The 70,789-nt window shown below is 52.7% G+C and overlaps 1 protein-coding gene and 1 long non-coding RNA gene across 2 annotated transcripts in view; both read left to right on the top strand.

Moving 5' to 3' along the window:
• Positions 1-44,168: 44,168 nt before the first annotated feature.
• LOC111146105 lies at positions 44,169-49,700 on the top strand. Its single transcript, XR_002640520.1, has 3 exons — positions 44,169-45,243; positions 45,492-45,809; positions 48,981-49,700. It is a non-coding gene; the product is annotated as an uncharacterized LOC111146105 (long non-coding RNA).
• A 13,181-nt stretch (positions 49,701-62,881) lies between these two features.
• LOC111145719 (forkhead box K1) overlaps positions 62,882-70,789 on the top strand; it is a 57,833-nt gene continuing 49,925 nt past the window's right edge. Inside the window, 3 exon segments of the mRNA XM_022500870.1 lie at positions 62,882-63,022; positions 63,024-63,154; positions 63,198-63,497. Coding sequence (XP_022356578.1) covers positions 62,882-63,022; positions 63,024-63,154; positions 63,198-63,497 — 572 coding nt within the window.

Raw genomic sequence — 70,789 nt, 5'->3', positions numbered from 1 at the left:
TTACTCCCTCTTCCAGGCAGTTAGAGGGGAGCTCCTATTCCCAGGAGACTTACAGGAAAGGAGAGAAAACAGAGGATATGTTGAAACAGAATTCCAAGTGCCTCTTGAATTCTCGCCGAGTATCGTAGGTACTGATCATCTTACCCTGTCCGTGGGGGCAGCGTAACCTCGGTCTGTCTGACGAGTGTGGCTTATGCCTGTGTTGTTGCTGAATCTCAGAACCCCTGAGTTCTTATCTCCAGGGACACGTGGGAAACCCGAGCTGAGGGACAGTCTGAACGCCCAGTCAGCATCTCTGTCATAGATCTCCTGAGCCCTACTGGAACACCAGTGGGTTTAGGAAATTCAGACATCAGTGACCTCTTGTAGTCCAGCAGATTTACAGAAGTCTAAGACTTGTTTGTTGAGTGAATAAATGAGAGATGAATAAGTAAATGACGAGGCAGACTCCCCTTCCAGTCGTCCAGCTCAACACAGAAAGTGGGAACAGTGCCACCAGTCCACAAAGGACAGAGAAAATAAAACACTTGCCCTGTGCGGCCCCTGGGTGGCTCAGTCAGTTGGGTGTCTGACTCTTGATCTCAGCTCAGGGTCATGAGATCGAGCCCCACATTTATTGCATTAATGCACTAGGCATGGAGACTGCTAAAGGAAGAAAAAAAAAAAAAACTTGTTCTAAGTTTTCACTTCTGTCACTTTAAAAAAAAAAAAACAACACAACAAAACTTCCCATCACTGAGTTTCAGCTGTGATTTGGGTATTTTAACTGCAAAAAAGGGTCCCAGAACTCTACTAAGGAGTTGATACGGGAAAAGTCGAAAGAATATTATTGTGTTTTCAGAGGGAAAATGTCCAGGAAATTCTTAGACAGTACTTGGGCACCCAGGGTCTCAGCAGGGAGGAGTGAGATCGGGCAAACAAGCCTCAGGTCTGGGGGAAGGGAACCCCACAGCGGAGAGCACCCTACAGGTGGGACTGCCCACTGGCCTTCTAGACATGCGCTCCTAACCTTCTGTCCAGAAGCGGGTCCTAGGACGAGGCATCAGAGCTGGATTACCCAGCGACACCACCACCATCGGTCTGTGCGTCTGCTCGCACATCCCATTCAGTACAGTAATTTCTCAATGATAACGTCAAGCATCTCTCTCCTAGTGCATAAGTGATTCTACTTTTGTATAAACACACACACACATAACTCGTTCAAAGCTTAAAATCTGAAGTCCGTAGACAAGCACCCTCTCCCCTCCAAGCTCAACTCATCTAGAATGGGCATCCCCTGAAGGTAGAGAAGTGAAGCAGACAGCTCTGGGTCAGGCACTCGGATCCCCAGAGATGTCGCCGTTAGCCAGCGGTGAGTTCGAGCTTGGAAGTAACCGCAGGGGGCTGGGAGTTCAATTCTTGAGAGGATTCAAGTATGTGCACGTTTCCCGAAGCTGAACCTTGGGCTGCCCGACAATCTGAAGTTCCAGAGCCATCCTGGAAAATGAAAAGGCTGCCCAGAGCTCGTACTAAGAACAGACAAGTCTGACTCTAGCATACGCAGCCTCGTGGACCCCTAGCGTGGACCCTCTTGATGGCTGGAACAGCAAGTCCTGGGCTGAATCAGCCCAGGAGGGGGCTACCCCCCCCCACCCGTGCCGCTGGCCACAGGGGCTCCTAACAGCAGACACCAGAGCCCGCGTGTAGACCTGGCCATGAGCCAGGTGCGGCCTGCGACCACACTTCTGGAAAGTCTGAAACCTAAGCCCTTCCTCCTGAGGAGGAGCATTTTTACGATGAAACTAAGCCGGGATTTGCAACCATAAGGAGCAAAAAGGACGCCCAAACAACACTTCTCTGACGGTAGCCCAGCGCAGTTCCAAAAAGAAGGCAGAGTGTTGACTCTCCCAGCATTTAGGGGGTTCTCTTCTGGGTGAAAAGGCCAGCGGAAATGTCTCTTTGTGCCGGGATGGTTAATTTTATGGGTCAACGTGGCTAAGCCTCAGTGCCTAGTTTTTGGTCACCCGGCAGGATGACACAACCCCCCCCCCCGCCCCACCATCGTGGAGAGGAAGATGCTTCGTTCAAGGTACTGATGTAAAAGTGAATCACATCCTAAAAAGACCATCACACCAAGAGTCTGTGTCTTCAAATTCAGAGAGAAGACTCCAGCTTGGGGCGCCTGGGTGGCTCAGTGGGTTAAAGCCTCTGCCTTCAGCTCAAGTCATGATCTCAGGGTCCTGGGATCGAGCCCCGCATCAGGCTCTCTGCTCAGCGGGGAGCCTGCTTCCTCCTCTCTCTCTGCCTGCCTCTCTGCCTCTTTGTGATCTCTGTCTGTCAAATAAATAAATAAAATCTTAAAAAAAAAAAAAAAAGACTTGGCCTGCCTAGAATTCTATGCTTAAACTATCCATCAAGCAGAATTATATTCAGGCATGCAAGTTCTTAAAAGAAGAAAAAAAAACAATAAACAAAACAAACAAACAAAAAAAATCTACTCCTATGCATCACTTCTTGGAAAGTTCCAGATGGGAGCTGAAGAACGTGTTAGCCAGCCTTCTTGCAGGAAGCGTTTCGCAGCATAGACACACATCGAATTGTCAACGTTGTACACCTTTCGCTTTCACAATGTTACTTGTAAATTATAGCTCAAGGAAGCTGGGGAGGGGGGGTGATAAGAAGGTGCTCTCTACCAAAGCAAAAGAAGAAACGGAGAGAGGGAAAGCCCTGGGATCCACGAACAGGTAGCAGAGGCCAGCCGAGCAGCTGGCTGATGCGCCGTGGCCAGCATCCTCGTTTCTGAAGACCTTCCAGGGTCCAGGTGGTGACTGGGGGCCGAGCGCCGAAGCTAGAGGGGCAAGGCTGCACGGTCCGGGAAGCAGGACAAGGTGCGTGGAGAAGCCCCCCTGCTGCCGCGTTCCCAGGTGAAATTAACGAGCTCGTCTTATCATCGGAAACCCAGAGCGGCTCTGGGGAGCGCAAGGAGAGCAGCGTCTACGCAGGTGTGCGGCCGGTGCTGCTGCCCCATGAGGAAACGCGCTCTTCCGTTCTCTTGGCTTGGGCAGGCACCCTCTCCAGTCCCATGGGGGTGTTCTCGGTGAGTCACCCAGCAGCGTCCCCAAGGAGGGAATGTCCCAGGTCCTGCGTGGGGGAGGGGCAGGTAACCTTTCAGGTCGAGCTTGTTCTTGTCTTGCACATTACTTTGCTCAGTGTCCCTGGTGTCACAACCACTGAGAAAGTCCTGTTATCGTTTGAAACCGGAAAATGACAAATGGGCCAGCTTTATTCCCCGTTAAATAATGGGACTCAGGCAATGCGACTTTCCTTACTGCCCAGACCAATAGGATTTCCGGTTCCAGATTTGAAATTTAATCACAGTGACTGAGTCCTTGAGGGAGCTTGTTTGTTCCTTTTCGTGGCTTTGATTTATTTTTTCTTTTCCCATAACCTTATTGAATATGTCTTTTATTCTAAGCGGCCTTAATATCTCTCCGGGAATCCCCCAAAGCCGGCTCCACGATCGCCTCCCCATGAATGGCTCTGGGATCCAATTAGTCAAGTTTACAAGAAAGAGAATCATGAAGGCCTGTCTAGAAAAACACTTTTAAGAGGCTTATTTAAGGGGGAACAGGAGAAGGAAGAAAGAAGGATGTTCAGACCATTGTGGCCATGAGCGGCAATGATGTGCCCACTCACGAGAGAGTCAAGAGGACTACCACCATGAATGGAGGCCATAATACGAGAAACAGGCAGAAAGAAAGGGAAATGTGGGAAACACAATGTGACCCTAGGAAATAAGTGAACGTTTGTTGGGCATCTCAGGGAAGTGGGAGCGATTGTGGTTGCAAACGGGAAGCTAATTATCAATATGGATAACGTTTTGGTGCAAGGAATGTAGTGTTTTCATACTACGCACGTTTCTAGGTTTGCAACCCGAGAAATATTCCACAGAGCCAGAGGTTTCAATAAAGCCTTGCAAAAAAAGAGATGGCAAAGCCTGCTGGAGGTCACTACACTTGGAAATGGAGAAGGGATATCTGAATCTGATTTTTGGTAAAGAATTTCAGACGTCTTCTTCAGGGCCCGAGGGGTGAGAGCCGGGATTTGCAGCCCACACTCTGTTGCTGCATCGAACAGTAAGTCCAAGCTGAACAAGGCAGAAAAGGTAGCATATGACCTGCCCAGGCTTCCCAACCCTGAATGAAATGCAAAGGGGGATAAATTTCAACGGCTGATAGCAGCCATTCCTAGCACGCTACATTAGGCCTTCCTTAATGAATGATGTTATCGCAAGGAATCAAATCGCAAGGAATCACTGACATTTAAACAGGAAAATCAGTCTGGGGGCACCTGGGTGGCACAGTTAAGCGTCCAGCTCTTTGATTTCAGCTCAGGTCATAATCTCAGGGTCGTGAGCTCGAGCCCCATTTGGGTTCTGTGCTGGGTGTGGAGCCTGCTTGGGATTCTCTCCCTTCTGCCCCCTGCCAAAAAAAAGTATTAAAAGAAAAATTGGTCTGATTAAGAAGCAGGTGAGGGATGGAAGGAACCTCTTGCTTCCTAACGAATTTTTAGCTAAAGGAGGGATGGATAAATACATCTTCTTGCAACATCTGTCCCCTTTGCTCCCTCTCATTCCTGGACACATGTCCTCTACCGTCCCTTCATTCCCACCAGACGGAGTTCCACGTGTGGATGATAGAAATCCTGGATCTCCCGGTGGGGCTGTGTCTTGCATATCACACTCAGAGTCATCACGACGAACTTCGTGCCTGCCCACTGCCCTCGGGGCCTCAATGGGACACTTCCAGGCACCGGGTGCAACCCAGCCTCCCCCTTCGTCCACCCAACGTCACCTGCCAGCTGAGGAGATCTCCAGCCACCCAGTCTCCAGCCAGGAACCTAGAGCTAGCACGTGAGACGTTTCTCTGTAAAGGTGTGTGTAGGTTCGTAAATAGGGCCTCGAAGGTTCGGAGGAAGACCGCTTTAGGGGACCACAGTCAAGGGCGTGATCCTAAGTGGAAAGAGCTGACCTGTTCTTCCCAGCTACGGGACCCAACTGCCTGCCAGACCGTGAAAGAGGAATGAGTTCAAGTGCTTTTCTCATCCTTGGCAACCAGAGTGTCCTAGAAGATCAGATAGCGTCCCCCATGAAGATGCGCCCAGGTCCTGATCCAAGGACCTGCGCATCCGCCCTTCCTCAGAAACAAGAGTCCATGAGGTTGTAATTAAGGATCCTGGGATGAGCTCGTCCTGGGTTGTGGGTGGCTCCCGTACCCCATGACGGGGGTTCTTGTAAGAGGAGGGGGGATGTGAGACATGGGGCGTCCCCACAGAAGACAGTCCTGTGAAGAGGGGGAGAGAGGGGAGCAGAGAGTGGAGTGATGTGACACGAGCTACAGAACGCCGGAGTGCCCCAAAGCTGGAAGAGGCAGGAAAGGCTCCTCGGCTCGAGCCCTCCGAGGGTGTGTGGCCCCCGACACCTTGATGTTGAACCTGTGTGAGGATACCTTTCTGTTCTAAGCCATCCCGCTTCTGCTTCCAGCTCCCGGGGACTTATAAGAGCATCGCTGTGACCTACAAAGGCAACATGCAATTAAACTGTTCCAATAACTGGGCAAACAAGACCTGCTGATCAGAAAATGAGGCCCGTACTGACCAGGCAGGGCCCCAGGAGCCAGCAGGTCAGCTCATCCTCCTCGCGGGTGACAGGTGGGTCACCGTAAGAAGGGAGGCCTGTCAGGGCGGCCGCCGAGTCGTGCACAAAAGTAGGATTCTGCTAAAGTGAGAGTTACAGACGGAAAGGGCGGGAGGACCTGGAGACAGAGCGTTGTCAACCAGTGGAAGGTGACAGTGTGTGTCCCCCCCCACCCCCGGCTGCTTCCCGAGTCTGGTCCTGCCGGGCCACCAGCCTCATCTTCGTGGGAGGTCCTCAGGCCTCAGATGCTCACGGCCACGGGTTTGCCGCAGCCTCAGGCCCGCACACTGGTCCACGCCAGCCCCTGGGAGCTCTGCAGCACCAGGATGCCACAGGTCGGCAATCACTGCTCACACCCCTGAGGCCAGCCGAGATCCCGGCAGGATCCTGGAGTGAGGAGTGACTCCCGCGGCAAGGGTTACAATGAGCCATCCAGCTCCTCGGTTCTGCTGGCCCCGAGGACCCGTCCACAACGCAGGAGCCCGTCAGAGCTGCTGACTCCCTCGAGCTGCTTCAGACAAAGTTGGCCGGTCCCACTGACCCTACACTGTCCAGAGTCACCCAGAGCATCAGTGACTCTGCACCCACCAGGCTCAACCCCCAGGAAACACTTCTCCCCAACCACAAAGTCCGGCTCCTCGGAATCTTCTGTATTCAGGGAGTCCAATGACTGTCCATGATGTGGCCGTTCATTCAGCAAACGTGTTCTTGGAGCCTCCCGGGGGCTCTGCTGGACACCACAAGGGGGGCACCGAGAATGCGAGACCTAGAGCAGCGGAAGGATGTGGCTCAACCTCAGACCAGAGATAAAGGCACAGGCTGGTTTGCATCTGGAATATTAATATAATTCATTCAGTTACTCACTGAGCTGTTTATCGAGAGCCAGGCATGCTATTCAAGGCTGAGTCTATAGCACAGAGAAAAACAAGCAATTTTCTGCCCTCACCGAACTCCCTGAGAACAGGCAGGTGAATTAATAGTAATAAGAATTACAAGAAGAGGGTACCTGGGTGGCTCAGTGGGTTAAAGCCTCTGCCTTCGGCTCAGGTCATGATCTCAGGGTCCTGGGATCGAGGCCCGCATCAGGCTCTCTGCTCAGCAGGGAGCCTGCTTCCCTTCCTCTCTCTCTGCCTGCCTCTCTGCCTGCTTGTGATCTCTGTCTGTCAAAGAAATAAATAAAACCTTTAAAAAAAAAAAAGAATTACAAGAAAACCAGCAAAGCTCTCAGCTGCTGGGTTGGGCGTCGAACACCCCGTCCCATCCCGCCCACACCAAGACAGTTCGCGTGATCACTCCCGATTCACCAATAAAGAGACAGAAGCACAAAGACTTTCAGGATCTGTGACTCCCAGAGCGTTTTCAGTCAGCCTGTGGTTCGTTTTTTTATTTTTAACATTCGGCACCATTTGGGCAGTGTTAGGACTTTTGATTACCCTCTTTCTTCTTGGACGTCTCGTGGCCGGATCTGCCATTTCCCAGGGGGAAAGTTCATGAGACCTTAAAAGTTAAACACAGGCTATGCGAGAAGAGTCAGGCCTTCCCTCTCGGGCGGCTGATAATAAATGAACAATTTTTCTTGAATCAGAAATCTCGCCAAGGTCAGAGAACTCGTAAGTGGCAGAGCCGAGCCTCGACCCCATTCAGTATGCTCCGCAGCTTGTCCTCTTGACCATGACATTTGCTAAATTAATCACATAAAGTCGGTTTGCCACGGCCAGAAGTCTGAGCTCACCGCAATTAGCAAGGATAGATTTAAAGGTGCTGGGTTCACTCCCTGCACCTGGCTCGGAAATTGTGCCATAATGCAGGTCGGTCCTGTTTTTGAATTATTAACGAATGCCCTTTGTTTCTTTTTTCTTCTTGGGGTGAGAGCCACACCACGTAAAAATGAACTTTTGTAGACGGTTCGGTGGCATTTGGTACATTCACAATGGGGTCTGGGATACATTCACATCGCCTCCCCATGATTCCGAAACGTAAGTGATGCTTTTATCATGCCCGAGACCTCCTTCAACCCTGCTGGTAGTGCTTCAGTCGATGAATGGCAGAGCAGAAACGCAGAGAGAAAGGGAGCCATAACTGCGCTCTGAACGTGACCCCCAAAATTCGTATGTCGAAATCCTAACCCCCAAAAGGTGTTGGTGTCAGAAGGCGGGGCCTATGGGAGGTGCTTGGGTCGGGATGGTGGAGGGTTCCTATAAAATGGGATATCACAAACGGGGTTTGTGTTCTCATAAAGGAGGCCCCACGGCGCTGCCCAACCCCTCTACCTCGTGAGGACGCCACGAGTCCGCTGCCATCTGCAGACCGGGAAGGCCTTCGCTGGAACCCGGCCATGCTGGCAGCTTGACCTTGGACGTCCAGCCTGCAGGATGGTGAGGGATGAATGTCTGCTATTTATAAGCTCCCCACCCGCAGTCTGTAGCAGGACCGCCTGAAGAGACCGAGTGTCAAAAGTCTGTGCCCAGAGATCTAGAACGTTCTCTCCTATGTCATGAGATTGGAGAAGCAAGTTGAATAGGGTAAGAAGGCGTCTCCCCTGTGAGACCGGAAAGGCTTCCTGGGCCGGCTGGAGTGGGAGACAGGAAGAGGGCGTGAAGGGTGAGGGGAGAGAGCCTGGAGGAACAGCGCGGGCCAGAAAATGTCCACGCCAGCCAGCGGCTGGGAGCTGCGTGGAGGCCGAGGCCCTGCCCAAGGCTGCCAGTCTGTCCTGGGCAGAAGGCTTCTGAGGGACAGGTCCTTTGGAAGGAAGTGACGCCCTGCCATCTTGTCCCCACCCCCGTTTTTAATAACCTTTTGCCGAGGCATCACCTACGTCTGGATGTGCACAGCCCATAAGCATAAAGCTCTGTGTCTTCACAAACCAGATGTGGCCACGGACTCAGATTAAGGAGGAGAACATGACCAGAACCCCAAAAGCCCCCGGGCCCCCTTCCAGTCCACTGTTTCCCCCAGACGGTACCCTCTCTCTCAACTCCAGCGGCACAGGTGACTTGGGGCTGGTTTTGTCTTTTATATACGAGCAATGACACGGGATGGAGCCTCCCGTCTGCCTTGCTTCACTGAACGTCACCTTTGTGAGATGAGTCTGCATGTGGCGATGATCTCTCCATTTTCACGGCCGCGGAGCATTGGGAGCTGTACCCATGCACAACACACACACCCGTCCCCTTACTGGCGGGCGGGCAGGCGGCTTCCGGCGGGGGACTTCCCTGCGTTTCACTGGAGCGTGTGCTCCACGTGATCCTCCAGTGAAGCTCTCGGGTGGGAGATCCTCGGGGCCGGAGGGCGGAAACAGGTCGACTTCAGCAGCTACGGCTGAGCAGTTTTCTAAAGGAATTCTACTCAAACTCACGGGGAAACACAGAGGGCCAGGAAGGGACAGGGCACTGCCGGAGAAGGGGCGAGAAGAAGCAGAAGGAGCAAGTTGGAGGGTAGGACTCTGCGATGGGACTTGTTACAAAGCCACAGTAACTAAGACAGTTTGGAAATGACTCCAGAGGATAAGATGAGGTTAAGAAGCCTCTCAGAAGAAAAACAAAAGCCTTAAGCTGGTCGTGTCCGTCTCACCAGGAAATGAAAATGTCTGCAACGTTAGAAAATATCTGAAAGGGAATCCAAGGGCTTTCATGAAGGTGGGCTGGACGGAGGGGCACCTGCTTGCCCAGCTGTGCTTTGCCGAACAGCCCACCGCCCCCAAGGGGAGGAGTGGGACAGGAACCCAGCCAGCGGTAGGCTTGATGAACTGGGCCCCCCGGAACTGGGTCACCCCAGAGTGCGCTTTTCCCCCAACAGCTTATCACGAAATGTTCCAAACAAGCGGCAAGGCTGATGGAATTTTGCAGTGAATGCCCAACACCTGGCTTCCACTGTGAACACTCAGCTGTGCTGACCTTATCGCTTATCTATCCTTCACATCACCCACCCCTCCCTTATTTTTTTTTGATACATTCCAAAGAAATTGCAAATATCAATATGCTTTTTCCTAAATACATCGGCATGCATATCATTATCTAGTCTGTTTACTGTGCTTTATGTAAATTTGCATAGAATGATATGCATAGATTTTTTTTTTAAGATTTTATTTATTTATTTGACAGAGATTACAAGTAGGCCGAGAGGCAGGCCTGGGGAGCAGGGAGCAAGCTCCCCGCTGAGCAGAGAGCCCGATGTGGGGCTTTAACCCACTAAGCCACCCAGGCACCCCTGCACAGATTTTTTTTTAAGATTTTTTTTTTTTTAATTTATTTGTCAGAGAGAGAAAGAGAATGAGCACATGCAAGGGGAGGGGCAGAGGGTGAGGGAGAAGCAGTCTCCCCGCTGAGCAAGGAGACGGACCTGGGACTCAATCCCAGACCCTGGGATCATGACCTGAGCTGAAGGCAGACATTTAACCGACTGAGCCCACCAGGCGCCCCAACATGCAGAGATTTTAAAAGCATGTTCATTTGGTTTGGACAAAAGCACACCCTATGTAGCCCAATCCCCATCAATACATAGAACATTTTTTTTTGAATTAACAAAGAGTTACCTGTGGTTCTGGATAGAAGATTCTAAAAGCCTGAGCAGCCATGAGGTCCTGAGCAAGGCTTCGTCTCCGGAAACTCTGACCTCAGGATCATTATTATGTTGGAAATATATACACTCTTCTAATATTTCATTTATGTAGAGAGAACATGCACACATGTACAAGAGCAGGGGGAGGGACCCAGGGAGAGTCTTGAGAGAACCCCAGGCAGACGCCCGACACAGGGCTCTGACCTGAGCCGAAAGCAAGAGTCTGACATCCCCACCGCAGGAGGCACCCTGTGCTGCTTGGACTTAAACCCTAATTTGCCAAGCGGAGCCCAACTCTGATTCTGTGTTTCCCACAGGACCGGCGTTGTGGAGCCCGCTCAGCATCCGGTGAGCACTGAGACCAGCTGAGGAGGCCACGGCAAAGGGACAAACAGTGAGGATGGGCCCCTCTCCTCACAGCAGGAATGTACTTTCCAGAAAACATCTTTTTTAAAAAGCCGAGGATGTGGCCCTGTGTGAAGAAGGATCCCTCTCCCTGGAAAATGTTCCTGCAAACTGCTCCGTGGTGAAAAGCTCAGGCTTCAAGGGCAGGCCTCCTGGATTCAGATCCTGGCTCCCCCAGAAGCTGCTGGGAGCCAGGCCGGCCCCTCTGGGCCCGCAGTCCTTCTCATCCGATGGCTTCTAAGAGTGTCGGCCCCTCGGAGGTGTTTGCATGTTCTTGTTGCTGCTGCAATCATTTATGGAGGTGAGATTCACATCACCTAAAGTGAACCATTCTCAGGTGAACCATTCAGGAGCATCCACTGCCCTCCATGGGTTGGCCCCCCAACCTCCGGTGGAACAAGCTCACACTGTGATGGGCAGATGCACTCCTTATCAGGGCCTTTACTCAGTGCATCACAGCGAGGGTAACATCCACAGCCTCCACGGGGCCAGATTTCCCTCCACCTGACAGAGGGGCGGGTCGTCAGGCTCCAAGAAGCAGGAGCAGGGACCTCACGCACACGTGGTGTGGTGGAGCCTTCCAGAACCTTGACGTTGAGGAAGCAGCAGGGGCCCTGCCTAGAAACAGCTGCATCCCCAACAGGAGGGCGTCCGCTGGTCGAGCAGCCTCTGGCCTTCTGTCTCGGGCTTGACTTCCACTTCCTTTCTCCTCTCCATGTACATTGCTTCTCTGATCAATTTCCTTATATTTGTAATTAATTTGGAGCTTAATTAGTTTAAGTTTTAGAGGGTGTGCAACAGCTCCAAAGGCTCTCTCGGGACCAAACCACATAAAGCTCAACCTAACAAACCGAGCCGGTCACACGGCCGCCCGCGCAGGCTCCCCGCTGCCCAAGGAAGGCAGCAGGCAGCTGAGGCTCTTCAGGGCAGGCCAGGAAGCCGGGGGCATCCAGAAGGTTCTGTCCTCAAAACCTGAGTGCTGCAAGGGTGTCGTTCCGTGCCTGGATTCTGTGAGTCTGGAATTGGGCAGGGCATGGCTGGGTCAGTGGACCTGGGGCTCCCAGGCTGTGGGGGCCTCGCTGGAGGTCGGGGTGGTCTCCCAAGGGGGTCTTGGCTCACACATCTGGTGGCTGGTCCATTGGCTCAGACCTCACCGGGCCGCCAGTGCACCCATACTCAGCATCCCCGTGTGGTCTCTGCGTGACCGCTTGGGCCCGCTCACCGCATGGTGGCACATCCGAGAGCAAGTGTCACACAAGAAGAAGGCAGAAGTGTGCCCTACGTCGATGACCTCGCTTCAGGAGCCACATAGCGTCCTTTCTGCCAGACTGTGTTCCCTGAGGCTATCTTGAAGGGCTGCTCGGTTTCAGAAGGTGAAGAGGACCCTGATGAAGGAGGCAAGGTTCTAGAAGAACCCAGAGATCACTGTGGCCGTCTCTGGAATCTGCGTCCCCAGCGTCCACGGGAGGGACACCTTATTCCCCCCTCAGCAGGGTGCAGAGCAGGTGCCCTGTCTCTCAGCAGAGCTGCCCCCCCACAAGGAACCTGGCAGTGGCTCCAGAAAGCCCGGCCCGCATCAGCCTGTGACCTGAAGGAGGCGCCAGCTCTGGGGAAGGAGCCCTGGGACGTGGAGGTGTGTCTGTAGCAGCGGCTAGACTTGCCTACGCCAGTGAACAAAACCACCAGCCGGAAGAAGACGAGGACACTGACCCGAAAAGACACACGCACCCCTGTCCTTATCGCAGCGTTATTTGCAACAGCCAAGTGTCCGCTGACAGGCGGATGGATGCAGAAGATGTGGTGTATGCACCCAACGGAATATTCTTCAGCCATAAAAAAAGGAGATCTTGCCATCCGCAACAACGTGGATGAAGCTAGAGGGATCGTGCGAAGGGAAATAAGTCAGAGGCAGACAAATACCGTATGATTTCACTCATATGTGGGATTTAAGAAACAAGACAAACGGGCAAAGAAAGAGACAAAAAGCTTTCTTTTTTTTTTTAATGTAAATTTTTTTATTTTATTTTTTATTTTTTTTTTAACCTCAGTTTTTTTGAGACAAAAAGCTTCTTAAATGCAGAGAGCAAACTGGCCGTGGGCAGCGGTGAGGGGGGCGGGGGATGGGTGAAGTAGGTAAAGGAGATGAGAAGTGCTTTTACCACGATGAGTACCACGTACGGCGTGGACTGTGGAATCACTATATTGAACACCTGAAATTAAGATAACACCGTATGTCAACTATACTTCAATGAGAAAATAAAATAAATAAAACCATCTAAAAATGGAAGCCAGGGCTGCCTTTCTCACCAGGTGCCAGAGAAAGGACACAGTCCTCCCAGATTCATCACCCAAGAGAACCCTTCAGTGCTCACCAGAACCCACGTGTTCTTGGCTCAGTTTCTCCATTTACAAAACACTTTCACTGTCTTCTCCCTTAATCAGGGTAACCAAAGCCAACCAGAGATGTGCCAGTTTCACCTCCTAAAGCCCTCCAGACTCCACCGACGTCCCTCCGCCTCTGCACCGTGTCTGAGCCCCAGCTGTCCTCCTCCTCCCCCTCCCCTGCCCTGGGCTCTGCACGCACTCCTGTTCCCACTCCATCCTTCGGGACACCCTCTTACAACCGTCCATGGCTTCTGCTTTTCTTAAGACCAAGCCCAAAATCCTAATCATGGCTCCCAGGCCTATAAGTACGTAGAATGTGTATTTTGGGTGGGTGTATACAGACATTTAAAAAATCCTAACCATGGCTCCCAGGCCCCACCTGCTCTGAGAAGTGGGACGCTCTCCAGCTTTTACCCCTGCCTCCCCTTCCCTACACTCCGGTCCCACAGAGGCTCCTTGGTGACATGGGCTCACGAGCCACGTGTGGCCAGCAGCCTCCTGGGGTGGACACCCTCGTCCCCACGCTGCTCTGTCTCTCCTTCGCTCCCTGGGCAGCTCTTCCTCAATGTTGTGCTTTGTCCTGCTTGTCCCCCGAGGCAGATTCTATCTCTGTATGTGTTCCTATTTTTAGTACACATTATTCTGCTAAGCCACCTAAAACCATGTGTGGACCGAATGTCTGCTTTGTTCCTCTGAGTGTGGCTGTGCGGCTGGACAGCAGGATCATGCCTTTTTAATCATCTCATTATAGAATCTGAGATGTGCAGTTCTGTCTCTCATAAACTCACAGAGAACATCTTATTCTGTTATATTTTATTTATTAGTAATTAAATGCTTTTGTCGAAAGAAAAGTCCCTGTGGATACAGAGACCCCCCAGCCCCCATATGAAGAGTCACGGGCAGTCAGAGCTGCTGTGATTGAAATGGACAAGGACCTGCCCACCCCCTCACTCTCCGCCCTGTGCTGGGAGGGCCCCACGGCCCTCCTGCTCCAAGGAACAAAGTTTGAGAACCAGTGATTCAAGTCATGACAACACATAAGCTTCTTTATGAATTCCAGCATCGTTTGCATATAAAATGTATATTAAAGTCTGGAGAGATCGCGTAGGCTCTTCAAAGTTATTAAAAGATCATTTTAGAAGTGAAAATCGCCTTAGAGATAACTTCTGGAGAATTTTAATTTGTCTGTGAGTTCAAGGCAGCTGAGATAGAGTGAGAGAGAATGTCGGTTAAAGTCAGAGGACCTGGCGAGGAGTTCTGACTCTAGGTACAAAAAACACGTAGCTTCACGAAGCTCCTGTTAGCCGTGTTTCCTGCAAGACGGCAGGAAGACTTCCTGGCCAGTTGCCTTGAGAGCTAAACAAGACAGAAACTGGGAACACACCCAAGGTTAGAAAGAATGCACAAGAAACTTCCCCTTAAAAAAATAATTGGACAGGGGCGCCTGGGTGGCTCAGTCTGTTAAGCGTTGGCCTTTGGCTCAGGTCATGATCCCGGGGTCCTGGGATCGAGTCCCGCATCAGGTTCTCTGCTCAGTGGGAAGCCTGCTTCTCTCTCTCCCTCTGCCACTCCCCTGCTAGTTCCCTCTCTCCCCCTCCCACCCTCTGTCAAATAAATAAATAAAATCTTTGAAAGATAATAATAATTGGGCAATTAGCACACTACAGCTATAGAAACCGAGGTTGAGGAAAAGATTATGATGGAAGGAAATTCGTAATCTGTTGCAGAGAGCTGATGCATAGGCCACGAGCTTTGTAAACGTGTTTTTAATTTTGTACAAATATATAATTTTATCATCATCCAGAAATCATCCTATAAGTACGTAGAATGTGTATTTTGGGTGGGTGTATACAGACATTTAAAAACCATAGGGTCACTAATAAAATATTGGTGGTGGTTATCTCCGGGCATCAGGCTTCGTGAGAGATATTTAATCTTTGTGTTTTCTGTGGGTTGGTTTACAGGTTTTATTTGTTTTTCTTTCTTTTTTTTTTTTTTCAAGTTTTTTTTGCACTGGGTATGAACTGTTTGTGATCAGACGGCAAGGTCGCCCGTTCCCCCATGTGAGCAGAGCTCTGAGCGACCGACCGCTCCTTCCAGATGCACACAGGCAAGGAGAGTTGCCCGTCCAGTCTGATTTACGGGAAAGTTGTTTGTTTGGTTTGGCGGTTTGGTTCGGGTTGGCCTGACCTGGTTTGAATGAGGCCCGAAGAGACAGCTCTGTCTTGACCTTGGCTCTTTGACCCAACTAGCCACTGGACACCTGGCAGACTCTCTGTGCCAAGGAGGGCGCCCGAACTGGAGGCAGGTGCCAATATCGGCAAAGATCTGCCTGGAAGGGGATGTCCCGGTGCCCCTGGAGAGGGGCCTGGGCACAGATGGGTGGTGGACAGCAACACGAGAGAAAACCAGGGCCCAGGTGGGGGTGCACAGGTGTGAGTGTCATGGAGGAGAGTCAGGGCGCCGGGGGAGCCACGTACCAAGTGTTCCAAGCAGGCTCCACCGGGTGGTCTCGGGAGTTGCGCCGGACAGAGCTGCAGCTGGATGTCTGCTCTCAGTCAGCCGAGATCACCGAGGAAGTGAGTGGAAGCAAGGGCAGGGCCCCGAGAAGCACTCTCCTTGATTCATCAGGAAGGATGTAAGGCTGGGAGGGAGGCTGGCATCGGCCACTCGGTCTTGTCATGTGAGTTGCGCAGGCTTCCAGTCGGATCTGGAGACAGAGAACACCAGAAGTCTTCTTGTCAGAGCTGAGTGCACACGTCCACCTGCCCGGGGGTAGGACAGGTGCAGAGGGGGTCTAATAGGACCGTCTGCTCAAGGTGAATTTGATCAGGAAACAAAGGAGGCTGTAGACAGGTGCTTTGGAAAATGGAAGCCCTGTGCCTGTTCCTCCTACTGCACTGAGAAAGGGCCTGGTGACAGGAAGCTTGTGGGAAGCCAATGCAGCACTGCCTCTGTGCCCCCTGTCCCCTGCAGCTGTCCTAGACCCTCAGCCCTGCTGCACACTGACCTCCTGCTCCTTCCCTTCACCGTCCCCTTTCCTTGACCACACGGAGCCCAGAGGCCAGCTCTGGTCCCCCACAGTGTGATCCCCTCCCCTTCCTCCTGATCCTTCCTGGCTGTCCCCACCTTTCCCACACCTTATCTAAAGCCCCAAACTCATCCCTCAGATGGGCAGCCTGGCCTCTCCCTTCAAGGGGATCAGGACCCTCAGATCTAAATTATTCCATGTCTCCTCTACTCTCTACTCCCCTCGGGGCCGGTGCCTCCGTTCTGTGCACACCTGCTTCCTGGCCCCACTCAGTTGCGTTAACAGCTAACCCATCCCAAGGGCATCGACTGGATTTGGTCATCAAGAAGTCATTCCCAGCTTTGAGCGGGACATCTCCAGATGGGATGGGGGCATAAGGCAGATTGTGGTAGGAGGTCAAAAGGAGGAGGTGGAGATGGAGCGTTGGGGGATGATGGAATGTTCTAGAACTCCATTGCGGGGGAGGGTCCATGATGATATTTGTCAAAACTCATAGAACTACACACCAATAAGGGTAAATTTCACTAGATGTAAATTATACCTCCATGAAACTGACTTCAGTATAAACATTTAAAATAAATCATTCTCACCCAACAGTGATCCCTTCCTTCTCCAAACGACTCTGTTCCCTTCCACACATCACAGCTCAGATGGCGCTAACAGAAAAGACAATGCACATAAATATCTCTCCCGCTCCGTTTTCCACTTTCTCTGCTCACCAATTTTCTTCCCATTTTTCCCTCAGCACAGACTTTCCTCCATTCCCTTAATAGTCCCCGTTCTATAATTAGTAGCTGTGATAATTCTTTTATCATGTATGTTTTATTTCTAAAATATTCACTGCCGTGGCTCTCCCATAATGCCTTAATTCTCAATTCCCTGATCACCGTTTTTACAATCGTGCGGTATTAATAATATCTTCTATTTCGGTAGGGCCTTTTTTTTTTTTCTTTTTGTCTAACGAACAAAAAAGTACTTTGCAGGCATTTTATATCCCTGTGAGGTAGTTAGAGAATGAAGAGAGATCCTGCAGATGGAAATACACAGGCACAAAACGTGCACCGTGAACTGCTCGGAAGATGGCAATGAACATTGGCCAAAGCTCAATTCAGAGCTCCGGATCCCAAGAAAGGTGCAGGGGCCCCCGACCCGACGGTGCCCTCCTCTGCTCCCTCCACACCTGGGGCAATCTAGGGTCAGCCCAAGACCAGCCTCTGGGTGGGGGCCCAGACTGCGCATCTCCCTTTACAAGGCAGAATACAGAATCGGCCCCATCCTGATCCTGACCCTGAGCCAGAGACTCACTGGAGGCTGGCGTGGGAGACCCAGCGCTCACCTGAGCCCACCCAGGACTGCCAAGCCGAGACCCAACCCACCAGGGCTGCCTCCAGCATTGTTTCTCCGGGTTCCCTGGGTCCAAGTCATTCTCTCAACAAATGCAGGACCTCTGGGTCGTTGGACTCTCCCCAGTGTTCCTCCTGTGGCAATACTCTGCCACTGATCAGGGTGCCTGGGTAGCTCAGTCGGTGAAGCACCTGCCTTCAGCTCAGGTCATGATCTCAGGGTCCTGGGATCGAGCCCCACGTCGGGCTCCAGCCCCACGTCGGGCTCCTTGCTCAGTGGGGAGTCTGCTTCTCCCTCTGCCTCTGCCTCTCTCTCTCTCTGTCTCTCAAGAATAAATAAAATCTTTAAAAAAAATCTCAAAAAAAAAAGCCTTAAAAAAAAAGAAAAGAAAAAAAGGGGGGCGCCTGGGTGGCTCAGTGGGTTAAAGCCTCTGCCTTCGGCTCAGGTCATGATCCCAGGGGCCTGGAATCGAGCCCCGCATCGGGGTCTCTGCTCAGCAGGGAGCCTGCTTCTCTTCCTCTGTCTCTCTCTTCCTCTCTCTCTGCCTGCCTCTCTGCCTACTTGTGATCTCTGTCTGTCAAATTAAAAAAAAAAAAAATTCTCTGCCGCAAAATCTGCCTTGTCACAACAAAGTCAGTGGTAGACATTAGTCTTCCTGACAGCGCAGGCCATGTCACATACAGACCATACGCGTGGCAGTTAAGACGTGCAAAGGGCCTGGCAGCTGACCTGGGGCGGTGACCCTAACAGGCACCTCCGGCCACCGCTCACTGCACACTCCAGCTCTCACGTGTGCGGGAGGTGCAGGTCGAAGGTCACTCTGGGAATGAATGGAGGAGCCCAGCTTGGACCACAGACCATGCCCCTTCTGCTGCCTTTCTCTTATGTAAATCATAAATAGGGGCCGTGGGTGGGATTGGCAGAGGGTTCTTCCAAATCTTTGGTTCCTTGGCGTCACTGTCTCCCTCCAGTCTTAGGCAGGTCACGTTTTCTGAAAGTGACCACAGCCCTATCTCCCATCCCACCTGCTCTTCTAAAAATAGTAACTTGATGCTCCTTCCGCAAAGTGACAGGACCTGTGTCCCCTCCCCTGGAGTCCGGGCGGCTCAGGAAGAGTAAACCTCATTCACTCATTCATTTATTTGATACTATTTATTGTGCACCCCCTATGTGCCTGGCATCCTCGCTCTGCTTTCAAAGACTTAAGACTCTCGGGACGCCTGGGTGGCTCAGTTGGTTAAGCAGCTGCCTTCGGCTCAGGTCGTGATCCCAGCGTCCTGGGATCAAGTCCCGCATCGGGCTCCTTGCTCGGCGGGGAGCCTGCTTCTCCCTCTGCCTCTGCCTGCCATCCCTCTCTGACAAATAAATAAAATCTAAAAAAAAAACAAAAAAAAACAAAAAAAAAAAAAAACAAAAAAAAAAACAAAGACTTAAGACTCCACATTTGCCTTTCAGGAGAGAAACTGCTCCCTCACAGGCTGCTGCCTGGTTTGCCCTTGGAGCAAGACGACCATTGAGGACCCAGGGCGGTGTCTCTGCAAGGTACCAGGCAGACCCAGTACCGAATCCACACCCAGTCCCCACCCTGTGCCCTGGGAAGCTGGGTTGTGTGTGGAGCAGGGAGGAAGCGTCCCACGTTAGACTCCCCGTCTGATTGTAGGAGATCCAGCATCTGTCCAGGAACCTTACGTGTCGCCCGGAGCAATCAGTGTGACCACCCATCGCCTCCCTTGTTTGTCTGGGTGTTCGTATTTAAGGCACACCAGTCCCCTCGCTTTGTAACATCGGCTTCCTCTTAAATCATATCCCAATACCGTAAAGCGTCAGGCTGACAGGGAGCTTGGGAAACGCACTGCTTTGATTAATTGTGTTTCTGGTTGACAGAGTCGAGCTGTAGCCATTCTGCTCTGATTCTTGGTGTTGTAAAGCTCTCTACTCTCCAGACTCGGTAAGTGTTGGCTAATAAACATAATTGGATCCCACTTTGATGACAAGCCTTTTTGGACACCAGGGAGCCTCTGTTTCCATGCGAGGTAGGACTTCCTTGGCTCTGGGTTACAACCAACCGCAGATGGGATTGGCATACTAAGGAGGCAGGAGTCGTGAGCATGACTCAAGGCTCCAGAACAGACCGCAGCCAGGGACCTAAGCAGTTGAAGGAACCCAGGCATCGGTCCGCCTTCTTGGCATGCCCGGTCACCTGGGAGAAGATGTCCTCTGCCCGAGGCACACAGGGCTTCCCTCCCCGGGGTCCAGTGAGTCAGACTCAACTCTAACCGACCTGGAGTCTCTGGTTGGACCAGCTGTGGTCAGAAATCCCCTCCAGAGCGTCCGTGGCCAGTGCTGAACAAGCTTGGTGGCTCCCGCTGGGACTGTCAGTTGGATGTTGGGTGCACTGGGCAGGCGGGTGGGGGGAATTTCCCAAACTGAAGCCTGAGTAGACAAGATCGCAGGTCTCCAACTGCACTTTCAAGATCTGTGGTTGACGTCCAGCCCTGGACCTGGAAACGCAATTCCAGCTGAGCCCCCCATGTCGTGTGTCCTCTGTGTCGGGTGCAATTGGTGATCACAGCGGGCTTTCTCAGCCTGGGTCCTCCCAGAGGCGGCGCTAGATGCCGACGGGAGTACAAGCCGTGTATCCGGGACGCGCGTGGTGCGTTGTCTAAGATCACTTCTGACACGTTCAGAGTTTTCTCTGGAGACGGAAGGCAACTTCTGACAAAGAAATCACATATTTTATGCAAATAGGAGGGAGAACTTCGTGTCCCCAAATAATGTATTTTCAAGTTTTAGGGCAGCACATCACTGACTATTACCTTCTTTGGAAAATACAAAACTTGTAGATTAGAGGCGATACTGGAATTCGTTTTCCATGGCTCTGTGTGTGTGTGTGTGTGTGTGTGTGTGTGTGTGTGTGCGCGCGCGCGCGCGAGCGTGCATGTTGTCTGTTTTTACCTATTAGAGTTTTCGGAGACTTTTGATGCAGCGTGTGCAACAGCGCCCCCTAGCGGTCGGTATGTTGTATTCCGTGTGTTGGCGTGTTCTGGGCTACAAGGCAAGTCCCTCGAGGAAGGAGCCCCTCTCATAGGTCAATTCTGCTCCTCTCCTCCTGCCTGCTCTTTCTTCTCCCAACACCTCATTCATCAAGCTCGGGCTAGCTGCTGTAACAAACCAACCCCCGAACGTGCTGGGGCTTAACGCAGTGAGAATGCGCTTCCCTCGTTCTCAAGGACCAGACCCAGGCTGGGTGTTGCTGATGGGCTGAGGGCTCCGCTTCACCCCGGCGTTCCAGGGCCCAGCCTGCCCGGGAGCTGCGCTGCCCTGGGTGGGTCTGGGTCTCCCAGGCCGACCTTCCCAGCTGTCCACATGGAAGATCGTGGGGGAGGGGACACAGGACCAGCAGGCGTGCTGTGCCCCTGAGCACAGTGGGGACACTCTGGTGCTGGGCAAACAGGCCTGACAAGGAAAGAGAAAAGCACACATTGGCAATGGCTTTCAGCCCAACCTACCCATCCATGGAGCCACCCTCCTTCTGCAGAGAGACAAATTCCCCTCCCCCTCCCGCTATGCCCTCTAAGAGAAAGCCTCCTTTCCATGGAAATATGAGTCAAGGAGCCCCCACCCAGCCTCGGAGGTTCTCTGCACCCCTTCTCCCCAAGTGCTTTATGCTCCAGCCACCCCAGGTGACCCCTTTTGCCCCAGAACTCCGTGCACTTTTCTGCCTCAGGGCCTTGGCTCATGCTGTTCCTCCACCATACTTGCCCATCCTTTCTTTGTCTAATGGGGAAAACTGTATGCATCCTTTCAGACCTAGTGCTTTCAGACTTACCTCATTTCCAGAAGATTCCTTGACACCCACCTCCCCAGCAGCACTGACGCACCCACAGCAGTGCCCCTCCAGGACCTCGTCACTTGTGTGGGTATCCTCGAGGCGCTCCGGGCCTCGAGGGCTGGGTCCGTACAGGAAATAAGGCACGTATTCAACACCTTATTTTTTAATGAGGACATAAATGGATGAACACGTCCGGCACCCATTTTGACTCCCGTCCATGGAAGGACTCCGCACACGTCACTGCCCCCTGCCCGTCCCCAACACCCTTCCCTACGAAGATGAAGAAGGCTCCGTGAGTTGTAGAATCGCCAGGATTCAGGCAACGGCTCTTTGTCTCCTTCTCAGAGGGAAATTTCTCATTCTCCTGGGTGGCTACTCCTACATAATGTAAAATAATCACCTCTTCATGGCCTAAAAAAAACCTCTTCTTGCATCTAGCTGGCAGATGTCTCAGATGGAAGGCTCCAGCACAGCGGAACGTGCAGAGCCCGAGTGCTGGGGAGCTCCGGCACCCCCTCCGCTGGCTGGCACGGAACGTGGTGAGCCCTGCAATGTCAGAGCGAAGGGAGGGAAGCGCAGGGCTCCAGGCCCAACTCCGGAGGAGAAACCGTCACACCCTCCCATCTGCCTCCTCCTCCTGCCCGCTGTCGTGCCCCCCCCCCACCACCACCACCGCAGTCACACTGCTCTGGGTTTGCCCAGCATGCCACGAGCTTTGCAAACACTCCCATGCCGAGCTCTCGTGGGATCCTGCAAGGGCATCCCGAGGGCCTAGTTACTCCCCATGCTCTCCTGCAGAGGCCCAGCCTCAAGGGCAAGACAGAGTTTACTGGATGGAGCAGGAGTGCCGGGTCAGGGCTGCCTCTGCGCTGCACCTGGAATTAGAAATGACCCACGGGCCCCAGAGGAGGACGCCTGCTCAGAAGAGCCACGCGCAGGATCAAGGCTGCCAAGAGCTATCAATTTGAGAAAGGCCCCTCCAGGAGAGGGGGCAGCCGTGCCTTCCCGCCTTGCCGGGGAGAATGTAAATTGGCTGGTCCTTCTAAAAGGCAGCGTGCTCTGATGCCTGCCAGATTTGGAAACTCAGAGGCTCGACATCGGGTGGAAAAAATCAATGAGTCAGGACCCAGGCTTCTAATTCCAGTTCTGCCACCATCGCGCCTGTGTGACCTTGTACAAAGTGCCCGGTCACCCTGGGAGGCCCTGTAAGAAGAAGATAAGGGGAGGCTTCCGGGGGTTTTCAGCCTGTGGGCTCTCAGAGTTCATGACTTCCAAACTCAAAAAGACCCACATTTCCCAGAGAGCAGCAATGTTGTACCAGCACACTGGTAATTATTACAAAGCACTCGCTTCCCACCCACATTCTATCTGGTGCCACAGGTAAGAGGTTCTGCTTCTAAATCAGACAGTGTCTGAGCAGGAGACCCACCACCAGGAAGGTCTGGGTTCACACCCACCCTCCCGCCCCCGCAGAATGTGACCCTGGGCCTTACCTGTAAATCCAGTCTACAAAACGGGGCTTCTGTTAGCGCGCGCAGTAGGTCAGACAGCGTCGCGGTGAAGGCTCTTGGAGACGACGGAGCACCTGCACACGGAAGGGTCCAGAAAGCACACCTAATACTCTGATCATTCACATTGAACAAAAATGCTAAAGACAGTTACTTCAAAGTTAGTTGACTTAGCCACCAGATGCCAATATATAGATAAGGAGGGAGGGAGGGAGATAGGTGTAGATAGATACTGAAAAATTCTTGAGTTAATGAAGAGACTAGCTTAAAGCAACATAACAGAAAGACCTGACATTTCGAATTCTGTCTCAGCCCCACAGTAGGTTAAGTGGCTGCCCCTCCAGCCCTGATCCCTGGGACCCCAGGTTCCCTCCCAGCAAGTCCTAGATGCGGCCCCTCCCCCTCCTGCTCGCCCTGCCCTCCCGCCGTATTCACCCACTTTTCGCCATTGCTTGGCCACTGGTGTGGGAGGCACCAACCCCTTGGGGCAGGTCCTTCTGGTCAGCTGGAGCCTTTCGACCCTTTGGTTCCACAGAAACCTTGTCCGATGGGATTTGCACTCCAGCACCAAGGAGATGGGAGTTATTTTATCTCACAATTTGATGAGCAGCTTGGGTGGCTTTTTGGTTTTGTTTTTTTTTTTTTTTCCTTTGTCAGTGTCAAGACTAGTGATCACAGATTTATATGCCTGTAGCAGCAGTTACCATAAATAAGTGAAGACTTGGGGAAGGAATCCGGTGCCAGCATTAGCATATGTCCATTTTGCTACAACCGTTGACAGAGACTTTGGGCTTGGGGGACAGTATGGTGTGGTGGAAACTGAGGCTAACTGGAGACAGATGCAAAATAGCCTCTGTGTTATAATTTGGGAGTGAGAGCCTTAATTCTCTACTTTCTCTGATTTCCCAGATTTTTCCAGATTTTTAGACAAGATCTGCTAGATTTTAAAATATCAGCTCAATTTTGTTTCCTTTGTGGGCCAAATAGCCCAGCAGGCCAGATGCAGCCCGCGGGCCATCATTTTGTGAACTTTCATTGGGCCATCTCTACCCTGTCCTCACCATCACCTCTGTTGTGTGTGGACAGTGGTGAAGAGCGACAGGGTCACCATGTGTGGTTGTCCAGGGTGTGCACTGCCCAAGGGTACCACACCTAAGAGGCTGCACGTTACATCTCAGACATCCAAGGTCAGTACTATGAATTCCAGAAGTCTTCCAGCAGAGGGCAGTCACATGTCATGCTCTAACAAAATCAGCTTTTATCAAGAACATTTTCATCAGATGCCAAGTGTCTTAAGGCAGGGGTGTCCTTTTTCTAATTCCCGAAAAATGTTGTAAGAACCAGTGGTGGAGAATATTTTTTTAAAGATTTTATTTATTTATTTATTTATTTGAGAGGGAGAGAAGGCAAGAGACATACATGAGTTGAGGGGGAGAGGGAGAAGCAGACGCCCCGCTGAGCAAGGACCCCGATGCGGGACTCTATTCCAGGGCCCCGAGATCGTGACCTGAGCGAAGGGCAGTCAATTCACCGACTGAGCCACCCAGGTGCCCCCTGAGGGTGGAAAGTATTGAAGAGTATGATCCCATCCATTCTGACTGGGTTGCAAAATGGAGATTCCAAACCAAGTGTCAGAGCAGTTCTAGGAGGACGCAGAGCTGCTGCACAGCTCCGGGGGGTAAATCAGCATACCCCCACTTGTCAAACCGGCAGTGAACGTGCAAATACTCATGAGTCGGCAGTTCACCAGGTGTACGCCCACCAGCGCACATACCTACATGCACCCAGGAACGCGTTCTAGACCGTCCCCGAGCACACCGTTTCAGAGACCCCAGACGGGAAGGAGCTCTGATGTCCATCGGTGACTGGAAGGATCAGTAGACAGCCATGCAAAAGAGGAACCACTACCAAAAACCATAACATAGAGGAGCTCATAAAGCTCACGTCGAGTAAGTGAACCCAGCCCCCCAAGAGCACTTCCTGGGAGACAGCACGTGTATAAAACGTAAACAGGAGGGGCACCCAGGTGGCTCAGTCGGTTAAAGCTTCTGCCTTCAGCTCAGGTCATGATCTCAGAGTCCTGCTCTCTGCTCAGCCGGGAGCCTGCTTCCCCCTCTTTCCCTCTGCCTGCCTCTCTACCTACTTGTGATCTCTGTCTGTCAAATAAATAAATAAATCTTAAAAAAAAAAAAAAAAGTAAACAGGAAGCAAAGCTCACTTCTCGCACCCAACATCGGAACAGCACTTTCGGGGGTTGGGGAGTGGGGGAGAAGAGGTGGAGGGGCTGGGGAGGGCACACAGGGAATCTCGTAAGGTGCTGGAAGGTTCTGCTTCTTGAGCCGGGTGGTGGTCCCACGAACGGATTCACTCTGGGTACATCTACCCATGCATTCACACTCTTGCTTTGTGCACTTTCCCATAAGCATGCATTAGCCCAGTGAACAACGTCACAGTAGACAGTCCCATGTGTGCATCGGGCAGGGAAGGGCTTTGGAGGAGAGGGGAAGAGAAAACCACCACACCGCTGGAAAGCGTTGTTGGCCTCTTGCTTCCTGGAGGAAACGAAACTGTTAACAAGTTATCAGCACACATTTAACAATTTATCACACCCAGGAGCCTGATGAAGTTGATTTGTGATTTGTGAGCAAGGTGGGCCACCCATCCCCCCCAGTTCCAAAACGGAGATGTTCAGGCAGGAAATGCCACGAGGTCAAAGTCTAGACCCAGCATTCCCCCATGTCTCAGGAGACGACCACATGCACTGAGCTCCCCCAAAGTCTCACAGTTCTTTTTGACCTCCCATGGCTTCGGGGAGCTTTGCTTCTGATGGAAGCACCTGCAGAAATGGAGAGGTGCCTGGAGGGTGCACCCCTAGCTGAGCCCTTGGTCAGGGACACACAGGTATTTGAATATGAAAGCCCAGCTCCTTGGTGTAAGCCTGGACACACCCTCTGGGGTAGGTTGCCAAAACCACTGACCCCATTCGGCTTCTTGGTCTCTTCCCCCTTTTGCCCCTCCCACCCTGGGACCACGACCCGACCCTAACGGGTGACTTGCACGCCAATCTCCATCTCAGGGTTTGCTCCCCGGGGAACCTGACCTAGAAGAGAGGGGGAAATGGATTCTAGCATCTCGGAAATTTCGAAATCTGAGACAGCCATGGCCGTGGCAGGGACTCCTGCCTCCCACACGCATGCCTGAGTGTCAGGTTTCTGCAAAGACCAGCCAGAGGCTCGTAACAAGCTTGCAAGTGCTGTCATCATTTCCAGAACTTGCTATTACTCAAGTTGTAATGTTTGCTTTGGGTACACAGACAGGCTCCCACAGGCGGTGCACCAGGGCTCTTTCCGACATCCCTGGCCTGGAACTCGGAACAACACGCTTTCCCGTAAAAGTCACAGCGACAGCAAGCATCGGGTAGGGCCCCGTAACTGACAAAGCCTGCTCCCCGCAGAGCCTTCTTGACCCACGTGTGGCCGCGCTTTACCGATTAAAGTGCTCATCTGAAAAAAAACAAAGTACAAACCGAGTTCTAATGGTCTTCCTCCAGTTTGAGGGGAGGAAAGAGATTGTTCCTCTCCTAGCACTTCTGCAGGGCCAGCGTGAGCATGCATGCTCTGCCACGGGAAGAGGGCTGGCTTGAGCATTTACAAGCTGCTCATCTTCAGACAAGCCACGGGCCCTGCTTGCCCTCCCAATGTCCCCATCCGTCCAGTGGTCACAAGAGTGCCAGTCTCTCAGGATTATAGTGAGTCTTATTCACATAGAACATTAAGTGGGAGACCGGCCTCCGAAAAGGTGTTCTACATGATTAACCACCAAAGAAATGCAAAGAAAACGCACAACTGGGGCGCCTGGGTGGCTCCGTGGGTTAAAGCCTCTGCCTTCAGCTCAGGTCATGATCCCAGATTCCTGGGATCGAGCCCCGCATCGGGCTCTCTGCTTGGTGGGGAGCCTGCTTCCTCCTCTCCCTCTGCCTGCCTCTATGCCTACCTGTGATCTCTGTCAAATAAGTAAAATCTTAAAAAAAAAAAAAAAAAAGAAAAGAAAAGAAAGCACACAACTCTATCACAGGTTGTGCAAAAGACAAGCCTCTCCCATTCCGTGGGAGCACAACCCACATCCTGGCAAGCTCACCCCTTCCCAAGAGAAATAAGGGCCCGGATGCACCCAAAGGCAAGTTCAAGAATATCCACCACAGCCGCATTTATGACCAGCAAAAGCTGGACGCTACCCAAACGTCCCTTGGTGAGTTGTAGCATGTGGAATATTCTGGTGATGGAATCACAAGAGGGAGCAAACCCCCTCCGCAACAACATGCATGGGTCTCACAGACACTGCCCGGCAAGGAAGCCCAATCAGGTTCAAGAACAGGCAAAACTGTCTCAGTTCTGGTTGCTACAACAAAGTTCCTACGGACTAGGTAGCTCATAAACAACAGAAACTTATTTCCCGCAGTGCCAAAAGCTACAAGTCCAGGATCAGGGTGCCAAGGGGGTCGGGTTCTGGCAAAGACCCCCTTCTGGGGTGTAGACGCCTTTGCATAGAATATTCTAGCAATTCCACTCTCAGGTAAATAACCAGAAGAGAGGAAAACGGGCGTTCAAACCAAGACCTGTGCGTGAACTTTCGTTAGCACGATTCACAAGAGCCAGAAGGTGGAAACAGCCCGGTGTCCATCAGTGGAGGAACGGATCAACCAAATGCGGTCCGTCCAGAGAGTAAAATATTATTCCTCCATAGAAGGAACGAAGTGCCTACTGCCACATGCCAGAATGTGGTTGGACTGCAAAACCTAAGTGAGAAGAGCCAGATGCAAAAGGACATCTATGGTAGAATTCCATTTAAATGAAATACTTGAGATCGCAAATCCATAGGGACAGAAAGCAGATGAATGATTTGCAGTGTCTAGGGGGAAAGGGAATGGGGAGTGGGTACAGGGTTTCAGTTTAGGGACAACATTCTGCAACCCGATCATGGGTATGGTCGCACAATTTGCCATTTACTTAGCGACACTGAATTGTGCACTTTAAAATGGCTCGAATGATAGATTTCATGTTCTGTGTATTTTGCCAAACACACACACACACACACACACGTACAGCTAAACACAGAACTGCCATATGACTCAGCAATTCCCCTAAGTTTAGAGCCAAGCAAAGTGAAAGCACATGTCCACATGGAAACCTGTTCATGACTGTTCACAGCAGCGGGACTCCTAACAGCCACGGGTAGACACAATCCCGATGTCCCTCAAACCATGAACGCGTGTGTGAGCTTCCTAGGGTTGCCGAACCAAATTTCCGCAAACCAGGTGACTTGCAACCAGGGGAATGTCCCGTCTCACAGCTCTGGAGACCAGATGTTTGAAATCGGGGCATGGGCAGGGCTGTGCTCCTCTGGGAGCTGGAGGGGAACCTTCCCTTGCCCCTCGCAGCCTCGTGGTGGCCCACCATGCTCGGAGTTTCTCCGCTCGTGGGTGTGTCACTTCCCTTTCTGCCTCTGCTCTCACCCCACCCTCTTCTCTCTGCCTATCTTATCAAGACCCCAGTCATTACCCGCTCACTCCTCAGCATAGCCGTACTCAACCAGCTCCCTCTGCAGCCACCTCATTTCCAAATAAGGTCACATTCTGAGGTTCGGAGGGTTAAGATTTCAACATCTCCTTCGGGGAGGACCCAACTCAGCTCCTAACAATGGATACACGCACCGTGGTCTGTCCATACAAGGGAATACTATTCAGTCAGAAAGGCGAATAAAACACCAGCTGCCGCTAGGATGCGCAAAGCCCGAAAACATGATGCTGCAGGAAAGAAACCGGACACACAAGGTCCCGTGGTGTGGGATTCATGCCAGAACCGGCGAATCCAGACAGACAATAGATTTCGGGGGCTAGAGGAGAGGAATGAGGAGGAACCACTAGTGCGTCTGGCGTTTCTTTTCGGAGTGATGGAGGTGTTCAGGAATTTAATAGTGAGAACGGTTGTGCAACATTGTGAATACACTGAAAACTAGTGGGGTGTGCACTTTAAGGGGGTGAATTTCTGGTATGTCAATTATATCTCAGCGGGGGCGGGGGATAAAAGACGCTGTTAAGGGGTTAAAAAAACAAGTTACAGACTAGGAGAGAATATTTGCAAACAACTTCTTTAGCAAAGGACTTGTATTTAGAATATTTTTTTTTCTTTTTTAAAGATTTTATTTATTTGACAGAGAGAGATCACAAGTGGGCAGAGAGGCAGGCAGAGAGAGAGAGAGGAGGAAGCAGGCTCCCCGCAGAGCAGAGAGCCCAACGCGGGACTCAATCCCAGGACCCTGAGATCATGACCTGAGCCGAAGGCAAAGGCTTAACCAGTGAGCCACCCAGGTGCCCCTAGAATATATTTTTAAAAGAACGCTCCAAGGGGCGCCTGGGTGGCTCAGCGGGTTAAGGCCTCTGCCTTCGGCTCGGGTCATGATCCTAGGGTCCTGGGATCGAGCCCCGCGTCGGGTTCTCTGCTCAGCGGGGAGCCTGCTTCCCTTCCTTTCTCTGCCTGCCTATGATCTCTGTCTGTCAAATAAATAAATAAAATCTTTAAAAAAAAAAAAAAACGCTCCAAAATCCACTGGGAAAAAAATCGAATCGGAAAATGGGCAAAAGGAACAAAAAGGCATTTCACTGAAAAAAAAAAAATAAACAGATGGCAAATAAGCACGTGCGGAGAGTCTGACAATATTAGCCCCTGGAGAAATGCAAATTAAAACCACCATGAAATGTCACCACACACCTACCAGGAGGGCTAAAATAAAACACAGCGACAACTCCCAGTGCTGGCGAGGGTGTGGAGAGACTGGATCCCACACACGTTGCTGGCAGAATCGTAAAACGGGCCAGCCGCTCTGGAAAACGGCTTGGCGATCTCTCACAGAAGTAAATACGCACTCACCGTACAACCCAGAAATTGTGCTCCTGGGCATCCGCCCAGAAATGAAAACTGAGGTGCTCACAAAAACCTGTACACGGCTGTTTGTAGCAGCTTTATTTGCAATGGCCCGAGACTGGAAACAAACCTAGTACGCTTCCACAAAACCGTTACCTCCACCAGCACGAATGCTACCTAGCAATGAAAAGGAACAAACCATTGATACACATAATAACTTTTATGAATCCCAAGGGATTGATGCTGAGTGGAGAGAAAAAGCCAGTCTCCAAAGGTTACCTTCAACAAGATTGCAGTTAGTGAACAGTCTTTCTTTTTTTTTTTTTTTTTAAGATTTTATTTATTTATTTGAGGTTGGGGGACAGCGAGAGAGGGAACACAAGCAGCAGGAGAGGGAGAGGGAGAAGCCGGCTTGCCGCCAAGCAGAGAGCCCGGTGTAGGGCTCGATCCCAGGACTTTGGGATCATGACCTGAGCCAAAGGCAGATGCTTAATGACTGAGCCACCCAGGCGCCCCTAGAACATTCTTTAAATGATAAAATGATAGGGAAGGACCACAGATTCGTGGTTTCCCAGGGGTGGGAATGCAGGTGGGTCGTGTGCACCATAAAGGGGCAGCATAAGAGGGATCTTTGTGGTGGTGGCACAGTTCTGGGTCTTGATTGTGGTGACGGTTACCCACGTCTACACGTGAGATAAAAGCACACAGAACTGCCCACCCCCCCCCCCCCAGAGGCGCTGAAACTGAGTTCTGCATCTTTCCCCAAATGTCAGTTTCCTGGGTAGGTAACTGGACTCTGACTATCCATGTTACCATTGAGGAAAACGGGATGTAGTCCGTGGGACCTCCCCGCATATATATGTTTTGCAACTTTTTGAGAGCCTGCAGTCTGTTCAAAATAAATAGCGTTTTAAAAACAGATCATTTATTTACAAACACAGCAAGCAGCCAGTACTCCCCTGGCAATAATGCGTCGGAACAGAGCCTAGGCGTGAACAACCCGTGTGGCCAGCCCCATTATGGCGGCCCAGCAGCCGCACACAGACCTCAAGGTGAAACCACCCAAGTTACCAAATGTGCCGTGGAAGCCTGCGTCCCTTTATGATTCTGTTTATTTCCTAAAAGCTAGAAAACCACAAGTTGGTGGAGTATTTATTGTTATGAATATGTTATTAATGATGTTTATCTCTGGGTAGTGGTATTACAGGTGATTTTGATCTTTTTTTTTTCTTTCCTGTATTTTCCTTTTTTTTTTTTACCCCCACAGTAAATCTGAATGCATTGTTTTTATAAGAAGAAAAAAGTAAGTTACGGTATCAGTCTTCTTTGGCTGAAAGTCACAGAAAGTAAGGAATCTAAGAAAAAACGAGTCCTGGGAAGGATGTTGGGGGCTGAGGCAAAGAGTGAGACTTGCCCCCGCCCCCCCCAACATCCACTTTGTGTCTCTCTTCCTTCCTAATAGAAGCCTGCTTTTAGTCAGGGTGGGAATGTGTCCAGTTTCCCTTAAAACTGGGGTGGCTGTGTGACACTGTTATGGTAGACCAGATATAAATGCAAGACCGCTGGGTTCAAATCCTGCGAAAGATTTTTTTTTTTTTGATGGCTGACTGTGCTGCCAATGCCCTTTTGTCCCTCCTCTCTCCTCATTCTTCCTATATGGAATATGAATGTGATGTGATGGCTGGTGCTGCAGCAGCAGTCATGGCATTATGTGACCTTGAGGATGGAAGCCACACGCTTGTTGGAGCAGAAAGACAGGAAGAGTCTGGGACAGTAGTGACTCTGTGGGGCCACAGACCAGACCAGCTCCTATCTGATATTTAAGCCGCTCTTTTTCCACGGCCTGCAAACTCTTCTCTGGGCGATTCTGGGCTCACAGGACCCACAAGAAGCTGAAGAGCCAGGCTTGAGAACAGGCCAGAAGGAAGACGACTCAAGAGTTAAGAAGAACCACACCCACAAGGTTATGGGTGACCTCCTCACCCACATGTGAGGACCCTCCTTCTGGAGGAGGCAGCTGGGTTCGTAAACAGTCACCTGGGTCTGAAAGCAAACCACATCCTTTCCTGGAAGCCAAGCTATAGGTTAGGAAAAGGAGAAAAACACCAAGGTCTATACATTTGCATTCTAAAAGCCCCTCTTCAGAGGTTCTGCTTGGTTATTGTCATGGTGTTTCCAGGGCAAAACTCACCTTCTCCTCGTCTCAAATAAAACCTAAGTTATGTGCCCACAGGTCTCTATCACAAGAGACTTCCCCACCATGCTGAACAGTGAGGTGTGAGCAGCTGCTTGTGCCCATACCCCCACCAGATAAGCATTGCCCCCTCAGATCCCCCAGAAAAGCGATGACAGAGGCCTCCAGCAGAGAGCTGGAAGGACTGTGGATGCCACCTCAATATGGTGTCCCGTGGCATTCCCTAAGGAAGAAGTATTAGCAAAGCCCTCAAGAGCTCTAGAAATTCCATCTTGTTGTAATTGTCAAAAATCTAAGTGTCCCCTAACCCCATAGGGGGCAGGGCCCTCGTTTCAGCACATCCTAAGACAACAGAAGGCCCCATAAGAAGGGGCACGGAAGGAGCGCCTGGTGGCTCAGTCATTAAGCGTCTGCGTTTGGCTCAGGTCATGATCCCAGGGCCCTGGGATCCAGCACCACATTGGGCTCCCTCTCCCACTCCCCCTGCTTGTGTTCCTTCTCTCTCTGTGTCTCTCTATCAAATAAATAAAATCTTTTTTAAAAGGGGGGCTCAGAAAATAACCCCACTCATTTTGTAGCCTCTTTGTTTTTTGCCCTGGGTGGGGTTTCCAGAGGAAGAAGCCTCCAGGGGGGCTGGCTTGGGTCATGTGACCACCCCCCCACCCCCCCCACCCCCCCACCCCGCCAGTGGCTGGCCGGGGGGAGGGGCGGTGGACAGTGGACTCTATATAAGCCCCACCCACCACCCTTGAGCTGTCCCTAGCAGGAAAGAGACAGGTGACTCCTCATGCAGAATGAGAGGGAATGGGTACTTGGGAAATATGCCTTTTCTTAACTTTTAAATACATAAAAATTAGATGTTCAAAAGACAATGTAGGGGCGCCTGGGTGGTTCAGTGGGTTAAAGCCTCTACCTTCAGCTCAGGTCATGATCCCAGGGTCCTGGGATCGAGCCCCACATCAGGCTCTCTGCTCTCTGCTCAGCAAGGAGCCTGCCTCCTCTTCTCTCTCTCTGCCTACTTGTGATCTCTATCTGTCTAATAAAAAAATAAAATCTTTAAAAAAAAAAAAGACAATGTAATCTAAAACCTTCACTTTTTAAAAGAGAAAACCAAAGATCCAGGGGAAGTGAGGAGATGCTCAGATGGCGTGTCTGTGCTTTACGGGTTCGCGTTTCTAGGCCCAGATGAATCCTGCGCTGAGATCCGCCTGAACAACGCTGTGATTCTCTCTGGCCGCACGGAGATGAGTGAAGGGGTCGCTGGCCTTGACAAGTCCTCAGTCCAGAGAGGGAGATAGAGCTAGACAAACCATAAAGCAGGGGGTAAGACCCGTGAAAGGTACCTGGCAAAAACACCACAGGAAAGCAGAGAAAGAGGCTTGTTAATTTGACCCTCAAGATCAGAGAAGGCTTCCTGGAGGAGGTGACCCTTGAGTAGAAGATAAGGATGAAGACAGCGACTTGGACCAAAGGATGGGGAGTTTTGAATGTCACACTGGATTTTCCTGTGGAAAATGGGAGAGTCTCTGAAGGTTTTTGAGCAGAAGGATAGAATACAATCTTATCTTAGCAGGCGGGTAGAGATTAGATTACCCCAGGGGGAGAGGTTAAAGGTCAGGAGACCAGCAGGAATGTGGTGGTGGTAATTCGGATGAGACACGATAAGGGGCTGTTTCAGAGCCCAGGGAAGCTACGGTAATGAGGAGAAACCACATTCCAGGGAGCAAGACTGGGCAAGTCTCGATGAATAATTGGACCTCCCGGGGGATCAAATGTAAGATAATGTAAGATTTCTGTCTTGGGTGATCTGGTGGATAGCGATGCTGTTAACCAGTCTAGGGAACTTGGGAAGCAGTGCAACGGATGATGGGTTGATTGGGGTCAGGTAGGGTTTGAGATGTGTTGGAGACCCCCCAGCAGTACTGTTGCATACGTACCTGAAAATCTGAGTCGAAAACTCCGGAAGAAAACGTCGGCAGTCATTTCCTTGAGCACTGAAGTATGGACTGCCTTTTGTCGGGTTATTTTTAGGATCCTCAATGGGCATGTGTGACTTGTAGAGTTACCAAAGAGGACATGCTGTGTTTTAAGGAGAACTAATGCAGGAGCTTGGCGGGGGATCCAGGACGTCGGGACCACCACAGACGGGATGGCTGGATGGCGGCATTTCAGTTCAGGGCAGATCGACTTGGTTACTGTACGCATGTTCTCTGCCAGACTCTGGGAGTGCCGCGGCACACGGGTCAGGGACCAGGACAGAGGTAACCTCCATCCTCAGAGAGCCCCGAGGCGCGGGAAGATGCCAGGAGAGGAGAGATGAACATCGGTCCTTCTTTGCCAAAAACCAAAGAAAGGCAGATTCTAGAAGCTGCAGACCTCGATGTCTGGCTAGTCAAAAATTCTTTAGTCTTGTAAACCCTAGGACCAGAAGGGGCAAGCAGATGGCCCTTGGAGGGGGGCGCCTGGATCCAGAGAGACCACTCATCCCGGAGGAAGCTCATCTCCCCTCCTGGGAGGAGAGACGAAAGACACGATGGGTCTGGGGTTTGGCCAGACAGTGGGCAGAGGTCCCCAGGAGGCTCGACAAACACGAGCCGAGGGGAGTCAAGTGAGACAGATTCAGTAGCGGCCGAAGGGCCAAGTGCAAAGTTCTGATTAATGAGTTGATGTCAGGCAAGAGAAAAGTCTTGTGACCCACCGTTCTCGTGGCTCTGTCCTATTTATCATCTTTCTTCTAAAAACCTAGGGAAATAGATACCAGCTCAGGACAGAGAAGAACTTAAGCAGTCCAAAAAAAGAAACGGAAGAGCCATTGTGGTGGGGAGTCCCCTCCCCGAGTCTGTGGAAGCAGCCCCCATGACCCTGAAACGTGAAGTCCCGGGTGAAGGGCGCAGTGACATCCTTCCCAAATCGAGCACCTTCCCGCCTAGAAGCAGCCTCTGGACACCCGTCCCCCACAGCGGCCCGCCCCACCGGCCAGTCGGCAAACTCAACACGTCTGCAAGTGAGCTTTCCAGCCTCTGAAGGCAGCCGGGCTTCGCAGGAGGCCCAGGGTCTTTCCAGCCATCGGAAGCCACCACGGTCCAGATGTGCGCGCCAGAGATAAGGCACCCACTCCTGCCCTCCCGCAGCCTCAGGACCTGCTCTGTTAGAGGCAGACCACACCTCCCTCACTGTTTCGAGGGTTCAGTAAGAACCATTGTGACCTTCCAGCGCCTGGATCCGCCATCTGCTCGTGCCGAGTACTCCGTGAGAGGCTGGGAATCCGGCAGAGGGGCCGCAGACAGACAGACAATTAAAATGGACAAATGAGCCAAAGAACGTATCATGACAAAGAGGGAGAGACCGGGGAAAGGCGTGGGGCATCAGAACACACCTCTCTGAGCTTTAAAAAAAAATCATCTGTGCAGAGCCTTTCAAGCGTGGCACACAGTAGGTATCTAAAAAATGACAGTCCCTTCCCTGCACCAGCTATGCTCCAAATGGTGAGGATTCTGACCCAGATGCCCCAACAAAGAGCCACAGACCAGGCAGCTTACACAACAGAAATATACTTTCTGCACAGTTCCAGCAGCTGGAAGCCCGAGGTCAAGTCCGGCAGAGCCTGTGGGAGCTCCCGCCCTGGCCTGCAGACGGCCACCCCCTCGTGGTGGACCTTACGTGACAGAGAGACGCTCTCATAGGGACACTCAGTGGACGGGATCGGGCCCCATTAGCATCGAATGTCATCAGTTCCTCGGAGGCCGCATATCCAGATGCAGCACCCCTGAGGGCCCAGGCTCAACAGGTGCGTTTCCGAGAGGCACCAGCATCCATCCATCACCTGCGGTGGCCTCACCGCACAGTGCCCGGAGCAATTTCCACTCCCTGGCCTCCGGCATCGGGCCCCTCCCTTGTCTTTCCCCTGGTGAACTTGGTGGCCTGTTAGGACTTCCCCTCGACATTTCCCTCAGGGCCAACGGCAGCCAGCTCCTCATGCCTCAGACCCCGCCGCTACACCCCTGCTCGCCTCCAAATTCACAACGGTTGAACTCTTAGGACCTCAGCTGCTCTCCCCAGACCTCGACACACTCGAAGGTGAACCATTCAAGACCCCCATGACCTGTCAGTGATGCCGACCACCGGAACGTCTACCACCTACCGACTGACGTGGGGTCATGACATGGAACAGAGATCAGCTGTTGGCTACGTGCTGTGCTCCGGACTTGCTGTGATTCACCAACCCTGGGAGCTGGGGCGGGTGACTTCTCCCCTTCCAGGGAGCCCAGGCGCCGACCCACCAGGTCACATGGGAAGGTCATGCAGGATTTGAACCCAGGCCATCAGGCCCCGATGCACCCAGGGAAGGAGGTCTGCCCGGCCCATCTGTCCAGCCGAGGAGGAGCGGGTCAGTGAAATGCCTGAAACCTGTTTGTCTTGAACTATTAAGGAAGAAAATTCTAGTAATTTAGCAAGTAATTCAAAATATTGTTTTTATGCTGAACACACCTCTGTCACCGAGTAGATTGCAAAATGCATGAGCATTTGTAAGATAAAGCTGGAGGCTTCAGGGGAATTTCGGCAAGGTGGGTGCTGTCTGGTCCCCCGGGGTAGTGAGGGGGAGCCCTGGCTCCCTGCTCCCAGCATCAGCCGTGCCGCCCACCATGCCTCACGACCCTGGTCCACACTGCCCTAACCTGCCCGCCGTCGTGTCCCTCACCTGCCGGGACCACCCCCATTCCTCCCCAGCACCCACCCTCTTCCCTCTGAACCCCATGGTGCCTCCTCACCCCTTCAGCCCCTGCTCCACAACCACGCCGGCCTGTCCTCTTCCTTCTCCCGTGTGATTTCCCATCTCTTCGATGGAAGCAGTGGTTCTTGGCGGGCAAGAGCTGGGCTTTGCTTCTCCACATGGTGCACGCCCAGGGGACACGTGCTCATTATTTCGGGAGTGGCTATTTCCTCAAAAGTCGGGCTTCTGTGGGTTGGGAGTGACACAATGTCCCATAAACTCTAGCTCTGATTGGCTGCGACTAGTCTGAGCCAACGATAAGGGGCGAGGGTAGGGAAGTGTGTGGTTTGCAAAGACGGGCATCAGGCTCTGTCTCCCAATCTCTGCACTGCCCACCCTGCGGAGCGCCTCATCTGTCCCTCAGATCTCGCCTCCCCATGAGGTCACGGCGCTCTCCCTTCGGCCCCAAGCACCAGGAGGCTCTCCTCGGAGCACTTAGAGTTTACAAGGACACGGGGAGACTTGCTCACTGTTGGTTTTCTTGCCTTGGATCTCGGTCCCCAGCACTTGGCAGGCTGCTGGTCACATAGTCGACAATCCATTAAGTACTGCTGGTCGAATATGGAGCGCTCCCCGTTCTGGCCGGTCAGCACGGCCCTACTGCCCGCGTCCACCCCCCACAGTCCTGTCGGAGGATGGCTCCGGGAGGGGTGCTCGCCTCACACTCCCCACGTGGCGAGGACACCGGGGCTCGGGGCTGGAAGCCCAGGGAGAACCCATCCCGGTCTGGGAGGAGCCGCTGCGGTCTGCCGCTGTGGCCTGCTGCTGTGGCCTCCTTCAATCCCCGGCCTGCACTGCCCCCTCCAGGGCGCTGTGGCGCTCTCCAGGATTGCCGAAGGGGCGGCAGACCGGGCCAGCAAACACAAAATCACCCTCCTAATAGGGGCTTTCAATCCAAGAATGGGGGGGTGGGTGGCGTGGGGAGGCAGTTGTTCAAATCTACCAGGGACAGAAGCCAGAAGCCAGAAGCCCTGACACCCGCCGCCCATCCCCTCCACTATGAGCTGGTGAGATCACAGGGCCAAGACAGGGAGCAGCACCCTAGGCCTTGTCGAGTGCCGCTTCCCAGGCAGGGGGCTGGGGTGCAGCCTGAGAGTCTGAATTCTCAGCAAACCCCAGCTGCCGCTGGCCTTATGCCACAGTCCTTCCTTGATGTTGAAAATGCGGACCAAGAGCCAGCAACAAGGGCCTCGGTATCACCTGGAAGACTTCGCTACTCAAAGTGCCGTCCTGTTTTGGCAGCTCCCGCATCCGGAGATCCTTAGAAACAGAGTCTGGGCCCCATCCCAGACTTCCCGGATGGGAATCTACATCTGAACCATTCCCTGCCCCTCCTGGAGTGAGTCACAGACACAGTGAAGTGTGAGATGCTCTGTTCTCTGTTCTCGAATGCTGGTCCTCGAGCCCCGTCCACACGTTGACACAAACCACCGGTGGGGCTTTAAAAAAAATACTGATGTGGGAATTCCTAGAGACCCTGATTTAGTCTTTATTGGGTACAACCTGTCTATCAGGGCACTGGAGAAACTTCTTCCGTTATTCCAACATAAAGCAGAATTTGAGGGCTTTGCTCTATATTAGAATATTTTCTCAATATTTTATTTTATTTTTAATATTTTATTTATTTATTTGACAGAGAGAGATCACAAGTAGACAGAGAGTCCCTGCGGGACTCGATCCCAGGACCCTGAGATCATGACCTGAGCCGAAGGCAGCAGCTTAACCCACTGAGCCACCCAGGCGCCCCTCAATATTTTATTTTTAAAAAAAGGTCCCGTCCTGGCTGCTAGATTCCTGAAGTGTTGTAGATTCTAGGCCCTTCTTTGTCTGTTTTGCATGTTAAACACTATTTATCTTGGTTCCTGTTTACCCCTTGATATTGTTTATAAGGTTTGCTGTAATACATGTTGAATTATGTTTGCGGGGTTGTCATTTAAAAACACACACAGAGAAAAAAACTCATTAAATTTGACTAATTTATTTTCTTAATATTGATTAGCATTTCCTTTCTCCAGGGAAGACACATAAATGTCCAACCAGCACATGAAAAGATACTCAACATCATTAATCATTAGGGAAATGCAAATCAAAACACAGCAAGATACCATCTCGCACCCACAAGGAACGGATATAATTTTTAAAACGGAAACTAGCAAGTGCTGGCAAGGAGCGTCCAGAAATTGGAACCCTCCACACATGTCTGCTGGGAATGTAGAAAGGTGTGGCCACTGTGCAAAGCGGCATGGCAATTTCTCGGAAGGTTGAAATGGAATTTCCATGTGACCCAGCTGCTGGCAGTCCCAGCTGTATACTCGAAAGAATTGCACACAGAGCCTCAGGACTTGTAGGTACAGGTTCACAGTGGCATGATTCTTTTTTTTGTTGTTTTAAAGATTTTATTTATTTATTTATTTGACAGAGAGAGATCACAAGTAGGCAGAGAAGCAGGCAGAGAGAGAGGAGGAAGTAGGCTCCTCGCTAAGCAGGGAGCCCGATGCAGGGCTCTATCCCAGGACCCTGGGATCATGACCTGAGCCGAAGGCAGAGGCTTTAACCCACGGAGCCACCCAGGTGCCCCTCACAGCAGCATTATTCTTAAGGGCCAAAAGGAAGACACAGCCCAAGTGTTGATCAGCAAATCCACAAGTAAGCAAAACGTGGACATACAGTGGAATCCTATCGGGCCACAAAAAGGAATGACGTGCTCACTCACACCAGAATACAACGAGCCCCAAAATCATGATGCTCAGTCAAGGGAGCCGGCCAGACACAAAGAACACTGCATGATTCCGCTTACACGAAGTATCTAGAACAGGCAGGTCCGAGGAGAGAGATATGTATGTACTCATATGTCTTTGCAAGAAGCCACGAGCTCCGAGAACCGCACCGCGGCTCGCCTGGAGGTCCTCTAGGCCTCCTGCACAGAGCTAGGGACCTTCGTAAGCTCGATTTTGTCCAGAAAATTTCTGGTGTCTTCTAGTTCTCAGAGAGAGAAAGTTACTCATATAGATTTTGAACATTTTTTTTTTTAGCGTATTCCTGGTGTCATTTATTTTGCATGGTAAAAGGGATAGTTTCTCCCACTGTATTTTCTGAGGAGCTGCCACTTTGTATATAGGAATATCACTGATTTTTTTTTTTTAATATCCATCTATCGTATGGTCATTTTCCAGTGGTTGTCTTGGGTTTCCAGGTATGGCTCATGCCATGCCCAAAAGTTTTAGGTGAGTCCCTTCTTCCAGCCCTTCCCAAGCTATGTGCAGTGAAGGACCAGGCTCTGGGCCTCTTCCCAGTGCGTTTTGTAAGACAGATGACAAATCTGTGGGAGCCACTCTCGGATGTCATTAAAATGTCAGATTCCTAAAGAAGTTTCATCATGTGTATTTCCAGTGTCTGTCCTTTCTGGTCATAGACCGGTAAGCAGTTGGCAGACCAGGAGAGATCCAGAACCTCACTCCGCGTCTCGTTGCTTTAGCCCTGTTCTCTGATGATTTGAGATGCTAGGATTTGCGCTCTGTGCCCAGGTACCAAAATCTTTTCCCGATGGTGAGGTCCTCAGCAGCGATTAAGCCGAGTACAGGAACCTGGGTCGGTCAGTTCCATAGTCCTGATGTGTGTGTAGTAGACTTATGTCTAAAACTGGGGGGAAAAAAGGAGGAAGAAAGGACAATATTCCAGGGATAGATATAAGAAATAGTGATACTGAAAGATAAATATAGATACAGATATTAATACAGATTTTCTCCAGATTTGGAGGATTGGGAAGGAGCAGGAGGAAGCTGGGCCAAACACTAGGGTTTTAAAATTCTGAACAAATTACAATTGGGTGGGAGAGAAAAGCTAAGTGTTTAAAAATAGGTCCTGCACTGAAGACGTCTCACCTCACTGTTGCTTGGTGGGACGAGGCAGGAAGAGCCTAATCGCTCCCACTGCAGGAGAGCCACGCCCACGGCTGGGATCCCATGACTACACGTTTAAGAGAGGAGGTGTGATGTAAACTCATGTTTGTTTGTTTGTTTAAGATTTTATTTATTTATTTGACAGAGGTCACAAGTAAGCAGAGAGGCAGGCAGAGAGAGAGGAAGGGAAGCAGGCTCCCCGCTGAGCAGAGAGCCCAATGCGAGGCTCGATCCTAGGACCCTGGGATCATGACCTGAGCCGAAGGCTTTAACCCACTGAGCCATCCAAGTGCCCCAAACACACGTTTTAATAAGACTTTCTCGCCAGGTACCAGTGGGACCCGACAGCTGACCAAAGCCCGGCCCGTACCACCTCTTTAACCCATAGCAAGCTTGTGCGGACCCGGCGTGGAATCTAGCGATTCCTTCCACAGGATCTACCGAGCGCTTCTGGTGCGTCAGGCCGGCCTGATGCTGCCGACACACCCACGGGAGCAGGGCGGCTCTCAGAAACAGGCGAGGCCCAGTAAACCACCCTCCAAGGCTCTGGAGGCAGTGAGACGGGGTCACGAAACAGAAGGCTGTGTGCTGCTTTAGGAGGGAACCGCTCTCTGAGGAGACATCTCAGCCAAACGAGGTCCGGCAGACTCAGACCCTGAAGCCCCCATCTGTGTGGCCGGAGCAGAGGCCCTGGGATGGATGCGAGAGAGAGCCGAGCTCTAGGCCCCTCTCTGCTCTGCAACCCTGGCCCCGTCATTTCACTTTAGACATCCTTTTCTCCACCTGTAGAAAGAGCTAAGATCACCTGTAGTGATTTTAAAAAAAATGGCTCCGAAAATCGTGGATGTTCCTCCCCCCAAGAAGTGGATCCGTGTCCCCTGCCCTTGAATCTGGACAGATTTCGGGTTGCTCTACCCAACAAAGTACGACAGAAGTGAGGCTATGTGACTTTGGGGTTACATCCTAAAAGGCCATATGGTTTCTGCCTGGTTCACTCGGGGGCCTCTGCACACGAGAAGTCCAGCTACCCTGAGGCCACCGAGCTGAAGGAGCCACAGGTGGGCACGCCCAAGGCAGCCCTCCCTGAGCTCCCAGCTCCCAGCCACACCAACCAGCCATGGGGGCAGCCAGCCCCCTCCAGATGCCCGCACTTCCACCCACACCCGACGGCAACCGCGTGAGACCTCCATGGAGAACTGCGTATCTGAGTCCTAAATGAACTCCTGACCTACCAGACCATGGGCCAACAAAGCGATCGCTTTACACTAGCAAGTTTGAGGGCACTTCCCATAGTTATAATAACTGGAGCCCTAAGTCTCTGCCTTCGTCTCTTAAACTCCTCCCTCCCTCACAAGCTCCTACCGCCTGGTCTCTTCCTGCTCCTCAAACACTCCAAAAACGGTTCAGGCCTCAGGGCTATTGCACTAGCTGTCCTCTATCTCCAGAAAAATCCTCCTTTCCACTTCTCCCCCGCCTCTTGCATGGAAATCTCCCTGTGATTCAGGCCTCGGTTCCAGCCGCCAGCACTCAGAGCACCCCAACTAGCTTCAAACCCCGGTCCCCAGCCACCTTATGGTTTTCCCAGCACTTCTGCCAGCTGACATTTTGCTGTTGGTGTTTATTGACTATGCCCTCTGCCAGAATAAAAAGTCGAGGAGAGTCTTTTCCTGTTTGGATCCCCTGTGCATCCCCGGTCTTGCACGTCTAGCAGAAAATAAGCACAGGTCTGTGTCTGTTGAATGAGTCCGCAAGAAGGAAACAGCTGTGTAGAGAGGGAAAAGCATGTCTATCAGAACACCGAGGAGCAGTGACGATGGTGTGTTCTAGGTTAGAAAGGCGGCTAGCTGGGGCTGGAGGGGTTCAGGATGATGTGAGCAGGGACTGGAGAGGTGGAGCCTTTCAGAACCTAGAAAGGATATCCTTGGGCAGAACTCGGTGTCATGCTGAGTGGGGAGGATGTGGTAAAACATACACCACATACGATTTGCCATTTTAGCCATTCTTCTGTTCAGGGTTCAGGGGTGTGAAGCAGCTGCTACCACCATCCGTTGACTCTGTCCCCATCAAAAGAATTTTCATCCCCTGGGCACTTCTATTTTTCTAGATCTCTCCTCTTAGTGGACTCCTACATTAGTCGTCCTTCCGTCTCTGGCTTCTGTCAGTCAGTCTAATGTCCCCTAGGTTCACCTATCCTTGGGTCAGAATTGCCCTCCTTTTTTATTGTGATGAAATACACCTAACACAAAAGTTCCTTCCATGCCCTTTAAACCTAAGCAGCATTCCACTTAGTCTAAACACCACATTTTGTTCATGCATTTCATAGGAGGCGGGGGGGGGGGGGGGGGGCAGCTGCTGTGTTTAAAGGCTCTCTGGGGCCTCCACGTGGGCCAGGGAGGACATCGGGTCAAGTCCAGAGCTCACATGCCCGGCCAGCCACCTGAGGTCCCCTTTACAGGCGAAACGCGGGCTCAGGGCACCCAGGCGGCCTGCTGCGGGGTGTAGCCACGGAAGGACCCCCGCAGGGCCTGGAAAGGCTTCAGCCGCTGTCCCCAGCTCTTCCCGGCCGCCGCCCTCCCCCTCCCGGACACACGTCCCAGCCCGGTGCGGAGGCGTGCCCCCTCACCAGTGCGCTTGCGCAGAAAGAGCCACGCAGAGGGCACAAGGCGCATGCGCATGAGGCTCCGCTCCCCGGGAGGTAATCCGCGATCCGGGGTTTAGGCCCCGCCGGGAGCTCTGTTTATAAACACACCGCGCGGCCACCGGCCAGGGGTAACCCTAAAGGTGGTGGGGTCGAAGGCCAGAGGTCAGCAGGGGTGCCAGCGGGGAGACCGATTCTTTCGCCTTCTCTGGCTTGCTGGTTGCGCGGGGTGGCGGGTCGTGTCGCCCTACCAGGGTCCCGGGCTGCCGGGTGCGCCACGTGGTGCGCACGTGGTCAGGTCCCAGAGCTGCGCCTCCCTTCCCCCCGCGGCGCCGGCGGCCAGCGGCGCCCTCAGGTGGCGGCCCCGTGCCCTGCACTGCACGTCGCGCCTGCGCACAACGCGTCACGACGCGCCTTCCGGTCTGCGTGCGAGCGGGGCGTGGGTCAGTTACGTCCTCGCGACAGCTGCGCGTCCGCCCATCCCGGGGTCCCGGGCGGGGGCGGTGCGACCCGCCCAAGGTCGCGCCCGCGGCGCTGGCGCCGGGCAGGCCCTGGGATCCCGCGGCAGGCGGGGCGGGGCCTCCGGCGTCCACGTGGACCCGGAGGCGGTGCTCTGGGCTCGCGCCAGCAGCCCGAGTCCCGGTTGCTGTGCGGCGGCCGCGGGGGCGCTCCCTGGTGCCCCGTGCGAGGTGAATGCGAGCCGGGCGGCGCTGGCGGGTGGCCGAGAGAGTGGAGCAGTGACGTGTCCAGCTTCTCCCGTCAGCTGCGGGGCGCACGCTGAGCACGGGGCTGTGCGGCCCACTAGTAGGGCTGTTCTGCCCGCCTTTGATTTTATACCTCATTGATGCCAGAAAGATAGCAGGAGGCTGCTGGCTTGAGAAAGCCGACTCCCCACCCCACCCCCCGACTTTTTTTTTTTTCTTCTTCTTTTTTGTCATTTTCTCGGAAAGGCTCACAATTGCTTTGCCACTGCCGGTTGCTCTGTCAAAGTCAGTATTCCGCTCAAGTTTGCATGCTTCGACAACATTTAAAATGCCTGTGTGCCAGGCGCTGCGCTGGGCTCTGAGGGACCTGGGTCACACGTGGGAAAGAGGCGACTCTAAACCTGGCCGAGTTACCCGGGGAAGCCAGAAAGTGCTCACACTGAAGTTCAGGCCATGGAACTGTAGGCGTGCCTATGTCGCTGATACCAAGCAAGGGCAGAGCCCCTCTACACGATAAACAGCAGTCTCAGCTTCTAAATCTCTTAGAGCCCATTGATGCTCGGAGAACGCTTTTGCTTGCTTTCGCTGGACTCTTGTACCCTGGCCAACCCCTAGTTGAAATTCTCCCCAGATATGGCAGATTGAGTTGCCTCTCAACCTACTATTTTCCAAAAAAACTTTTCAGTCAATGCAATCCGGGGTATGAACACGGCTGATGTTTCGTTAATAAGTAAGACAGAAAGGAAGCCAAAGAGATGTCGGAATTTCATCAGTGCTGTGAGCAACTGCTTTGCCAAATTCGATGGTGGCTTCCAAATACAGTTTTTCCTCAACGTTTTGTGCTGTTTACTAGATAAGGGCTGCAGACTTGACACAAAGTTAAGTTTAAATACATTGTTAATTTTCTTTATTACTTGGAAGTCTAGACTAGTGGTTGGGTCAGATGGCAAATATTTTAGACTCTGCCAGACACATGTAATCTGCCACATAGTCTTTGTTTTGTCTACCACCCTTCTCAACCTCCAAGCTCTGAACTATAAAATTTCTAGATCCCGGGAATATAAATATTCCTCCGATGGCCGATTTCAAGCGACCGACATGGAGTGTCTGAGGGCAGGGTTGAGAATGCTACTTCCAGCATATGGATCCGATAGATGTAGATAATCTGGAGAGCATAGGTCATGGTAGAATAATTGGGAAGTAATGGATTTTGAAACCTTGTTGTCAATAGCACCGATTTCACTGTAAACTTACATAATTTAACTTTTGATAGTACTTGTTCAACAGCAAGCCCACAGAATGCCTGAAGATTTAACATTTGGTTCTCGTGAGCCAGTTCCGGCTCGGCAATGGTCTTACCCCTAAGTGGAGACAGGAGTGGGTAAGTTAGGCTTCCAGGTTGGTGGTCAATGTTCCGTTTCTTCACCTCGGTTCCACTTAGGCACACCCCAAGGGGACCCCCAGTGAGTCAACTCCCTGTATCATCCCCTCTGTGCAAGTGTGGGCTGGACCCGTCATGTGCTTCTGACCAACAGAATTTGGTGAAAGGGGCAGGATGTCCCTCCTTTGACGATGTCATGTCATTTGTGAAGGATGATGGATGTCACGCCATCATGCTTGTTTTCCCAGGATGACTGGAGACAGACTTTCTAGCAGGCCTTGCAGGAGCAAACAGCCAAGTGAGAAGGCCCCGGAGAGGATCACGTGGCCGGGGACTGTGGGCAGCCTCCAGAACCTGAGGGTGGCCTGCCGGCACCAGGAAGAAGCTGGGGCCCTCGGTCATGCAGTCACGAGGATACGCATCTCCCAGTGACCTGAATGAGCTTGAAAGAGTCACATCTCCAGACAAGAGCAAAGGTCAGCCTGTCCCTGAATCATAGGCCCTGGGAGACCCTGAGCTGGACCCAGCTACAGCCAAGCCCCAGCTTCTGCCCCACGGAAGTGGAGGTAAGTGCATTTTTTAAGTTCCTAAATTTGTGGTCGTCTGTTATACTGAAGCAGAAAGTGAACACGTCTTTATTTGCAAGATGTATGCACCTGTGTGTGTGTGTGTGTGTGTGTGTGTGTACATGCATTACATTCCTCAATTTTAGAAGGTTGGGGAGATGGGGCGCCTGGGTGGCTCAGTGGGTTGAGCCGCTGCCTTCGGCTCAGGTCATGATCTCAGGGTCCTGGGATCGAGTCCCGCATCGGGCTCTCTGCTCAGCGGGAAGCCTGCTTCCTCCTCTCTCTCTCTCTCTGCCTGCCTCTCCGTCTGCTTGTGATCTCTCTCTGTCAAATAAATAAATAAAATCTTTAAAAAAATAAAATAAAATAAAAAAATAAAAGGTTGGGGAGAGGAAACGTACACAGTACACAATACAGAGAGCAGGAAAGAACTGTACCCATGTGCTGGCCAGAATGCTCTTAGACAGTGTGACTGTGAGGAAACTCACAGAGGGTTTCCATTTGAAGTTTTTTCTTTCTCCTGATGACTCTCTGTCCTGACTGCATGGCCTGTCCACACTGTGAGGTGGGTGTGAGGTCGGGATCAAGCCCCGTTTACACCTCGGTGCCAGAGCTCCCTGCCTGTGTGTCTCAGCACGCCTCTATGTGCTCACCTTTAACGTGGAGATGACCAGAGTAACTGCTCAGGGCACCACTGGACAGGACTCGGTGGGACAGATGCTGTCAGGGGACCGCGTGGTGTGGCCTTTGTCCCTTGTAGCCCTCGTGTTGTGGAGCCGGTGGGGGGGGGCTCCCCCAGCTCTGCGCCCAGCTGGGTCTGTGCTGCGCATGGTGAGTGATTCAGGAATCTAAGTCGGTTACTGTCTGCCATTCTCACGGCCATCAGGGAGAGGTCAGGCCTCCGTTTGATAGGAGTTTCCAGAAAAGTATTCTTTCCTTCTGAGATGCTGCTGTGAGAAGAGAGGCCATGGGAGGGGGCGAGCTCTGTGGCCATAGCCTTCCAGGCTGCCACAGAAAGAGAGCAGAGCTGGCCTCACCGTCGACTGAGGGAGCTGGGGCCGTGAGGTCCAGCCAGCCCCAAATTCTACCTACATCCAGAGCCCCTTCGTGTGGACTGACACAGTTTGGCATTGTTGAGACCATCTCGAGTTGAGTTTTCTGGCTCCTGACAGCCGAGTTTGCGTCCTTGTTAGGTCATCACGTGAAACTGTACCCTGGGGAGGACAGGGTGGGGGGACATGAGGGACAGCGGACGGCGGATGTTGGATTCTGTGTCCACAGCTCCCCCTGGAGTTGGGTGTGTTGGGCATGGCACGCTGGCCACCAGGTCATCGTGGCTAAAGCCCTGGGAGGCTTTCTGTAGCCTGGCTGCCGTCTACTGGCACCTTGAGCTTGGACTCCCGGCCTCCAGACTGGGAGAAGTCAGCGTCTGTTGTTTGTAAGTGGACCCAAGCGGTTTGTTGCCACAGGCTGAGCAGACTAACACACTCTCCACTTCAAGCAGTATGTGCCATTGCCTCTGAAGTCTTTTTTTTTTTTTTTAAGATTTTATATATTTACTTGAGAGAGAGAGAGAAGGAGCAAGGGGGAGGAGCAGAGAGAGAGGGAGAAGCAGACTCCCCTGCTGAGCAGAGAGCCCAGGGGGGGGGGGGGGGGGCTCGATCCCAGGACCCTGAGATCATGACCTGAGCCGAAGGCAGACGCTTCACCCACTGAGCCACTCAGGCGCCCCTACCTCTGAAGTCTTGTCGCGAAGCACTTCCACACTTGGGCGAAATCGCCGGTGGCCATGTTAGCGCCGGGCCTCCCACCGAGTCAGAGCCGCCAATGCTGAGCGCCTGGCTTTGGAATCTGCTCCGGAGGCTGCCGTCCACCCTGCCTGGCACCCAGCAGCTCTTCAATGGAGAGACGGGGTCTGTGCTCTGAGGAAGGGAAACGTCCCCATTGCCCCTCACTCAGCTGTGTCTAGAACAACCGGCTGATGCCCGCGCTCAGACTCAGGCACCCAAGCAATGTCAAGCTGGTGTGGGACCTGCTGGGGCCACGGTTGCCGGGCCTGGGCCCCTGGCCGTTGTTTTGCCTCCTGCTTCAATTCCCCTCTGCCTTGCCCCCTCCCTTCTACTTCCTAAGCACTCCCTAGACTCTGCTGTGGTCATAGGAGCCTGTCTTCTACTCCCGGCACTGAGGCCTGGAGGCCCAGCCAACTTGGCGCCTCCACGGAGGGGCCGTCTCGCAACCCCTTCCCCAGGACCACACGTCACCAGTGCCCAGCCCCCCTCCCCCCATGCCTTTGCTCTTCTCTTGCCTGCGGGATCTCACAAAAGAGAACAGAGTCTCTGGGCCCCTGGCCGCCGAGCGCTTTGTGAGGCCAGGCCTCCCCACTTTGCCGGCCAGACTCCAGGGCCCACCCCGGAGGAGAAAGCTCCTGCGAATCGCACTGCCCAGGATGCAGGCAGATGAATTTTTACAGACCAGCATGGGTCTGAGGTTGGCCCGACAGGGGTGAAACCAAACGGCCGAGGACCGGACCGGACTCCCAGCTGGCAGCCCTATCTCGGCTTTATTGCCTGTTTTCTGCCAAACAAAGGCCCTGCCCGCCCTGGGAGCTCACGCTGCTGCTCTATTGAAATCTCGAGGTGGTTCCCTGTTAATCACTCCCTTTGGTCCCTCCGAGGCCAAAAAGAGTCAAACAAAACCTCTTTGCTAAGCAGGAAGAGCTCTGCAGAGACCTGAGCAGAAAGACCCCCCCCCCCCCCCCCTCTCCAGTACGACACCAACAAGATGCTGGGGCTCCCAGACTCACACAAACAACCCTTGCTTCCTGGCAGCTGGAGGGGTATTTGGAATGTGACCAGGTCCCCCACATGCTCCAGAAGGCTCCACACAGGAGGCAGGGCCCCTGAGCGAGCAGTCTCCATGCATGCAGCCCCCTCTTTCTTTTAAAAATCAAAAAACAACCAATTAAATTATTTTTTTTTTAAGTAGACACATACTAGGAAGGTGGGAGGAGGAAAAAAAATTCCATCTCTCTCCCTCCCTTCACATAACCTTGACCCTCAACTCCCAAGCTTGTCTTTCATTCTGATGTTGCCATTCTGCCATTAACCAGTAACTAATAAGGCATTATTCATTATTCTATAAATATGAAGTTTGGCTTCTTTTCTTAAACAGACACCCCAAGGCCAAACAGCAAGCCGTCACTGACCGAGACAAGTCTTCATTTCCCAGGGAGCAGGCCTGGTATCTGTGGGCCAGCGTTCGGATTCTCCTGTCGCAGAGAGAAATGGCTTTTTCGTTCAGATGCTGTGGCCCCTATCAGGCATGAGGACCAACAGTCCCAAGATTTTTACGCCTCTGAACGGAAGCACGTTCTTTTTCATAAACATTATTTTAAAAGGGGAAAAAAAATTGGCTCGAAGAATACTGACGTGCCATCCGTTCGCGTGAGGACGGAAGACCATCCTTTTAAAACCAGTGTATTGTATTAGCTTGGAAAATCAGTTCGATAAAGAGACAACAAATTCACAGGAAAGGCATCATCCTTCACCCGGCAATACAGGGAACACACTTCGAAGTGTAGAATTTGGCCCGACTCGGATACAGCGGTCGTCTTGTGAGTCTAAACCAGGTTTGGTACAGAGGACAGGAACGATGCAGCGGGGGCGTGGTGGGGGGCTAGCATTGTCACGCTGGGTGATCAGTGGGGACGCTTCAGCTCAGGAGGGCAGACGCTCGCCTCACAAAAATAATAAACCCGAGAAACAGATCACGTGGCTTGATTTGTGATCGCCCAGGCCTCCTTACTCCTTAAAGCTTACCAGAATTAAATGAGTGGACCGTATCCGTGTTCGGGGTGTGGATAGACCAGCCTCATGGGCAAATCAGGGGGAGTCTTACTAGGGGAGTTGGAAAGTTCTTCTGCAGCCTCGCTGTTGTGAGGTTGTTGTTTTTTGTGTTTTTTTTTTTTTTAATTAGAAAAATGACACTCATAATAGGAGAGATGATTATGGTAATGGCTCTCCAGTGCTGCTTAAGGATCCATCAGACCAGTTAAGGGAGGAAATTTAAGGTGCAGCAGGGGGGTAGCTCACTGTTATTCTAGGAAGGGCTCGGGCACTTGATGGCTCATCTTTTTGAAAAATGCCACTAATAATTAGAGAGTTTGATGTTCCGCTTTATGGTTTGTAGCACAAATCAAGGCTCCGGGATCCCCCCTTGCCCCCCACCATACACACAAATCAGACACGTTCCTCCCACCCCTTCCTCCTTGATACAGGCTTTCTCCCCACCTCCCCCCTGCCCCGCCCCCCAGCTGAAGAAGAGACCAGCAGGCAGCCCAGCCTCTGACCTACCTGCACCAGGCAGCCCGTGACGACAGTGAGTAATGTGAACGCTTAGGTTCTCCGCTCCCCGATTCCCCCCCACCCGGTGATAGTCCTTCCCGAGCACAGACTTATGCTGTGCTGTTCTGCCAAAAGTCACTGATCGATGCGTGCGCTCTGCGGTTAAAATGACGTCAACTAAGAACTTTTAATAACATGGGGGAAATACCACGTACAGGGAAGTGACTCGAAACAGGTAAGCCAAGAGACAGAACATGCGGGGGTGCGCACAGGGCTGGGGGGGGCGGCACGTGCCCGTGCGCGCTCGGGGAAAAGCACTCACCTGTTGGAAAGTGGTCAGTGCTGAGATGAGGCATGCGACTCATTTCTTTTTTTGTAAATACTTCGTGATTTTCTCCAACGAACCTGCGTTGCATTTCTAAGCAGGAGAAGTGTCCTTTCTTACCATGAAATAGAACAGACACGGGAAAGGCTCTCCGGTATTCCTACCCACCCAGCCCCCTCTATGCCCCCTTTCTCTATGATTGATTTCTGTGGCCCGTTCAGACCCCCTTTATTCCATTCCCGCCGTGCTGGCTTGTTGCTTGGTAACAATCATTTTTACTGATTGCCGGCTTCTCGTCTGTGCTCGTTAGCGAGGCTGCATTGCAGCGCGATGTGCTGCAAAAGGGTCTTCTGTCCAGGGCAGTCAACAAGACCATCTCATCTCCTCAGTTATCACACCTTCCACCTTATGAGGCGTGAGGGCCGCTGCCAGCTTCCCAAAACGTTGCATTTCGTTAACGTCCCGCCAGAGTAGCCGCTTGCAGGTTCCAGGGCCCTAGTTTTCACTTCCACACCCAGGCGTGAAATCTCTCCTCTTAAGCTGCCCCCGACGGGGCTGCTGGTTCTCAGCATGTGTCCTCTGCCCTTCGTGGCAGGTGCATTCTGGCTGCCTCCCTAGCCGCCCCTTCCCTACCGCTCCTTTTCCTGCCCAGAGAACTCCACTTTTGTCCGGATACCCACCCCCCATCCACTGCAGGAGCAGTGGGGCCCGGCTTGCAAGAGAGCCATCACGACTGAGCTAAGAAAAGCATGGTGGTGGGTCCCGCAGCCCTTGCCGGACGTAGTTTGGGCACAGGTACAGAGGGTAATTTTGGCCAAAAAGACATGACGGGAGGTGGGCTGGAGAGGGAGAAAAGTGTCTCTGTTCCTAAAAAGGGATGCATGAAGCACACCTGGTCTCCAGATCCTGGTTTGGGAGGACAGGGGGCCTAAGGCCCCTGGAGCCACCTCAGAAGCCCCAGAGTCAGTACATCAAGGCTGTAAGAGCCACATGGCGGAGAGAAACTGAGTGCCCGGTGGTGCCACAGAGTCAGCAAATCCACACGCCCAAGGCCCAGCCTTTCTCCTAAGTCCTTACATGTGAGGCCGTAAGTCCCCTTTGTTTCAGAGCCACATGGGGTCAGGTTTTCTGTTCTTCACAGTTAAAGCCTTCTAACCAAGCCAGTGCTGAAGTTAGACATGTGTGCATGATGTAGACCCTCGGTCACCCTCACGGAGGGTGCCTCACGGGTCCTGGGCTCTCCAGCCCACTCACACCGTGATCCTGGAACAGTTTCAGCCCGTGTCCCATCTTTCTCTGCAGAGTGCCCCAGTTTCGGATGATCGACGCTACGGTCATTGTTCTGGGTCGAGCTATGTCCCCACGATTGTCATATGTCGAAACCCTGCCTTAAGCGCCTCTGAGTGTGGCCTTGCTTGGAAGCAGGGTCATGACTGGTGTAATTCGTTAGAACGGAACCACTCAGGAGGAGGGCGGCCCCGGATCCGGTACGACTAGGATTCTTACGAAAAGGGGAAATTTGGAGACGGGTCCTCCCCTAGCTCCTGAACCTCCGTCTCAGACTTCCAGCCTCCAGACTGTGAGACAACACTTCTCTGTGGCACTCGGTTCAGGGTACTTTGTTTCAGCAGCCCTGGGACACTCATCCAGTCATCCTACCTACACGCTGTGTCTGAGGAGGAAGGAATCTTCCAGCTGCCAGTGACCTGAGCTGTTAGCATTTGAGAGGAACCTTGAGGAGGGCTGGGACACCACAGGCCGGGATGGTGCATGGAGAGAGGGCCTGACCCACACCCCGTGCAGCAGGAGGGGGACAGGCAAAGGGACACGTGTTGGCCAGCGGCCTCTTCCCCTTTCAAAGGACCTTCTTGGAGAATGGCCAACAGTTCCAGTTTGCCCGGGACCATGGGGTCTCCCAGGATGCGGGACTCTCGTCGCTACACCCAAGAAAGTCTAGGCGGACTGGAACGCGTCGGTTATCCTGAGCCCTGTGACCTGTGCTGAAGCACATTAAGCGCAGTGACCTTGAGTGGCCGCCCCTGGCCTCAAGGAAGGCTCAGGGCCATCCCAGGCAAAACCGGAGTTGTGCGAGTTAGGAGGAAGTGCAGAACAGGCACGGAGGAGGCTGCTGGTGCTTCTGCCCTTGTAACTCCAGCCTGTGGTCTGGCCCACCCCGCAGCACCACCTGTGAGCATGTGACCGCCGGCAGCACCGGACCAGAGCCACGACTGCCCACAGTGGCTTCCCGGGGGCCATGCGGCCCGATCTCCTCACTCCAACACTGCTTCACTTCTGGCATCCTAGAGAGGAGAGCCCCTTCCCCCCTGGAGCGTTGTAAGTCTTCGATGGCTAGTTCAAGTCTGTAGGGGAGGGGCCGGACAGTCAGGTCCCACCCTCGAGAGTAGCTGCTGTGTGATCGTCGGCCTACAGAGAAACATGGAGGTGTCATAGGAGTCCCCTTTGTTTTTCTGTGCATGGGGTCAAGCATGGCTTTTCCCAAGTGGGAATCAGCAGTTTTCATTCTTAGTTTTGAGAGATGTTCAGGGATCCTGGGGCCTGTACTCTGTTCCTTCCTTTCTTCTTTCCTTTCTTTCTTATGCTATGTTCTGTTTTTTTGGTGCTTTTCTCAGACGTTATCCTTTTATTCTTGGTTTATTCTAGATACCCTTTAGGACTTGCATTTGCTGCTTTTGGCGAGGCAAGAAAACGCTTGCCCGGGAGGATTTCCAACCTGGTGAGTGGATGTGTCCGTGCCCTTCCAACTTTGGTAGCTAGCTGCTCATTCTGGATCCAGGGCACCGATAGACATACAAAGAGGGAAGCAAAATGGTGTCTTACTGATTTAGTCCTTTTCCATTAGCATGAGCTCTGTGAGACTCTCTTAGCCAGCTTGCCTTTCCCTCTGATGCTGTGATCGGGTAAACAGCGGAGGGGAAATACGACCGGTGGATACCAGACACCGGGGGGATGCTGGGCTGTGCGGGTGTCGTGTGCGTTCCGTGGCCTCCCTGCACCGCGTCCACGGCGAAGGTACGTGCAGAACGGGAGGCCAGCATCTCGTCTGCTTTCAGTGACCCCCGATCGGAGTGCGTCTGGCCCAGCCATGCTTTTGATAAATGGCTGGGAGTTGGGCTGGAAGCCTGGGCTTCTGGAATTCCATTTCCTTCTCTAAGCTACGCGTTTCTTCACAGATGTGGGGAGCTGCGTTCGCTGCTTCCTTTCCTCCCACTTCGAAACCAGGACTGTGGTCACGTGCGTTTGGAAGCGGGTGAGAAGCAGGCAGCCACCCCCTGTGGCGCCGCGTCCGTGACGTCCAGTCTCATTTTGTCTCGCTGTGTGTGGCTCCATCTTCTTCCCTGTACAGACCTCGGGGGATTTCTGGTTGCGCTCTACACTTGGGTCTGTGTCTGTTTTATTGAGCTTGGGTTCTGTTGATAACCATAGGTTGAAACATATGAGATTAGTGACCGTTGGCCGGAGGTGACCTTTCTTGAACAGCAGTGGGGTGATTGGGCCTGATGACGAGTAGCACACTGAGATCTGGCTTCCCTGCCAGGCGCTGCAGTGTGCCCTCTACACACAGGACCCCCCCCCATCTACTCCAGAGGTTTACAGGAAGTGGGACACTGAGGCACAGGAGGGAGCGAGTAACTTGCAGGCAGTTTAAGTGTGGGAGCCGCACCTAGAACCTGAGGGGGTTGTCCACGCACCCACCACCCCTGCGAGCCATCCGCTCTCCTAACCGAGGGAGCAGAAGCATATTGTCACCTGTGTGGGTGACAAAGCATTTTGTAGGAAGCGTTATGGGAAAGCTTTTTGCCTATGTATTTTAGAAAATTCCCCTTCACCTAATACATTTCAGCAATTCGCAAGGAGAAGGGGGTACACAGAGCCCAAGCGGGCTCTGACAACACCCTGGTCCGGCAGCTAAACAAGCCGGGGGCCTCAGGTGACCCCTTCACTTCTTTAAACCTTGGTTCACTTGTCTGTGCTGGTGACCACGCTTTCACGGGGTCGTTTAGAGAACAAAATAAGAGGGGCGAGGTGCCTAGCACAGTGCCTGGCATACAGCAAGCACACAATAAATGTTAACGGAAATAAAGTATGATGCAGCGAATCGCCAAAGGAAGAGATCTGCTTTCGGGACTAGTTGGGTTAATTTTTCACCAGCAGCTTCCATGGGCTGTGGCCACACTTCATATCTAGTCTCCGTCCTCCTAGCTGTCGAACCAGGACAACAGTGGCCTCCAGCCACCTTGTGAGGATGGACGAGAAGCTGCCAGAGGTCTTGGAGAAGATCGCGTCCTTGTAGGCACGAGCAAGACGCTGTAAGCTGGGGGCCCCGACCCACCCTATCTGAAGGGTAGCCTCCTGGTTATAAACAGATGTGACAGCACCTCCCTCTGTTTTGGCATCTGCTTGCAAATCAGATTAAAACACCCCCCCCACCACCCACAAAAAAGACTTTGAACAAGACAGAAGCAAAGTATTGTTTTAAGACACAAAGTCATGGTCCCTAACAATGGGCAGGAGGTTTCCTGGTGTCTAAATTTGTATCTTGTTCTGTCTGCATTTATTTCTGGACTTAGCCCAGCCGAGTGTGCCCCTGCGTGGAGGCCACTGGGACTGCAGAACTGAACTCACCAGCCTCCAGCTGATGCTAGAGCTTCTGAGGAGGGAGGAGAGAAAGGGAAGAGTTCCGGAAGGGGCACTCTGGCCGCCCCAAGATGCTTTCTCCTCCAAAATTTTCCCTTCTTACCCATTTCCCAGACACAGAATCATTCATCGTGGGGTCCATGGTCTGCTTTCTCTAAGCACCAGGCTTGGAGTTCATCCTTATTGTCCCACATACCAGCAGGCCGTCCTTGCTCGTGCCGATTGGGCTTGATTGCAGGAATCTACCGGTTTAAAAAAAAAAAAAAAAAAGGAAACCAGCCCACTAGTTGATAGACATGTGGATCGTTTCCAGTTCGGGTTTTATGAATAATTCTGCTGTAAACATTCACGGAGGAGTCTGTGGCAGGTGCATTCATTTCTCTTGAGCAGATTCCCCAGGGCGGAGGTGCTGGGCTGAACCCTGAGTGTACGTTAGAACTTTTCACTACGCTGTTCTCCCGAGCGAGGACTGGCTGCCGTTGTGAGTGGCGGAAACATTCTAAATAATATCAGAAGATCGGACGGGGTGACAGTTCGTCAAACTGCACTCACAGGGTGAAGTTGAATTTCTGCCTGATAACATTGTTAAATAGTGAGAATCTTGGGGCGCCTGGGGCACCTGGGTGGCTCAGTGGGTTAAAACCTCTGCCTTCGGCTCAGGTCATGATCTCAGGGTCCTGGGATTGAGCCCCGCATCAGGCTCTCTGCTTAGCAGGGAGCCTGCTTCCCTCTCTCTCTGCCTGCCTCTTTGCCTACTTGTGATCTCTGTCTGTCAAATAAATAAATAAAATCTTTTAAAAAAAAAAAGTGAGAATCTGAACACCGGCCAGAAACGTGGTCCGATTACAGCATTGTTGGAATTCTTCTATGGGTGATGACACGGTCGTTATTTATTTATTTATTTTAAACAAACTCTTGTCCCGGAGAGACACCCGTGGAGTTACAGGAAATGATATAATGCCTGAGATATGCTCCGAAATGATTCAGGAGGATTTGGGGAGCTTATAGATAAGACAAGCCTGACCCTACCTGGATCCTTGTGGAAGCTGGGTGACGGGGCCGTGGAGGTTTATTTTTTATTTCCTCTTCTGTACGAGTCTGATGTGTTTCCACATTTCAGAGTTTGCAAAGATGGACTTAAGAGTCTCTCAAAAGAGCTGAATTGGCTGAGTCCTCCAGTGGTCGCTGACGAAATCAGGTTGGAATGAGGCAGTGGATACGTACGGTTTCTGCCTGCTCAGCACACCCTCCCCCTCCCGCTCACAGTGGCTAGACTTTGCTTGGAGGACCGGCCGCCCTCTGCTTGTGTCTTCAGGGTCTGCCCACCTTTGGCCCAGACCTGGGTCCAGAGCCCCTGCCGGCTGGCCAGCTGCCGTCCCCTGGGCATTCCTTCACACAAGGGATAGTGCAAGAAGGGGAGAAGCCTGAGCTGCTCTATCCCCAGGGGCCCCCACTGCTCCCCCTTGCCCCCCAAGAGAACAGCCTTGGATGAGCTGCTGCTCTAAATTCCCACAGTGGCTGACTCCCACCCTTTTCGGAAACCCGGACCTTGCCTCTCTCTGGTCCTGTGAACTGCCCAGCAACACATGGATGAATTCCCTTCTTGTTTAAGTTGGCCGGCGTTGGTTCCCATGGCCAAAGACCAAAGCACCCCGGGGCAGACACCGCGCATGGCTCGGCACGCGCTCTGCACGTCCCTTCGACGTCTACACCTCCCTCCCTGGCAGATTCAGCTACGGGCACAGGCCACTTGGACACGGTGACTTACACAAGGCGATCTGACAAGTAAGAGAGGAAGGAATCCCCACCACACTGAGACACCAAATTGAGAGCTAGGAGTCCTCGCTCTACTCAAACACAAACGGAAAGCATCGTCAGGAAAACAGAAATATCTACCGGACCCAAAAACGGTCGCTGGCCTCTAACATACCATCCCACAGAAATAGAATGTGAGACACAGATGTACTTCTAAATATCCTAGGAGCTGCGTTAAGATGGTGAAAATAAGTTAAGTGACTTTAATTTTAGTGTTACACTATTTAACCCAGTATGCCCCAAATATTATCATTTCAAACTGTAACCCATATAAAAACTATGAATGTATTAATCATATGTTGCCTTTTTTGTAACTAAATCTTTGAAATCCGTTGTCTAGTGTACTTGACTCTTTCAGCATACCTCTGGACCAGCCACATTTCAAACGCTCAGTGGCTGCGTGGGACCGATGGCTGCATGTTGGAAACTCAGGGGCTGCAAGCTGTCCCTCACGCATTCCTGAACGTGTCCGGGATCGCGAACCCTTAGGACGGCCACCGCATCGCCATGCTGTAGTGCTTCCCTGTCCGGGCTCTGACCTGAGGCCGGGAAGCTGGGGGGACCCCGTTCACCGGGTGCAGAGGTGATCCACGGGGCCCTTCAGACCTCTCTCCAGAAGAGCTAGCACTCGAGCTCTTAGGGGATTGAGCCGTCTGTGGTGGGGGTGGACACTCAAACCTTTGCTGAGAAGCAGAAACAGAGCTGCTGAACCATCACTTATCCTCACTTCCCCCTCCCAGTCCCGCGTGCCAGGGCCATAGACATCACGGTTCCGTCCACACTGCGCGAGAAAGGTGAGCACGCGGGAAATGAACGGCTCTTCTCAGACCCCTCCGAGAAGCGAGGCCACAGGGCAGACCTCTGTCCACCCACTGGGAGACAGGCAGTGGACGCAGAGAGTCACAGCTGCCCAGAGCACAAGCCCGAGAACAGGAAGCAGCGGAGGAACCCGCAGGGGTCAGGAAAGCTACCCCTCGACGACACTGGACACGTCTGGGAGTTGAAAAGTCTCAATCCTGGGGAGGTCCTGAGACTTTCACGAGTTTCCCCACCCCATCAGGTCTTCATGGTGAAGATCAGAAGAAAATACCTACCCCGGGCATGTCCATCGTGCAATGCTCTTGCAGTCCGTCCAGAGCACTCCCCGGGGGGTGCCCTCCCATACAGAGCTGGCCTGCCCTTGTAACCATGGGGATGTTGTAGACATGGCAGGGTGGGGCTTCCGAGGGTCATACAGAGACCGTGCAGCCCTCCCTCTGCTCTCTTTTGGATGCTTCCTCCTAAGGGAAGCCAGCCACCCTGCCCCCACCCCGCCTGTGGGGAGGTCCCCCAGCTGGGGAGCGACATCTTGACAGAGACCCTCAAGCCAGAGCCGCCTGGCTAAATCATTCCCCAGTCCCTGACCTACAGAAACTAGGAGGTGACATGTGTGTTTCTGACAGAAGCCACGGCCTGTGGCAGCCACTGATCACACAGCAGTCGATGAGTCACACCCAGCCGGCCCCTTTTCCTAAGTGCCAGCACCAGTGTATCCTGCCAAGAGAACTTTCCACCCCAGCCTTGGTTTCGTCCTGTGTTGCCGAAGTCAGACACAGCTTTTCCCAAACTGGTGTTTCAGGAAGGACAGGGTGGTAGGCTGTAAAAGAAAAACAAGTCAGCCTGCTCCCAGGGAGCTCTGCACGCAGCAGGGCTCACATCTGTTGGGTTCTTGGGCTGTGGTCTCAAACCCGCAAGGCAGGGCTCCGATGGAGGGCTGTTCTGTCTCTCGCGCTCTCTGTCCCTCTCCGGCTGTCTTTTGCAGTCCTGTCCAGTAAGGGTCTGAGGTCCCGTGGCTGCGTGACGGGAGGCCCTCGGAATTCAGCAAAGAGGCAGGAAGCAGCCCCGGGGCCGCAGGAAGGATCCCAGGAGGATACGGCAGCAGCAGGAAGAGACACTCGTCAGACAGGAAAAGGATGAGAAGACAGTGGTCTGGGTTCCCCAGGCATTCGACAGATGTTAAGAGAGTTCCCACCCCTCCATGAGGCTGGTGTGGACCAGCAGCTTCCAGACTCGGAGGCTTCTCCTCCTCGGCCCCACCAGCCAGCTTCGGGGCTGAAGGTACCTTCAGCCTCCTGTCTCATGCTGGGGCTCTGCTCTGCTTCTTTGCACGTATCTGCCCCAAGACCAAGTTGAAAACCCCTCAGAGCTGCTGGGGCCCCCCACCATCCCTTCTTTGTGGGTTTTGTGCAGCTTCTCTGCGCCGGGCGTGAATCCGGACTTTGGAAGATAAAGAGAGGAGCAACCAGAAGCCAGCAGCCCAGCCTCACCCCACCCTCGGAGCAGCGCAGCCAGTAGAACTCTCTGCAATGATGGGAATGTTCTTTATCTGCATCAATCAGCACAGCAGCCACGCAGCTGTCCAGATCCCACACTGGAAACAGGGCCCATGCCCACCGAGGAACGGGAAGTTTCATTTTCCTTCATTTTAATTAGAATATACATAGACAGCCAGCCATGGCTCGTGGCTTCTGAATTGGGCAACCTGGTTCTTAATCCTTCACGGGGGTCTGTAAACACAAGCTCTGTAGAGTTGTTTTAATTTGTAAAAAGGTACTATTTACATACAGTAAAATTCACTTTTCTGAGTGTACAGTTTTGCTACTTTGGACAGATACACAGAGTCACACAGTCGCCACCACCATCACCGCCCCCTCACCCCCCGCCAAAAAAAAATTCCCACGTGTCATCTTATGCTCAGCCTCTCCCCAGCCCCCCAGCCCCCACTCACCTGCTTCCATTTCTCGAGTTGTACTTCGCCCAGAATGTCTTATAAGAGAAAGCACACGCAGGGCATTGCGGGGGGGGGTTCCTCCATGTCGTTCCACACTTTGCTCCTTTTCCTGGGGCCGCGAAGCCCATCACGTGACTGTACGGCGGTTTGTTTACCCCTTTCCCGGCTGAGGTTCATCTGGGCGGTTGGGGTGTTTCCAGTGCTCGGTGGCGAGTATTTGTGTACAGGTCCTCGTGTCAACACAAGTTTTTGTTTCACTTGGGTTAAAGCCTAGCGATGGGACTGCCAGCCACCGGGTCAGTCTACTGACCCGCACGAGAACCTGCCAGACCGTTTTCTCAAACACCCGCTATGTCAGGGGGCCTGCCGCCCCTCCTCGTTGGCAATGACAGATGGTTTCATCATTTCCTTTAAGTAATTTTAATAGGTGTTCAGTAATATCTTCCTGTCTTTTTAACTGGCTCCTAACAAACAATGAAGTTGAGCGTCTTTTCCTGTGCTTGTCTGTGATTGGTGTATCTTCTTGGAGAAATAATGTGTTCCCATGTTTTGTCTTTTCTTTCTTTCTTTTTTTTTTTTTTTCAATGAGCTCGTTCTCCAGATAGCTCACTGCCTCTTTCCAACACAGCCTTAATGGTCACCTCCCAATTCGGCCTACTTGTCGATGGTTTAGTGCCTTGGAGTTAACTTCTGTTCCTTCCTGTTTCCACAGCCAGCTCCAGAGGCTTCTAACAGGGTAAGAGCCTGCGTATCTTGGATCCCAAAGGTTGACTAGGCTCTCCCCGGCCAGCCGTTCATTGCTCCTTTCTTGAGTGTGTGCTTTCTGGACCAGGTTCAGCATGCCCTCTAGACCAGGACAGAGCGAGAAGAACCCACTGTCTTCAATGGTCCTTACTGGCCCTTTCCTTGTGCCCTCTGCTGACTCTGTCAGTATATCGAGCAGCTGGCTGTTGGAGGAAGGAATTGCAAAGGATGGGGTTCTGGACTTGGCAAGGTCACCCGGCGTCAGCCCTGTGAGCTCCTGGTGTTAGCACACGCAGGTTCTTGGTCCTCGGGAAAAGATTCCTATAGCTTAGGTTATGCATAAGTCTTCACGTGTCATAGTCCAGAAGGGCCTGGAGGTACACATGGACCACTTGTCCTCAAACAGACCTGGCATTAAAATGCAAGAAGTCCCCTCAGATGAGCCAGAAGAAAGAAACTTGGAGGTTGCATGTAAATCCCTTGCTCTTAAAAATATAGATACCACTGTAAAATAGACCACGTGAATTTCACCGGCTTAACTATCTTAAGTGTATAGTTCGGTGATGTTGAGTACAGTCACAGCACTTGGCAACCATCACCACCATTCAGCACCAAAACCTCTCTATCTTGCAAAACCCAAACTCTGTCCGCATTAGCTCTCCATTCTCCACCGCTCCACCCAGCCCCTGAGGTCCACCCTTCCAATGCCTGTGTCTAAGACCTTGACCACTCTCAGGACAGGACGTGTCCTTCTGTGGCTGCGAGCTTCCTCCACGTGGTGTCAGTCGGCTTCCTTTTCAAGGCTGAGCTATATTCCCTTGCCTGTGTATCCCACGTGTGTTGATGGAACTTTGCCTCATGCCTTTGGGAGTTGTGAATAACGCTGCTCTGAATGTGGGTGTACAAATACCTTTTCAAGACCCCGCTTTCCGTTCTTTTGGCTTTATACCTAGAAGTCTCATTGCTGGATCATGTGGCCACTTTATGTTTAATGTTTTGAAGAAGGGCCATCCTGTTTTCTCGAGTGACTGCCCCATTCTACCTCCTTAACACCAGAGTGTTTCTAAATGACTTTGGGTGACATAAGCATTGCCCAAATCCCCCAACATCTGTCCACCTCACTCCTCCAACACCCCCTTGCCTGGGCCACCAGCTTCCCAAACAGCCACCCATGGTCACTGACCCCTTTCTGATCCAGACTCCACATACCAGCTGGTGGGCCTGCCAGTAACCCCTCACTGGTTTCCGTGGCTAGTAGAACAAGACCTAAATCCGGACATGACCCAAATGGCCCTAATCGGGTTCAGCTGACCTGGTCACTCTCGCTTCCATCCCCAGGGATCCGTCAATCCCCCCAAAGGTGCCACGCTCCCTTCCTTAACATGTGCTGTTGCATGGCTGGAATGCCATCCCCCAGACCCCCAGCCCCTCTTCCCACAGATCAACCTTGGACTTGTGTCATTCCTTAGGGACGAGATCCCTGACCCCGTTTTTTACTGTCCTCCTCCGTCAAGTAGGTTCTCTTGTTACAGCTTTTCATAAAAATATGTTCCTTGACCAACACGCCCCGCCCCCCCAACATTTGCCTATCTCTGTCTGTCTCTGTGTATTCGCTCAGGTGATGATTGGCCTAATATGGACTGCAGATCCAGGGAAAAGTGAGTAAGCAGACAAGCTTCCCACCCTGGGGGCCCCATCTCCCCGCACACTCACAGGCCACCACCCAGCAATGCCTTGCAGGACTCGCCACATTTCTTACCGGACCGGACGGGCTGAAGTGGGAAAGCCTGATCAGCACACTGGAGCACCAAAGGGATCCGAGCCCCGATGCCCCACTGGCCCGGCATCAGGCTCCCCATGAGCCAGCGGGTCAGCGGTTTGAAGGGCGAGGCGGTGGCTGGTGCCCAGAGTACGGCCGCGGGATTTGAGCTGGCTGTTTGTTGAGTGAATAAATGACTCTAGAAAGACACACGGGGCATTAGGGATCACAAGCATCTTTTGACAAACTTCAATTACAGTTCGAAAACCGTTCATTCGAGTGAGTGTGACCTCAATTTAGGGTGGGCCGAGGGAGGGAGCGAGTCCGGCCCGGAGACTCCTGAGGTCACTGGTCCTTGTCCCCAGGGAGCCTGGAGCAAAACTTTCCAGGGAGACTTTCGGGGGTTCCCCTCCGCGACCCCTCCAGGGCGAGGCGGCAGCTGGGGCCCGGGGCGGCGGCGGGGTTAGGGCAGCGCGCCGGCCGGCGTGGACAACTCCCCGGCTCGCCCCGGGAGCGCCGGCGGGAGGGGGCGCGCGCTCGTTCGGCCACTGGCTCCGCTCCGCAGAGATCCGGTCCGGGATGCCGCGCCCGCTCGCGCCCCGCGGAGCCCCGCCCCCCGCTGCCGCGCCGCCGCCGGAGGCCGCTCGGAGCTGCGCGAACATGGCCGAAGTCGGCGAGGACAGCGGGGCCCGCGCCCTGCTGGCGCTGCGCTCGGCGCCCTGCAGCCCCGTGCTGTGCGCCGCCGCTGCCGCTGCCGCCGCCTTCCCCGCCGCCGCAGCCCCCGCGGCCCCGGCGCCCGGGCCCGCCCCCGTCGCCGCCACCGCCCGCCCAGCCCCCGCCGCCGCCGCCACCGCCGCCGCCGCCGCCGCTGCCGGGCGCGATCGCGGGCAGCGCGGGGGCCGCAGGCGCGGGGGGCGCGATCGCGGGGGCCGCGGGCGGCCGCGGCGGCGGGCCCGGGCGCGGGGGCCGCGGCGGGCGAGGCCCTGGTGGCCGCGGCGGCCGCCTCGGTGCGTCGGAGCCCCGGGCCCGCGCTGGCGCGCCTTGAGGGCCGCGAGTTCGAGTTCCTCATGCGGCAGCCCAGCGTCACCATCGGCCGCAACTCGTCGCAGGGCTCGGTGGACCTGAGCATGGGCCTGTCCAGCTTCATCTCGCGGCGCCACCTGCAGCTCACCTTCCAGGAGCCGCACTTCTACCTGCGCTGCCTCGGCAAGAACGGCGTCTTCGTGGACGGGGCCTTCCAGCGGCGCGGCGCGCCCGCCCTGCAGCTGCCCAAACAGTGAGTGCCACGGCCCCCGCCCGGCCTGGACCCCGGGCCCCCCCTGGATCCCCGACCCGGCCTGGACGCCAGGGTCACCAGGACCCTCGGCCCGACTCCGACTCGGGGTCGCTTTCGGCCTTTGACCCGGCCTGGACCCGGAGGTCACCCTGGCCCGGGGCCCGACCACCCCCTGGATCCGTAGCCCGATTGGGTAGATCCTGGGGTCACCCCAAGCCCTGGCCCGACCCCGCCCTGCCCTGCCCGACCCGACACCAGAGACGCCTCCGACCCCGCCCAGCCGGGGCCTCAGGGACGCTCTCCGACCCAGGTCCGATCCGTGCTAAGTCTGGACCCGGGGTCCACTCCCGACCTCCAGCCTGCCTGGACCTTGGGCTCCGAGGGTCTCCCGGCCCCGCCTGGCCTAAACCGTAAGGGTCACCTTTGCTCCTGCCAGGTCTGGACCAGAGGACACCCCTGAGGCTCGGCCAGCCTGGGTCCCCAGGTTCGCCCCACTCCCCACCAGGTCTGAATCCCGGGTCGACCCTGCACGCACTCCTGAAAAGGGTAGCATCAGGTGGTTTCAGTGTCGGAGGTGTGCCCCCTCACTTCCCCACAGTGGGGGTTCAGGTCTGAATGGCAGTGACTTGGGCTGGGAACGGACGTTCCCATCCCCAGGGCAGGGGTCCAGGACAGGAAGTGCTGTCTCTCCAGTGTCCCTGGAGATGAAGCTTCTGGGACAGGACAGTGGTACCCAGCACTCAGGCTTTCCTAGCACAGCTGGGGTTCCTGGGCCAGAAGGGAAAACAGCAGGGCATGGGGGCCAGGGCAGGGAGAAGGCAGCCCCCAGCAGCCTTAGGGATGGCTGGGCCCCAGATGCCCCATGGGTACTTTTAGGGACATTGACTCACTTTCTCTTGTCTTCTGGTTCCCGTGTCCGCTTTTCTCTGCCATGGACTGTGCCCCGTGATCCTTGCTTTCTCAGGATCTGTTGATCAGGAGAGGACCTATTTAACTACTGTGCTTCCTCTTTGGGCACTTTCTGTTTCTGTGTAGTAAGTGCCTTGAACCCCTCACTAGTGTTTATATTTCTCCAATGGGTTTCCCGTTCCACGCTTGTCTCTGATGGTCTAGTTATGCTTCTGTGAGAGAGTCCAGGGGATTTTTGCTGGGGTGATTCCCAGCGATCAAAGCTTGCTTCTGTAAACTTCTCCCCTCTCTAGGGTCTCGCTGTGTTTGGTTGTAAATAATGTATTGGTTTCCCAGTGCAGCCTCAACAATGACTCACTACTGCTTAGGGTGTGAGAGGGACAGCGTACCTTTATTTTATGAAGGTGAAAGGTATGTATTTCGGTAAAGTCAGGGCTTGATGAGTAACAAAGTTATTCTGTCCTATTTTTGTTACTACTCTGTTCTCTTTTCGTAACCTGCTCAGTGTCTGTTCTGGGCCATTAAATACATTTCAGGGCCAACCACTCCTCTGGTGAGCAAGTGACAGGCAGAACAGCCGCATCCCTGCCCTGCCCCCAGGCTCTTAGAGGCCTGTTGCGCTAATGCACCTTTCCATAATTCAGTGGGATTTTTAGAGCTCCCTGCCCACCTGCTGTGTAGGTCGGCTCCTGACTGGGGCCTAGCTTACTGAATCTGGTGCCCTCTATATTTGTTCTCTAACTGGAGGGGAAGGAATGCCAGCTCGCCGAGGCCTCAGATCATCCTCTGAATAGGCCAGTACCAGGTCCGTCGTTTACATGGTGTCGTGGGAGCTGGTGGACCCCCGGCTGGTTTGTGTTCAATGGGCTTGACTTCTGGGTGGCCGACAACCTGAGCCCTTGACCGCTCTCTGACCACGTTCTTTGCCCCACTGTGCCTGTGTTTGCCTTCGGCTGGGCTTCTGAGCAGTCTCCACGTAGGCAGTGATGTAAAATGCATGAGAACAGAACGACCGGGCAGGAGGAGAGCCATTCAGGGGACATCTGTGTCTCCCTCCTCCTGCTTCCTTCTGAAAATTGGCCGAGTCTGTTGACCTGTGCGTTTAGCGGTTGGAGCTAGCTTACAGTTTTTTCTGTTTTGGAGAGTGTAAACCTGAGTAGTCCTGTATGTGGAGTGGGCTGTTGTAAACTGCTTTTTTAGCGCCGGGTCAAGGCTCTTTGGCCTATCACATAGAAAGCAATCAAGAAATTTTACTGAATTTAGTGCAAGGAAGTTGAATGTGTACGTTTTTGTTACTCCAAAGTGGGAAATTCATTACTGGCTTTTAAAGAAGGGTAGTAATTACTGTCCATTTCCTCTCAGGCGTTGGTACGTGGTTTTGCCTTTAATGTTTGAAGCTATGAATTTCTTTACCATAAATTAATTAATTAATTTTTAAAGATTTTATTCATTTATTTTACAGAGACACAGCGAGAGCGGGAACATAAGCAGGGAATGTGGGAGAGGGAGAGGCCGGCTTCCCGCCGAGCAGGGAGCCCGATGTGGGGCTCGATCCCAGGATCCTGGGATCATGACCTGAGCCAAAGACACACGCTCAGTGGCTTGAGCCACCCAGGCGGCCCCCATAAATTAAAAATTCCTGTTGTACTGGGCATTTCATGGACTTGCTATGCTTGGATTTAGTGGAGTGAGGTTCATGAGCCTTGAAGTTTTTGTTTTGTTCTGTTAGCGTTGTGATGATATGCATGCCAGTTCCTGATAGGTGACGTCCGTCCTGGGAGGCATCGCTAGCACTGCCCACTCCCAGGGACAGCTCCCACGATGTCTTTCCTCCCTCTTCTTTCCTACTGCAGAAAGCGTGTGCTTAAGATGAATACCAGAATTTACCCCCATTTATTACTGCGAGTACGTTCTTCCCCAAAGATCAGTATTTTTTAATTATTGGCGGGAAGACCATTCCTTGTGATCCATTCAGAACTGATCTTGCTGTCCTGGACACTCCCAGGGAGGGAGTGCACATCCGTTATAACTCAGCCCCCACATGACTTGACTCAGCAAAGGCTTCTGGGCCCCGAGTCTAGCATTTCTTCCACCCTGTGAGCTCCCTGAGGGCTGGGCCGAGAATAGCTCTCTTTCACCCAGGACAGTAACTGGCTGGCAGGAGGTGCACAACTGAATTATGTTTGTTGAATGAACATATGAGTTAACTGAATGAATTTGCAGCTTCCGGGGGTGTGGAGGAAGCAATGTCATCGATTTCACGTGGTTTTCAGAGGTGGCAAGTCAGCTTCCCTCTGGTCTGTGTGGCCCGCCCTCTCTGAGTACACGGGCGGGCGTGGTTCCTGTGTGACTGTGGTCCTTTATACCGTCAGATTTAGAATTGGATGTGAACTACACAGAAACAGGCCCATACACAGCCCCTCACTTGCTCTTCCCTCTTTTTTTTTTTTTGTATCCTTTTTTTTTTTTTAAACATGTTTGTGATAAACGTGAACTACTCGATTGATTATAGTAAAAACAAGACTTCTGTTTGTGGTAGCCTTCTGTGAGTGGTAAGGTCATGGGATTCTTTCTTTTCTTTTTACTTTTCTGCATTTCCCAGACTTTCTGCGATGAGCATGGCTCTTTTTTTCTTTTTTAACACTTTCTGTTACCGAAAATTTCAAATGTGAGAATAGAGCAGTGAACTTGAACGTAACCGTCCCCATCATCAACGGTTAACATGTCGGGACCTAGCTTGCTTTACCTTTGTCCCCACTCATCTTTCCTCCAGCCTCCTGGCGACCTGGAAGCGGGTCACAGATGTCCCATCGTTCTGCGTGTGTAAACACTTCAGTAAAAGATGAAGATCCTATTTTTTAAAAAAAGATTTTTTTTTTTAAATTTTATTTATTTATTTGAGAGAGAGACAGTGAGAGAGCGCATGAGCGAGGAGAAGGTCAGAGGAAGAAGCAGACTCCCCATGGAGCTGGGAGCCCGATGCGGGACTCGATCCCAGGACCCTGGGATCATGACCTGAGCCGAAGGCAGTTGTCCAACCAACTGAGCCACCCAGGCGTCCCTAAGAAAAGATTTTATTTATTTATTTGATAGAGATCACAAGTAGGCAGAGGCAGATGGAGGGCGGGCGGGGGTGGGGGGAAGCAGGCTCCCCGCCGAGCAGAGAGTCTGATGCAGGGCCCAATCCCAGGACCCCAAGATCATGACCCAAGCCGAAGGCAGAGGCTTAACCCAATGAGTCACCCAGGCACTCCGAAGATCCTTTTTTTAAGAAACCTAACCACAATGTCATGAACACACCTTAAAAGTTAATTGTAATTTTTTACTGTCATCAAACTTCTGGTTAGCACTCGCATTTCCCTTGCTGTCTCACAGATTTCTTATGGCGCATTTGTTCTGATCAGGAGCTAAATCAGACAGTGTGATCGGTTGGTGTCATTACATCTCTTGTCATCTATAGGCTCCATCTGTGTCTTTTTTTCTTCCTCACTGAAGAGACAGGTCCTCTGTCCTGTAGAGTTCACACCCCCTGCGTTTATGGGCTGGGTCCCCTGGTGTACGCTTACTGTAAATCAGTTGTGGGACCCGAGATTTGATCAGACTCAGAGTTGATGTGTTTTTGGCCAGAAGCCATCTCATAGACGCTAGTGCGTGTGTCTGTCAGGAAGCAGAGATGTCTGTCTGTCTGCGTTAGCACCTTTTAGTGGTCCTTGCCTGGGTCCATCAAGTGATTACTGCCCGTACTGCAGCCGTTCACCTTGGCCGCGTGGGTGCGCTCCACCCCCGGAAGGACATGTGGAGGGTGGCCTGTGGGAGGGATCATAGCTTCTGTGCGTGGACTGCGATGGGATGTGACTGTGACCCCCACAGCATTTTATTGCAGATGAGTTTGTTTCATATGGTTTCCCAGTGCTCTTCCAACCGGTCCCTTAAAAAGTATGGGATTAGTTACTAACCGTCACACAAGTAGTTACCAGATTGAAGTCACTTTGAAATTCGTTGGAAACTGCCGCAGACTTGAAGACGGCAGTCAGCCAGCGGTACCTGGCCGTGGCCGTCGGCCTGGGAGCGGGCCCTGTGCTGCACGGGGTTTACACGGGGGGCAGCGGGTGGTGTCAGCTCAGCGGACCCGTGTGTGGGGGTGTGGGGGAGGTGTGCGGGGCTGTGCGGGGCCGGAGAGAGGAGCAGTAGCCCGAAGAGCCTCTGAGGAAGAAACGTTCCGGTCTGGTGCCCATTTGGACGTGGAAGTTGGAGGAGTGAGAAATGCCGCGTGGGGAAACTGGGACCCTGGGAGCAGGAGCCACGGAGACGAAGCTGTAGCAGGTTCAGCCGCATCGTGTCTGGGGAGTATGGCCAAAACCTGGCATGTGCGTTTTTGCTAAGTAAACCCTTTATCCTGGTTTTTTTGCTCGTTGACAGTCACTGTGGTTCGCATACATTTTCCAGAGTTACTCTGTCGCTTCCTTTGTGAGGATTTATGGGACTGTAGTGAATTGGGGGCTAGGACCCTGAATGTTTGTTAATGAAAATATGGGCCACTGTCCAGCATTCAGTTCACGCCGAGGTTTTTCGGGCCTGTCACTCTTACAGGAGAACATATATGGTATTTTAGACATCGGTCTCTCACGATGTGTGTGCTGAATTGAATTTATGTATTTATATGTTTATTTATATATTTATATATTTATTATAATAATTTAGGAAAGCCTCTTGTGGATAAAGGGAGATGGTTGGTGGACGCTACAAGGGTATCTTGTAGAGTTTTAACGATGTTCACGGTTAGTGCTTTGGAAAAAGAGACACAGCTCTGTTTCAGATCATGTGCTGAGATGAAAGGAAAGCTTTTGATTTGGAGATACAGTCATTTACTATTTGCTGTTTTTGCATCTTGTGAATGTCAGGGGATAAACTTGGTAAATTAGTGACAACTCAAATTACAGCAATGTCTCATCTCCATAATTACCCTACATTTAAAGCATTTCATATTAAAATGAGAGGATTATAGAAATGCTTTTACTTTGATTTCCTGGCAGTAGGGCCTGGCATTATGACTCGCTAGGAGGTTTCGTGTGGTTAATGTTCAGTCCGCTCTCTCGCCTTTTGCAAGTTTCCGGTTTTCTGGTATGAGGTTCCTGATGGATTTAAAGGACAGAAAATGGAATCTCTGGGTGTAAACGTATTTTGTGAAAATACAAAGGGAAGCCGCGAGGGTGTGCCGTAAGCCGCCTGGGAGCCTGGACCGAGGCTGTGGGGGCGTCGGGTGCAGCTGGCCTGTGTCCCTTGGTCCTCGGCGGCCCCGCTTCTGGGAGGCCGACGGCAGGACTCCTGTCTTTGGACGTAGCAGTTCCCGCACTAAATCATGAGCTGATTGCAAACGTGTGGCTTCTCTCTCCTACGAATACTTTCCAGGAGGCACACAGAGAAGAGATGCGTGTTTTATACATGGTTTGATGAAGAAGAAACTTCCCCCCTTAGTCATTGGTGACATGTTTAACCATGCCCAGAAAGGGCATTATTTCCTCCACGGGGGAGGGCTCTTGTCCTTCCACACGTGTGTGCAGAACGGGGCTCAGACCATCACCTTCCTGCTGGAAGCCACAGCAGCTGCCCCCAGCCCACTCGGGCCCGGCCTGGCCCCTCAGCCCAGGTCCCCATGTCACTAATGGTGACCTGCCACCTCTTACCCCTGGCCACTCCCTGCCTTTGTCTATTCCAGGCAGACCCAAGGTTTTGGGTCCAAGAGCCCTTTCACACCCTCACACGTTGCTGGGGACCCCAGAGAGCTCACATGTGGGCGCGGTTTGTCTCTTACACTCACCGCATTAGAGATGAGAACCAAGAAGTTAAAATATACTTATTTATGAACCCATTAAAAACAGCAGGAGTAAACAAATCTCAGAAATCATTTCTTGTGATAAAATCACCGTATTTCCCAAAACAGAGAACGAGAGAATAGGGCTATTTGTTTTTTGTAAGTCTCTCCTGTCTGGCTCATGGAGGACAGCTGGGATCTCATGGTGCTTGTACTTTTCCTCTGTTGTGATAGGTTTGAGTTCAGCATCGGGAGAAAAGCCAGCCTCCCGTAGACCTGGGCTGGCAGGGGGACGGCTGTTTCCATGGGCTTTCGGATGGTGGTTGATGCCCTTCCTTGATGCTGCACCAGAACTGGACAGGCCGTGGTTACTTAACGGTCACTTGTGCTGTGGGGTCTGAAGCGTCCTCAGGGGGCTTTTGTACTCTGTTAGGTTAAAATCCATTGCTCTGTCTTGCATTTTGAATACATCTTCGATTACCCATGCATGGTTTTGTTACTTCATGCATTGATCATTGGGGGAAATATTGACTGAATTATGTAGATCTTCTAATGTCAGTATGTCTTACTA

This window comes from Enhydra lutris, unplaced genomic scaffold, assembly GCF_002288905.1.
Source record: "Enhydra lutris kenyoni isolate GAN:26980312 unplaced genomic scaffold, ASM228890v2 scaffoldscaffold13, whole genome shotgun sequence".
Lineage (NCBI taxonomy): Eukaryota > Metazoa > Chordata > Mammalia > Carnivora > Mustelidae > Enhydra > Enhydra lutris.
This window is presented reverse-complemented; position numbering and strand designations above follow the sequence as displayed.